General features: G+C 37.1%; 2 protein-coding genes and 2 long non-coding RNA genes across 5 annotated transcripts; 1 reads left to right on the top strand and 3 right to left on the bottom strand.

Annotated features, from left to right (window-relative positions):
* The first annotated feature begins 24,763 nt into the window (after positions 1 to 24,763).
* LOC116249160 (cycloartenol-C-24-methyltransferase) lies at positions 24,764 to 49,141 on the top strand. Its single transcript, XM_031622337.2, has 14 exons — positions 24,764 to 24,899; positions 25,891 to 25,968; positions 35,506 to 35,572; positions 38,185 to 38,258; positions 38,453 to 38,537; positions 38,635 to 38,690; positions 40,093 to 40,147; positions 40,883 to 40,930; positions 41,097 to 41,180; positions 41,284 to 41,400; positions 46,339 to 46,422; positions 46,534 to 46,659; positions 46,995 to 47,092; positions 48,841 to 49,141. Exons 2-14 carry the CDS (start codon positions 25,892 to 25,894, stop codon positions 48,914 to 48,916), a joined length of 1,047 nt encoding a protein of 348 aa, XP_031478197.1. The 5' UTR covers positions 24,764 to 24,899; position 25,891; the 3' UTR covers positions 48,917 to 49,141.
* Positions 25,976 to 34,387, bottom strand: LOC126409844 (uncharacterized). Of its 2 annotated transcripts, XM_050076428.1 has the most exons (4): positions 33,238 to 34,387; positions 31,266 to 33,119; positions 30,971 to 31,175; positions 25,976 to 30,873 (listed from the first exon to the last, which is right to left on the bottom strand). In XM_050076428.1, the coding sequence occupies exons 2-4, from the start codon at positions 33,115 to 33,117 to the stop codon at positions 30,585 to 30,587; spliced, it is 2,346 nt and encodes a 781-aa protein (XP_049932385.1). In that variant the 5' UTR covers positions 33,118 to 33,119; positions 33,238 to 34,387; the 3' UTR covers positions 25,976 to 30,584. The 2 variants fall into 2 exon arrangements, with proteins under 2 accessions (XP_049932385.1, XP_049932371.1); XM_050076414.1 differs by having other exon boundaries at positions 31,266 to 34,387.
* Positions 49,142 to 49,851: 710 nt separating the features above from the next.
* Positions 49,852 to 56,147, bottom strand: LOC126409692 (uncharacterized). The gene is made up of 4 exons (XR_007572267.1): positions 56,061 to 56,147; positions 51,151 to 51,471; positions 50,940 to 51,068; positions 49,852 to 50,857 (listed from the first exon to the last, which is right to left on the bottom strand). It is a non-coding gene; the product is annotated as an uncharacterized LOC126409692 (long non-coding RNA).
* A 4,822-nt stretch (positions 56,148 to 60,969) lies between these two features.
* Positions 60,970 to 65,283, bottom strand: LOC126409706 (uncharacterized). Its single transcript, XR_007572317.1, has 2 exons — positions 63,834 to 65,283; positions 60,970 to 61,677 (listed from the first exon to the last, which is right to left on the bottom strand). It is a non-coding gene; the product is annotated as an uncharacterized LOC126409706 (long non-coding RNA).
* Positions 65,284 to 72,089: the final 6,806 nt, after the last annotated feature.

Here is a 72,089-nt window from a genome sequence, read left to right as displayed (position 1 = left end):
GAAAAAAATGAGTATGGGTGGTCTCTGCCCAACATGAATAGGTATTCAAGGAGATGAGTGGTGATTTTGAGATTAATGGTAAGTTTTTCCATCCACTACCAATCATCATGCAGACGTGCGCTCTAACTAGATCTGAACTTGGGTACAACTTTGTTTGAACTGAATCCTATCTTATTATCGAGAACTAAATCCTGACCTAGGCGTGTGTTCAACAGTGTATGTTCCATTATCCAGAGAGAAGAGACGCGACAAAAGGTGACAAAGGAAGGAGAAAATCTTAAGCAGGAAACTACGATTCCTCAAGAACGAATGTCATTCAAGTCTGAGCTAAGGGAGTGCAACATATCGAACAGTGTGGATGCAGGCGACAAAATCAAAGGCCAACCACTGTTAAAATGTACCTACTGCAAAAAGGTGGGACACATGAAGGAGAGGTGCTGGAACCTCCATGGACATCCATCTAAAGGCAGAGGTCCAAGATTCTCAAAGCAGAGAGACGACAGTGTAGCTGAGCTCACAAAATAGATGAAACAAGTCGCCAAACCTAACATAGTAATGACTGCTGGACCAGGCACTGAAAGAGGCACTCAAAGAGGTAATCCTAAAACCTTCCTGGCAGAATTAAATTCGTACAAATGGATACTTGATAGTGGAGCTACAGATCGTATGACTAGAGATATAAGTCGATCATCTGATGTTTACTTCTGTGAGAAACTACCTGTTTTAATTGTTGATGGTTCATCTATACCTGTTAAGGGTCATTAAAAGCTGTTCATTATTGATGACTATTCACTAGATAACGTGTTATATGTTCCAAAATTTACCATGGGCCTGATTTCAATCAATAAACTGACCAGTGAACTAAACTGTTATTCGTGTTTAATAAAAAGATAGTGATCTTACTGGACCACAACAACCTGAAGATGATTGGTGAAGGGATGAAAGATAAAGGGCTTAGACAATAAAGTTCAACCCAAAGACAGCACTCAGTGCAACTACTCTTAAAGAAGATGCCAAGTTGTGGCACTGTCTCGTGGGACATCCGTCAGATATGGTTCTTAGGGCCTTGTTTCCAAAGTTGAAAATAAACATAGATAGTTGTGAAGCATGTATTCTAGCAAAGATGTTAAGGTTACCTTTTTCTAATTCTGAGAGTTAAGTGAATCATGTTTTGAGATTGTACACTCAGACACGTGTGAGGTCCAGCACCTGTAGCGGCATGGACATGTTACATATACTTTCTGATCCTTGTGGACGACAAGTCCAAAAATACTTGGGTGTACTTTCTAAATAAGAAAAGTGAAGTAATTCATTTCTTCAAGCTGTTTGTGCAACTTGTTGACTGCCAATTTAACAAGAAAATAAAAGTCCTTCGTTCTACAATGGGAGAGAATTTGTAAACACATAATTCGATGACTTCCATAAAGGAAGAGAAATATTACAATAGAATATGTGGGGTATGTGAGAGAAAAAAACATACATATACTAAATGTAGTAAGGTCTATGTTGACCCATATGAATGCTCTTGGCAAATTTTGACCAGAAGCTTTAGCATGTGCCTGCTACCTAATAAACAGGACAGCTAGTAGATGGCTAGAATACAGATGTCCATTAAAAATAGTGACTCAAAAACCCATCAAATTAAATCAACTCAGAGTGTTTGGTTGCAGATGTTTTGTGCACCTGCAAGAACACATGAGGAACAAACTAGAGTGCATAACTGTGAAATGCTTATTTTTGGGTTATTTTGTGACAAAAAGGGTATAAATGCTTAGAACACAATACATAAAAAGTATATTATTCCAGGGATGTCAAATTCAAAGAAGAACAACCATACTATCCATATCAAGTCACAAACATCTTCATTAAGTGGTTGCAAATCACAAGACCAGTCTCCATTATCGATGAAGAGGAAGGACTACCTAATCTACAGTGGGAGGTAGGTAACAAAGGTAAGAAATGATCAGCATGAAGCAGAAAATCAATCTTAAGACCAAAGATGTAACAATGGCAACTAAGCAAAATATACAACCTGTCTACTCTAGCAGGTCAGGGAAAATTAACAAACAACTAGTTCATCTGAAAGAATTTTACACTTATTATGCTCAGAAACTAGCCACTCACTCTATAGCTGATTACTTCCACAGTGAGGAACTGACAGAAAGTTATAGGGTGTATCTCTTCAAGATATATTGAGAAAGAGAACCCTGAACCTATGAAGAAGCCAAATCTGAAAAAAAGTGGTGTAGGGCAATGAATGAAGAACTACGTGCCTTAGAGAAGAACCAGACGTGGCAATTAGTGACACTACCTGTAGGGAAGAAACCAATTGGGTGTCGTTGGACCTACAAAATTAAATACAACAACAAAGGAGAAGTAGAAAGGTATAATGCGAGGCTAGTGGCTAAAGGCTATACACAAGTGCATGGAGTGAACTATCATGAAACATTTGTCCATGTAGCTAAAATGAATTCCATTAGAACATTATTTTCAGTTGTTGCAATAAAACAGTGACCTCTATATCAACTCAATGTGAAGAATGCATTTCTTCATGTAGATTTACATGAAGAAATTTATATGGACTTGCCACAAGGTCTACAATTACAGTCACGGTCTGAAGTGCCACTAGTGTGCAGACTGAAAGAGTCTTTATATGGACTGAAGCACTTGGCTCCGGAATGGTTCTCTAAGCTAAGCAAAAAAACTAGTAGAAGGTGGATTCAAAATAAGTGCGGCAGACAACTCAATTTTTTACATGTATAAGTCATGAAAGAAGGACAATAGTTGCTATATATGTGGATGATATAATAGTAACAAGGAACAACATTGACCACATCAATAGGACAAAGTGAGTGCTAAAAAAACACTTTGAAATCAAAGATCTTGGAATCCTGCACTATTTTCTAAGAATTGAGGTAGCTCATTGTAAGAAAGGAGTGTTTATCGGACAACAGAAATATACATTGGATCTATTGAAAGGTGCAGGAATGACATGCGCAAAGGCAAAACATAAAATTGCTGAAAGATGAAGGAGATCTTTTAAAAGATGAAGGTAGCTATCAACGGCTGATAGGACGGCTGATATATCTAAGAGCCACATGACCAAATATAACCTTTGCAGTGAACAAACTAAATCAGTTCATGCACAATCCAAGGCATCCTCATCTGGAAGCAGCACACAAAGTATTAAGGTATTTGAAGAAAACACTAGCGAAAGGGATACTAATGAAACGAAATGGTAAACTAGACATTGTGGGTTTTGCTGACGCAGATTGAGCAGGCAATGTTAATGATAGAAAGTCCACTTCAAAGTATTGTTGCTTTCTAGGGAACAACTTAGTATCTTGAAAAAGCAAAAACCTGGTAACACGTTCTAGTGCAGAATCAAAGTTTAGGTTCACGGCATTGGCTATTTGTGAGCTTATGGAATCAAATATCTGCTGAAAGATATGAGAATTCAACCAAAGAAAACGATAAAGCTCATGTGCGATACCAAAGTAGCAATACATACTACTGGGAATAATCCTGTATTCTTCCATGAAAAAACGAAACACATTGAAGTGAATTGGCACTTCATCAGATAAACAATTCAATCGGGGGTGATTAACACAGAACATATTACCGGCAAACAATAAACTGCAGATGTCCTGACGAAGGCTCTAAGCAAAGATGTTTCAATAACAAGTCAAACAAGTTGGGCATATACGATATAGGATAACCAACTTGAGGAGGAGTGTTAGACTACTCAAGAAGCTACCGGACTCATCGTGGAGTATAGCTGGCTCCCAGCTGTATCCAGCTGCTTGCATATGCTCCACCACGCTCCTGTATACATTGTATAAATATGCACACAAATCAAGAGTAATGATTCTTAGTCATTTCATTCATTGCGTTGAGCAAGCTTCCTTCACACTTCTTTCCTTCTCTCGGTGTTCTCTCTCTATCTCATCACGTCTGATAGTGTTGAAAGTAATAGTTTCAGCCAGCGCAGCACACTCAACGGCTCCTCTCAATCTTGCCTTTTGAAACCTAGTGAACGTTGGAAGGATTATTGTCATTCTCGTTAGTTTCCGCAATACTCTTCATCCCTGTATGTAAAGTTCATCAAACGTTCATATTGATCATACATTATATATGCACTTGTAAAGCAAAGGAAAAAACAGAGAAAAAGAAATAAAGAGGAAATCAAAAGGGGCTGCTGCTCTGGTGTTCTTCGTGGATGTAGGTCTATGAACCGAACCACATAAAAATTTGTGTTTCGATTCTTCGTTCTCCATGTCTCTCCCATTTCAACATGGTATCCGAGCCAGGTTCCACCGCTCCTCCTGTCTGTCGCCAGAGATCTAACTGTTGCATCTAATTCCATCAAAAGGGGTTTTCTGATCAAGACCTATTTCCCGGTGACTGGAGGCCGTCCGGAGGGCAAAGACGATTTCTCTAGCTCCTCTGTCCTCTTCTTGTTCGTCCAATGGTGAAAACGAGGCCAGCGGGAGTGATCGCCTGAGGGAGAGATCATCGTTTCTTCCACAAACTCCGGTGCTAGGTTTCAACTCCGCCGCCCGACGTCCACCGTCCGACCGACGCCCTAAGCCGTCGCCGCTTCCTGAGCGGAGCTCTCTGTACCCCTCGTGCTGGGGTTGGGTTGTTGAGAAATGGTAGAAGCCACCGTCGGCAAGACCAGGAGGCGAGGAAGGAGACCTCGCGCGGGACAGAGACATTTCCCTCTCTGGTTTTGTTCTCTTTGGAGACCGATAGAGGCACCACTGTCGGACGAACAAGAAGAAACGGGAAGTGCTCTCGTGAGGAGAGAGAAAGGTCAAGCGAGCGAGAAAGAACAAAAAAAAAAGCCCTCTTTCGACATCGCCCTTATTTGCTTCCTTGCCTTAGACGAGGAGGAACCGGCAAGACAGAAATCTCCTACTTATCTGGCGGGACGTTGTTCATTTCACCATGACAGAAGATTCAAGCGTCGGAACCACAACCAGAGTGGTAGAAAAAATTATCGTGCAGGAGCAACCAAGCCCTGCAAACAAGATTACTTCTGTACTTTTAAATGGCAGCAACTATTTGGCTTGGTCCAAATCGGCGATGCTCTATTTAAGTGGTAGAAACAAGTTGGATTTCGTCACCGAAGATCTTCCAAGACCTATTGAAACAGATCCGACTTACAGAGAATGGCGATCTACCAATCATCTCATAATGTCTTGGATAATTAACTCTATGGAGCCCAAAGTCGCACGAGGATTCTATTTCGCAGAAACTGCTCATCAAATTTGGAGAAAGGCAAAGGAACTCTATAGTGAGAAAAACGACATTGGTCATATGTATCAACTCTCTCAAGGTATCCGGGATCTCAAAAAGCACAACAAAAATTTTGGTGACCTGCTAGGCGACATTCAAGGTATGTGAGATGAACTTGACTATCTTATGGATATGTCTGCTACACTTAGATCTCGAGAAAAATTGCGTGAACAACAAAAAATTTTTGAGCTTCTTGCAACTCTTGGCCCAGAGTATGAACCCATCCGAAGCCAAATTTTAATGTCCCTGGAGCTTCCTTCTCTCAGCACTATTTGCTCAATTCTTATGAGAGACGAATCCAGAAAAAAGGTTATGTTTCAAAATTCTGATTCTTTTAAAGGGAACTCTAGCAATATAGAACAGGTTGCTTTCTATGGAGCTGATAAAAGCAGTGAACATAAATGGAAGAATCGTCCAAAACGATTTTGTTCTCATTGCAAAAAGGAGGGTCATACCAAGGAAAGGTGTTGGTTCCTCCACGGAAAACCCACCACCATGAGAACAGAAAAAAAAGAGAAGGGGAGCACCACTACCGTAGCCAATGTTGCAGCCAAAACTCTTGACACTTTGGATCTCCCTCAACTGCTGGAAAAAATAAACGAACTGCTGAAAAATGTCAAGAATCACGATGATAAAGAACATCAAAACAGTACGGCAGCTTCAGCAAGTGTTGCTGGTAACGCTCTTACTTCACTCAAATCTGATTATTGGATTGTTGATTCTGGAGCTAGTGATCATATGTCTATGAATTGCCATAACCTTAATAATTGTTCTTCTATGACTAGAAAAAAATCTATTGTTATTGCTAATGGTTCTTCTATGCATGTTCAAGGAGAAGGAGAATTAGATATTCTTAGAAATGGTGCTAAATCTAAAGTGCTCTATATGCCAGATCTCTCAACCAACTTGTTGTCCGTTTCAAAAATTGTTAGAGATTTAAATTGTCAAGTTATTTTCTCTCCCACTAACGTTGTTTTACAGGACCCTATATCGAAGAGGAAGATTGGTGAGGGAACTCACGAAAATGGGCTATACATGCTAAAAATCAATGAATATGCATTGACTGCACAAATCAACCAAGAAAGCGAACTTTGGCATCGGAGACTTGGTCACCCATCACGTCGTGTCTTGAATGTTTTGTTACCAAATTTGAATTATGACTCTCATGTTTGTGAAACTTGCAAGTATGCTAAAATGTCTAGACTTCCATTCCATGAATCCTTAAACAATGCTATGTTTCCTTTTGATCTTATTCATACTGATGTGTGGGGGCCAGCTCCTGTGAAATCTTACTCAAATTTTCGGTATTATCTCACTTTCATTGATGATTTTTCAAAAACCACTTGGATTTATCTACTAAAAACCAAGGATGAAGTTTTTGCAAAATTTCTAGAGTTTTACAAAATGGTTGAAACTCAATTTGCAACTCGTATAAGTCTTAGATCCGACAATGGTACAGAATATAAAAATCAATTCTTTGAACAATTCAAAAAGGAGAGCGGGATGGATCATCAATTCACCTGCGTAGATACACCCCAACAAAATGGGGTGGCAGAACGAAAAAATCGTCATCTTCTAGAAATGACTAGGTCTTTACTATTTGATATGAATGTTCCTAAACATTTTTGGAGTGATGCAGTTTTGACAGCATGTTATACTATCAATCGCACACTCACAAGAATTCTTGCTGGAAAAACTCCTTTGGAAGCCCTCATGAAACGGAAATTTAAAGTGGACCACATGAGAATTTTTGGATGCATTGTCTATGTCAAGAGTAAAGCTGCAGACAAACTCAACCACAGAGCGAAAAAATGTATTTTCTTGGGCTACTCATCGACAAAAAAGGGTTTCAGGTGTTATGATGTTACTGCCAAGCAGATCCATATCTCTCAGGATGTAGTTTTTTATGAAAAAAGGTCTTATTTCTCTCACGATGCAAGGCAAGGGGAGGATAGTTCCAAGCACGACATAATGGTCACACCCAACAGTCTATTATACAATGATTTTGATATCACCATAACCCATCACCGTAGTGACCTTGAAGGAAGAGAAACCGGTGAAAACCTTGAAACTAATTCTAACAGTACGGAAGCCTCTTTTGAGCCTCAAGCATATCAAAACAATGCAATAGGAGCTATGGATCCTATTGAACCTTACTTGGAAACTTCAGAATCTCACCCGTCTAAACCCACTCTAAGGAGATCTTCTCGAAACATTCAGCCACCTAGACATTTGAAGGACTTTGTCACCAACATCGCTGTTGCTCATCCTCTGGAAAAATATTTGAGTTATAGCAATCAACTCAAACACCACGTGGCCTTCCTTAGTCGTATTGAAAAACAAAAAGATCCTACTACATACCAAGAAGCCAAAGACCAAAAATTGTGGGTTGAAGCCATGCATGAAGAGCTTGATGCTCTCCACAAAAATCGTACATGGGAACTTGTAACTCTTCCAGTGGGAAAACGTGTTGTTGGGTGCAAATGGATTTTCAAAACCAAGTACAAGAGTGATGGCTCCATTGAACGCCACAAGGCACGCCTGGTTGCTAAAGGGTATATTTAAACACAAGGGTTAGACTATGAAGAAACTTTTGCTCCTGTAGCAAAAATGAATACCATCAGAATCCTCCTATCGATTGCTTGCAATTTTGAATGGCCCTTGTTTCAATTAGATGTGAAGAATGTTTTTTTACAAGACGACCTTCAAGAAGAAGTATATATGAACCTGCCACCAGGCCATCCTATGGAATGCACTCCAAATCTTGTCTGCAGACTCAAGAAGTCGATTTATGGATTGAAGCAATCTCCTAGAGCCTGGTATCAAAAATTGAGTGATGCATTGGAAAACAAAAAATTCATCAAATGCAACTCAGATAATTCAGTTTTCATCAAGAGATCTGACGATAAAATTGTTGTTGTATTAATTTATGTGGATGACATAATAATTACAGGTAACGATGAACAAGAGATGGATCACACAAAGTGGTATCTTCACAATACGTTTGAAATCAAAGACCTGGGAGACTGAAGTATTTTTTGGGAATCGAAGTTGCTAGATCCAAGAAAGGTATTTTTCTAAACCAACGAAAGTACATACTTGATTTACTTAAAGAAACGAGGAAAACAAGTATCAGGCCAGCAGATACGCCCATAGAAGTCTACCCTAAACTTGACAATACCAAGGATGAACCTATTGAAAATGTGACAAGCTATCAAAGACTTGTGGGAAAATTAATATATCTTACTGTCACACGACCTGACATCAATTATGCCGTCAGTCTGGTAAGTCAACATATGCATTCACCTAAAGAAGTTCATGTCAAAGCTATGGAAAGAATTCTCAGATACTTGAAGAAGACTCCAGGACAAGATTTGTGGTACAAAGTGAATGGGCATGTTAATATACGAGGTTACTCAGATGCAGATTGGGCCGGTGCTTCAGATAGAAGATCGATGACAGGTTATTGTGTGTATGTTGGTGAAAACCTAGTTTCTTGGAAAAGCAAAAAACAACACACTGTTTCCAGATCCAGTGTTGAGGCTGAATACAAGGCAATGACGACTACCTCAAGCGAGCTCATTTGGATAAAATCACTCATCCAAGAACTTGGATTTGTTATCAAGTCTCCCATTCCAATGCACTGTGACAATCAAGCTGCAATTTATATAGCAGCAAATTCAGTTTTTCATGAACGCACCAAACATATAGAATTTGATTGTCATTATGTACGTGAAAAGGTCCAAAAAGGAGAGATTGAAACTCCATATACTAGAAGCACAGAGCAGCTGACCGATGGGTTTACTAAAGGACTTCCTACAAAGCAATTTGACGATATTAAAAGCAAGTGGGGCTGTTTGAATCTCTACGCCCCACTTGAAGGGGAGTATTGAAAGTAATCGTTTCAGCCAGCACAGCACACTCAACGGCTCCTCTCAATCTTGCCTTTTGAAACCTAGTGAACGTTGGAAGGATTATTGCCATTCTCGTTAGTTTCCGCAATAATCTTCATACTTGTATGTAAAGTTCATCAAACGTTCATATTGATCATACATTATATATGCATTGTAAAGCAAAGGAAAAAACAGAGAAAAAGAAATAAAGAGGAAATCAAAAGGGGCTGTTGCTCTGGTGTTCTTTGTGGATGTAGGTCTATGAACCGAACCACGTAAAAATTTGTGTTTTGATTCTTCATTCTCCATGTCTCTCCCATTTCAACAGATAGAATAGACCATAGCAGTAAGATTCAGCAGGAATCGACCGGAATATAAAATTTTCACCGGAATGTAAGGAATTCCCACGGAAGAGGGTATGGAGCAGCCGATTCACCACACAAGACAACAATAAGGTTGTGGCGAATAAATAGGTTAGCGCAGATACTTGCACCACAAAGTCTCATATAAAATGTGGCATTCTACGACTCAGAAGCTTTTCTGCTATTAAAAATTATAATATTTTGTGGCGCAAAGAAATTTTGCTACTACTAATTGTGGTTTGTGCGTAGACATCCAACCATGCCATATCTGCCATGGGGACAGGATATTCTACCAGCAAATAGTGGCGCAAGTGAGTCCTTCGTCACAATATATTACTTTTCTTCTTATGGTGGGACTTTGATTTATACTCGAGACTTGGCTTGGGGCATTAAGATTGGTTCAAGAATTGAACGTAGGGTTCCTACTCGGGACTGAATTCGACCTCAAACTGAATTGAACTAATGAAGTGAAATGGATCAAACTTTGGTACATAAAATCTTAATGACTGAATTCTATTGACTATCAACCCAGATTCATTTAAGGACTACCAATCTTGATTAAATAAGAAATAGGAGATCAGATTTGGATTTCGATTTGGTTTTCTTAGTATCTACATCCATTGTGGTGGAGAGTCCGGTAAAGATATTGGATTCTCACATGTAGTCATTTAGATCCATGTTTGTTTTGATCCAGCCATCTAGTTTATTCAATAAACAATGTTTTATTATTTTCACAATTCCTTTCATGTCAAATGTATATACATTCGATGTTAGTACTCAAAATCTACTTGTCTGGTTTAATTGAAAATTTTGTTTGGATAACAAAAAACTTATCTGAAGAATGAACTTTTAGTCTAAATTGCAAAAATTTATAGAAATTTTTTGTCTCAAATAGTAATCTTGGATGATTATTCATATACAACTAAGTTCAACTTTCTAATATAATTATGCTATACTAAATTTGTTTTGAAAATGCTAGTCATATATTTTCATTAAGCGTTTTATGCTATTGTTTTTATATGATATCATTTCTTCATTTGAAATAAGCTAAAATTTACTTAACAAATATCAGAATTTTTATAGTTTGATATACGCAGAATAGGATTCAAATTTATTTTGGGTTAGGGTCCATGAGCAAGAGAATATGGTCATGTTTAATAAGAACCATCTTGTTCCAACTATTGGGTGATAAAAGAAAACAATAGCCATGGATCCATTCACATTTTAATTAAAGTACATGATAGACTGGTAGTTTATTGAAAAAAACTAAATCTTAAAAGAATAATATACAAGGCACAAAGATGGTGGTTTATATGATGGGTTTTTGCACATTAAACTTTATAGGAAATATTCAACTATAATTAGTGTTGTTGGTTAAAGCTTCTGGCAGATAGAGATAGGCCATCGTAGCCATAGTTTGACCCTTCGAAACTCTTGGTTACCGATAATCTCTTTTACATCAAATGCACGATCACTTGTTACTAAGGCTTTAATAGTTTAACTCTATTATTAATTTTATGTTCATCCATTGCCAAGAATTTAAGTTGGTTGTCTTGGCTAAACATTTTGCCAAAACAACCTGGAGTCGTGCAGGTTCAAAACCCATAGCAGCCCTTCAAAAGACAATCAGTTCGGGGGGATTCGGATTCACGGTTTTGGACTCTCGGATTCTTCAAATTCAGGTGGGTAAATTTGGATTCAAATTGGCATCTTTCGGTTCAGATATTGTCTTATGCTTCCTGATTCGGATATTATTTCATGCTTCCAGATTTGGATATCTAAATTTCGATTTGAATATCCATGTTAAAGGTTGCAGGTTCAAAACCCATAGCAGCACTCCAAAAGACAATCAGTTTGGGTGGATTTGGATTAACGGTTTTGGATTCCGATTCTTCGAATTGAGATGGGTGTCTTTGGATTCGGATATTATCTTATGCTTCCAGATTCATACATTATTTCGTGCTTCCAGATTCAGATATCCAAATTTGAATGTGAATATCCATGCTAAGAAATTTGTCATACAATCAGATATTTACTTAAAACAGAATTCAGATCCAAATTTGATCAGATATCATCTCTTAAAGCCGAATCCAATTCCATTTTTTATTTAGATGTTAAAGTTTTTACCATATCCAATTTTCTTAAAACAATTAAAAAAAGATATCTGATTCAAATCCAATCCATCGACATGCCTAGTTGCCGGGGATGGTTTGGCCCTTTAGCCATAACATACGCAACAAGGCCTTAACATGGACCGGGGCCGAGGGAAAGGGGCAGGTGTGGGCCATAGTCCTCTCTCACATTTTGGAAAAAAAATATATTTTTATATTTTTTAAAGTTTTTAACTTTGCATATATAAAATTTTTAAAAAATATTGTTTGGCCCCTCTATAAATTCTGAAAATGCTATGCCCTTTGAAAAAAAAAAAGTTCCTGGCTCTGTGCCCCTGGACATAGTGTTGGCCGATTGGGTAATATAGGACCCAGCCAGGCACCCGTATTGGCCTGCATCAGCCTTTATTGCTTGCACATAGGCTTGGCCATCTGGCCAGCCCGGCATGGCCCAGTTAAAATTTAAAAAATATATTTTAAAAATATAAAATATATTTTAACAATATATATTATTAATAAAATAAAAATAATATTAAATAACTTATCGGACCGAATTGGACCCCGTCAGGCCGACCCGGGCTCGATACTTGGAAGATAAAGCTACCGATTGCGTCGTGGGGTGCCCCATTGTCTGCCAACTTCAACTCTAATCCAGAGCTGGATTTCAAACTAGATCAGTCCGCAATATTAGATCCACTCTAACTCCAAGTGGGAAGAGTCGAAGACCCATCAGCACCAAGCTGACCGGTCATTTTCTACACCGATGTCGCTTGCCCACCTAACACCAAGCTGAGAAGCAATGTGGCTGCTTGTTGGCTATGTGCAATCAAGCTGCTATATCACTTGCCTGGCCATCATTAGCCAAGCAATGCATCCCTTGCTGCATGGCCAGCATAGGCCGGTTTGGCTCTTCCCTCGCCACTCCTTTTGCAGCATAAGGGGGTCGTTGCACACTAGCGGAGCCAGAATTTTTTTTTGTCGGGGGCATTCATTTAATATCTGTAATTTGTTTGGGGCACTTATATATGTAAACCAACAATAAATCCAAACATTAACATAATATTAAACTAACTTTGGAAGGCTAGTGTAGTCAAACTGCCTTCACTCGTCGTAAAGTAAGCCTCGGTGGTACTGGGCCGAGTCACTGGTGGGTACCGAGTACCTGGCCCGACCTGGGCCCCGAAAAAAGGGCATCAAGCCCGCCCAATAAATTCGGGTGGGCCAATAAAAAAAATAATATTCACTTTGTTAATATTTATAAATAATCATACTAATTTATTACGATTAATTATATCTATATATTATTTATATTAAAAATATATTTTTAATTTAATCAAGTCGGGCCCAAACCGGGCTTGGGCTCAGGATTTTAATTCTAGAACTAGGCTGGGCCGGCACGATGCAGGCTTATTGTAAAGATAAAGATGAGAATACTCTAATTGAATTGATCTTAGGCAATCCTGGAGTTTTGGAAGTTTCCCAAGGTTTAGAGGCAAAGGTAGGTTTAGAAACAAAGATGATAAAGTTCAGGGGCAAAATAGTCATTTATCAATGTAGTGGTGGCTTTATTTCCCTTGGTCCGGGTGGACGGCTCATATGATTCATTTGGCCGTACGAAGACTTTGGGGTGTTTATAGACGCACCTCTTTGCAACTAAGCCGATAAAAACTGTGCTTAGCGGCGAAACAGAACACACCAAATTTGCAAAAGAAAATAATAAAACGCCCCACTGTAATGGAATGTTCTTGATTTTGACAATATATGAACGTCATGAAGTTCTTGTCATGGGAGACGTAACCTTTGATGCCCAAAAAATAAAAGATGATTCAATGTCGACACTGGTGCGACCTTGTAAGAATTTCTTGTTATGAGATTTCGATCCAAATATTGTTCAAAAAATGCCCTTACTTGGGATGAATTTCATAAAATTTGTTGGTAAAAGTTTATCTTATGATGAAAAGCTTCAAGGACTCCAAATTTAGTACTCTATAGAGACACATACATGTGATCTAAACCCTTTCGACAGCTAGTATTTTTCCTAATTAACGTTATCAAGCTCTCTAGAATGGATTTCTTTCCGTTTCCAAAACATAAGCTTAGAATAATCATTCTCAATGTCATGAAGAATCTCATAGATGAGCATACATTATCTCAATTGCTTCATAATCATAGGAAACACTACAGTACTTTGTAAGCTCCTATTGATCTGAAAGGCTTTTGTTTCTCAGGCAGACACCCTCCTACTCTTGTGTTCTGATTGTTCCTTTTTCTTTCTTTTTTTTCCTTTGTTTGGCCATATTGGCTCCTTTCTTTTCAGCTTTTGATTTCTTTCCTTCAAGTCAACCTTCACATTTAAGGAAAATACCTCACCAACCCACAAGTTACTGTGAAGCCCCACAACTTTGGTAGTTCTGTGTGGCTTTGTCCATCTTATCTCGAGTTCCCACTAAGAAAATTGTTCATGCATTCCAATCTTTATGTAATGAATGCAAATCACCTTTATGTCAAATTGGCACTCTAGATTGGTGACTTGGATAAATAAATACACTTGTCCCCAGCCCCTCTCTCAGCACTCATTTTGCAATGCATTGCGTATTTGGTCAAGTTAGTTTAGATGTTTGTTCTCAAACAGATTCTATTAAGCCTATGCCCTATTTGGTTATTGAAGTTAGTGACATTTCTTAAACTTTGTCTCTCTCAATTTCATTGAATAGCTTCTCATAGCTTACGCCCTAATGTAATTTTTGGATTCGAGTTTAGTTTGACCCTACTTGTATAAGTTTGTTGAACCGTTTAACCCTCTCCTGAAAAAAAATCCTCTCTTCACCCCTGCTCCCTATGGTCCTATTGAGATTTTCATTATTTGATTGCTATCAATCAGTAATTAAGAATGGCTTTTCATTTAAAATGTATTAGAATGACACTGATGTTTGCTCGACCAAGGCACAAAGCATGATAACTTAGAAGAAATTTTGATCAAATGGTAAGTTGTGAAAATCCTTGAAAGTTAAGTGTGCTATTTCACAAGTCATGTGCACCTAAGTATTAGTTCTATGCACCTAAGTGCAGGTTCTATGTACCGAATTGTGAAATATATGCACCAAAGTGTATGAGCTTAAATGCTTTTGTACTTATAAGCCCGCGTGCTTGTGTTCTTGAACTAGGAAACTAAGCCCAAATGTTGAGTACTTGTTTGGATTTTCACCAAATTTGTTATACTCTTTAGCAGCTCTTATGGTCATAGGCTAGAGGCAGGGATGACACCCTTTTTATAGTTGTGCCAGGGAGAGAATTTCTCCTTTGGACATAATTTTGGGCATTGAAACTTGTCCCTTATCATGTTGCACGATATTGAGTTGAAAATGTTATTAAAATGTGTGATTTGCAAACATGAAACAGATGTACGTTCGTTATGGACTCAATCATGCATCAAAATTGATTTTGATTGAAGCAGACTGCTCTCTAGAGAGTTTTTAATAGCCCATGTGAGATGGTTTCTACTAGCAAGTTCTGAATAAGACAGATTTGAGAGAGATATTTTGCTGTAGAATTTTATGAAATAAGCATTATAATGCACATATATTTGGCGCTATTATGGAATTGTCCACCAAGTTCTAATTATAAGATCTAGAGCAAGATCTGGATATAGAGAAAGTTCTAGAAAATAAATCTGGATATGATACTTGATTTGGATCTAAAATTGATTTTGATTGAAGCAGACTGCTCTCTAGAGAGTTTTTAATAGTCCATGTGAGATGGTTTCTACTAGCAAGTTCTGAATAAGACAGATTTGAGAGAGATATTTTGCTGCAGAATTTTATGAAATAAGCATTATAATGCACATATATTTGGCGCTATTATGGAATTGTCCACCAAGTTCTAATTATAAGATCTAGAGCAAGATCTGGATATAGAGAAAGTTCTAGAAAATAAATCTGGATATGATACTTGATTTGGATCTAAAATTGATTTTGATTGATGCAGACTGCTCTCTAGAGAGTTTTTAATAGTCCATGTGAGATGGTTTCTACTAGCAAGTTCTGAATAAGACAAATTTGAGAGAGATATTTTGCTGCAGAATTTTATGAAATAAGCATTATAATGCACATATATTTGGTGCTATTATGGAATTGTCCACCAAGTTCTAATTATAAGATCTAGAGCAAGATCTGGACCTAGAGAAAGTTCCAGAAAATAAATCTGGGTATGATACTTGATTTGGATCTATGATCTGAATTCAAAAATTTGGAAATAGGAACTGGACTAAAGATCTAAGACTAGACATACCCTAACCTAGATCATTCTAGGCTAGGTAGGTGCGGGCTCAATGTGATCAACTTAACTTAGGGTAGGACCAGCTCCAAGTTCAGTCTAGATTGCAGGTTCAACTGAATTCAATCAAGCTGACTCAGTTCAAGTTTAGTTCAACTCAATTGGGTTCAATTCTCAATCCAAAGCATGCTCAACATGAGCATAGGCCTAACCTACTACACTCAATCTGAGTGTATGAATTATCCTAACTTAGGTTTATGAAAAAATAATGTCTGTGTTGAAAATGCACAATTTTAGGTAGGTCTTCTCCATTTATTGTTTGATGTATCATAGATTAGACACTTTTTCTTGATTTTCAGCCATAAAGCTTTAGGATTAGACACTAGTTATTTTTTTGTTAAGTCAATGTTTGGGTTGCCTAGATCGTGTATGCATTGAGTATTTTAGTGATTTGTGTATGCATTCTTCACAAAGATGTCAAGTAGCTTAGAACTATACATCATACTCGATGTTTTTCCATCGTGCGCAGCCACTTTTCGTGTTCTTCAACATTTAGTCTTTAGCTTTTTGCTATTTTTTGTTGCAGCATATCTAAAACATCTTTGTATACTTTTGTTTTGTTAAGAATTAGTGAGTCTCTCTAAAAATAGTTGTTAGACGTAGGAGTTGTTTTTAGGAGTCATGGATAGCCTCTTTATCTAGGCGGAGCTTGTTGGTCAAGGACAGCAGCTCTTGTGATGTAGTTTTTTTTCATTTCAAATTGTCAAGCATGAATTTAGTCTGTTTTAGCATGTCTTAGGTAGAGACTATGGTTATACTACTGTTCAACTAGTTAAAGTCGATAGACTTTAGGTGTTAATGGCATTTAATTTTATGTTTTCACTAGTCATTTATATAGGTTTCCAATTAATATCGAATTAATTTCTAGTCGTTAACTGTTATGTTTACTTCAAGTTCTTGTTTTTTTTGTTGTCTTGCATTTTGATTCATTTTTAGATGTATCCTAGTTAGATGTAATGATGTATGCTCAATTTAATTGTGTGCGCTATTACATACTATATTTTTCTAATTTTATATATTTTGGCTGCAGTTTCTATTGTAGAATGGTAGGCTAAATAGTTATCTTTCAATTATATTAGTTTTCGATAGAAATATAATTGTTATATTGTCATTTATAGCTAGTCTAATACCTTGAATTGTAGTGCCTATATTTTCTGGTCTAAGTGTGTTGTATGTGTATTTTATCATGTTTCTTAGCATGTTTTACTTCAATTTCTGCTATAGGTCCGTAAATTAGATAATTATCTGTTATTTAGATTAGTTTTTAAGTAAAAGTTAGTTTTAATTCATTAGAAATACTCAATTTTGACTTGTAGACTGTTCCTTACTGCAATTTCAGATTCATAGCATAGTCTCCTTAATTGTTTATTAAGATTAAGATAGTTTCTGTTGTCATTTTATAACTTATATAGTTAACTTTCTGAATTTATTGATTTGTAGAGTAATCTCATGTTAAAGTTAATATTTATATTTGGTTTCAAGTATGTAGCCATCTAGATTTGGACATTTTTCTATTTACAGCAGTTTGGAAGTATGTCTGTTAGTAGGCCTTTTTGCAGGCGTTAATTGTGACATTTAATTTAAAATCTTATTTTCATAATTATAGTAAATATTTATCTTGATCTTAAAGTCATTTTTAGGTGCATACATGTTTTTAGTAGCTAGTTGTAGTTAATTTAAAATATACTGTTTTTTATTATTTTCTACATTCTAGAGAGAGAAATTTTGTGTTAAGATTTTGACTGTATTTTATGTAGTTTATAGTGTAGTTTAGTATGACAAATAGTTATATTTTGTTAAAACATATTTTTAGATGAAAACTAGTTATTAATTAGTCGATACACCTAGTTTTTAAATAAGAGTTGTTCTAGAGAGAGAAAGTGCACAGTGAACGTTTGTTATTTTGGTGCATTTCTTGTGCTAGTTTGGTAGTTTAGATTTTGAAATTTCTAATTTGTAGTCTTTAGTTGTTAGTTTTAAGATTATTTGTATTCTAGCAACCTACATTAGTGGGTTATGAAATTTTGAGTTCACGCATAAAATGCAATCGAAGTAGTATAGATTTGGGTTAGCAGACATTAACTAAGTTTAGACGTTTTTGACATAAAAGACACTAAAAGCTGGTTGTTTTTTTTTTTTGCGTTGAAAACCGGTTAGCATACACATGCATATACATGAGATGTTTTATTCTTGTGTTTTGGCAGCCTTGTATTGCTACCACTTTGTGGTCCAACTTGTTGAGCAGTTGAAACTTCCTTCATCAGCCATCAAAAGAAAAGCAAGACTCATCAAGGAGGATGAAGAATTGTCCTTTTTAGAGATTGGAGGTGCCATTGAAGATTGAGCCATCAAACATCATCAAGAGAGCCACCGTTGTTTTAGATTTTGGATTTTAATTTCTTGTACTACAACTTTGTTGTATTTTAAGGACATTTGTGTGATAGAGAAAAGAGTCCATGCAACACTATTGAGCATTGAATTATCTTGTGAACTTTTAATTTCGTGTAATACAAGTACTTCAATTGAGTTATTTTTGTGTTTGTTCTCTCTTGATTCGTCTTAAATTTGCTGCCTTGATTATATAAGTCATGATATTCAATTATTGTCCCCAGAGTTTGACTCAAACTCACCACTTGTAAAATCTAATAAAAATATAACTGGTGCATGGTTTCACTTTGTATTGCAATAGGTTGTTTAATTTTATATATATGAACAAGTATTGTAATTGAATTGTATTGTAAAATTGTATCTATATCCAAAACCGCATCATCAGACAACCCATATTAACATTTGGTCTAATATTATTAATCATGCTAAGCCCCGTACGAAATTTATGCACTAACATAATGCCCACAACTTACCTCTAGAATTAGCTGGTGTGGAAGCTCTATTTACAAATGGGCAATACCATGATGCCAATGTATAGGAGCCATTGAAGTAACAACACCCAACCTCTTGATTCATTCTACTCAATCACATTTTACTCATATGATGAATCCATTCTAATCTCTTACTTTCACAACAATCTAGTCTAAATGAATACAACGAGCAACATTTTTGTTGTGTGCTTCATGGTTGCCGAGCCACCTATTTTCGCTTATACTACTATTAACATGTATATATATATATATATATATATATATATATATATATATATATATATATATATATATATATATATATATACACACACACACACACACACACTACATCTATAAAAATGCAATTGAGCTCAATTCAGGAAGGGAGAACTCAAGCTGATATAAGAATACTTAGATTCAACACTAAAGAACATGATCTTAGCTGCACGAGCTGACTACCTCTAGTTAAGCTCAACTTGAGCTTAGATCCTATCGAATAGGTGAGAGTGACATAGTGTTTTCAGACAGCTCAATCTAGAATTGACATCTGCATTATAGAATTGAAAGCAACTCAAGTTATACTTAGGTTGTGTTGGGGTGATCCAAGGTTAAGCTCAGCCAGGTCCGATAAGGTCATAGTGATTGTAATTAGCAGGGGTTCTGGTTTAGTGAGATGGCTTGGGTTAGAATGAGCCATTTTGAGCTAAGTAATACTCAATAGCATTCCAAAGCCTTGTAAATGTGAGAATTACATAGTTGAGCCGGTTTTATACAATTCTCAAAGTTTTAGAAGTTTTTCGATGTTTAGGGACAAGGTCATTTGGCAAGGTGGTAGTGACTTAGGTGACTCTAGTATCCATAGGTTCTAACTGTTAGGTGCCTAAATGGAATGGGTTTAATCTTTGTCTAGGTGAACGGCCCCTATAGTTCAAAATGCTTTTTTAGAAAGCCACTTCAAAATTCATATTATGAAGGGTAAAATAGTCATTGTCCATAGCAAAAAATTTGGATTCTTTACAATATCACGTGCAAATGGAAGCAATTTGCAAAAGGAACTCTGGGCAAACAACCACAAGTCTGCAACAAGCAATAGAATAAGGAAGGCTACACATCACATGAACAATAAGACTTGATTAAGTGTGGCATTGGTGTAATCTTCTCCATTGATTTGAGTGCTTGTTACCTTTGTTTCTTACCCACTATAGTTAGAGACAAAAATATCAAAAGACTAATTATGCATCATTTGAATGCCAACATCACATAAGAGCCATGTCAAGACTTATGATAGATTTGATGACTTACTAAGTAAAAAATATATTTTTCTATAACAATTGTGATGGGCGCAAAAGAAAAGGTAGTGGTGGCAGTTTCAGCAATAGAGAAGAGACTAGCGACCGTTAGCAGAAGTGTTAAAAAATAAATATTATTTTGGTTGGACAAAAGTGCATCATAGGTTTGGCTTTTAACCCAGTCCAATTATGACCCTATTTTGACCTTAATAAATCACATGCATAATTGTACTTTATCATGTTTGACATTAGATAAAGTGGTCTGGGTGTAATTATTGATATTAAATTGATATATATGATTGTAATGAGTAGTTTGATGTCTGCACATACTAAATGGTTATCTACTTAAGCCAGTTGTAAGAGTGTCTATGAGTTGAGCATGGCTCCTCGAGTATGAATTGATGTATTAGAGAGCATCGTATAATTTTAATTGTATAAAACAACTTGGTTGCCCATAGATGGAGAATACTCTCTGTAGTTGGGATTAATTGAAAAAAGAAAAGAATATCAAAGTGAATCTTTTTACTATCAGTGATTTTACTATAATGAAAATGAGCTCTATTGAAATAGAATTGAACAATTAATGAACTTACTGCATAATGAATACAACTAGGTTAGGTGAACTTAATGTACACATAACAAGTTAGATTCACTTGCCTAGGTGCAGAATTTAGTGGGAATGAGAATATGAGTTTGTAAATAGAAGCAAACATCTCAATGACTAATTGATAGGGCAATATTTTTGTGCTAACATAAGTGCATAATTTAGTGGGAATGGGAATATGAGTTCGTAAATTGAAGCAAACATATGAATCACTAATTGACAGGGCAATATATTTGTGCTAACATAAATAGAGACTCAACTAGGGCACCATCTGACCATTATAGATCCCTAATTGATTGTGTGATTGTTTGTGTCATCTCTAATTGATTGTGAGTTATTGTTCAAATGATTATGAGTGTAAATGAACTTATAGTGGATGAGCTAATTGAAATGTTTTGCACCAAGTTGAATCACTGGCTACATATTTGTTTCTTTGCCCATCACTTAAAATTAATCAGATACTAAATTTGTGTTGGCTAGATGGAGGCGCACTCAGTGTGTGTGTGCTCTATCTTTTCCATCGGCTAGCCTACTCAGAGGGTAGGAGTGTAAGGCCTCAGGTATATTGTATGGTGGCATGTCCTTGTGGAGCATAGGCTTATGCCTTCCCAACCTCCCTATTCTATAGAAGGCCAAGAAACTATGGTCAAGTTCCCAACAGGTTCCCATCCCACTATAGCGTGTCTAGATCCATCATGTTTATGGCCATCATGGGAGTTTCTCCTGACCATGAGTTCCACCCGAAGTGTGCGCATACCTGTGTTTGCATCCACGTAAGCTATAATCTAAAGGTAAAATGTGAAAGGATCAGGAAATGAGATGGATAAAAACCGACAAGACCACTTGGTTTAATAATTAAGGGAATTGAGGACAAAATGAACATCTTGGGGTTTCAATTTAAGGGGTAGATACATTAAATTCTTATGTGATTATCTGATACGCACTAGTCATACAAGATTATGTGTTTCAAATGGTCTAGGCAATTGATCATGGAAATACCTTGATCAGATGATGTCGTGTTTGTTTGAGTGGGTAACACTCCCATTGTGTATGGCCCTATAAATTTGATTGAAAGATTGAAACAATGGTCGATCAAATGTAATATGCTAGAGTGATTTTTGATGAATGATCATTTAATTGAATGGTAACTAAGTAAATGATTTAATGAACAATCGATCAAGTGCATTGTGAATAAGTGTATTGGGATTGAATGAATGAATGATCGAGTGCACACGGTATGAGTGCAATTGTGGTTGAATGGATCATGATCAAATGAATGTTGGATCAAGTTTGTCCTCATCAAATAAGTCGAACATACTCTCAACGAATAAATAATGAATCGAGAGTAGTATGACCAAATGGGCAACTGATTAAGTGTATTGAATCCTATGATTTTGTGAGATTGTATCCTACTAGTCAATTTACTTTGAAAGTTGCATACATGTGGGATATGTGATATAAATCTATGATATAATATGCTTCATTGTAAGCATATTTATCGTATTGGGTATTGTAGTGCTTTGAAATATAACTTAATGCATACATCCTGCCATGTCTACATTTTGGTTAGTTATTTGTCATACTATGGAGACTCAGTCTTCTGTAGCATTTTATTTTTCAGGTCCCAACAGATCTAACCAACCAGTAGATGATGTGTTTTGTGAGTTGGCATGTCATTTCTTTTGTTTACTTGCTTTTTTGTTCTTGTGAATGTTGGGTTTTAAAAGAAAATGAAATCAGGACATCGTGTCTATATTATATAAATACTTTATATGTTTTGTAGATAATAAGAATGAATAGTCAAAAGAGGTGTTCCATGTTTGTTGTGATTTGATTGTGTGCTAGTCACATTCTCAAACATTTTGTGTTCATTGATTCTTGATATATTTAAAAGAAAAATGAATATAGAGTGAGATTTTGGGTGTGACACTTGGCTTGATAGGATACCAGCATTAGGATGTGAGGACAATTGAAGCATAACTAGTCCTAACCACTCACATGTGGACCCATTCAATAACGAGACCCAAACATCCAATATGTTTTAAATTGGTTTTCTTTTTCATTTATGCAAGTTATATCGACCGAAGCCCACTAAAGAGGTTGGACTACAGCAGGGAGCCAAGGGTTTTTTTAGGGGCGAGACAAACGGTTTTTGGGTCGGGTCAAGAAGAGTGACAGGTCGGGTCAAACTAAAAAAATTTCATTTTTTCAATATAATTTTTTTTTCCCTGCGCTCACCCAACCCCCTCCACCCCTCCCGAGCCCCACAGTTGGCCTGATCAAGGCGGACCCAGGGATAGAAGGGGATTGGTCAAAAACTCTCCATCATCTCATGTCCTCTTCAATTTGTACAAATACAACATCCAATGAATTCATTTGTGACAAGCATTAGCCAAGCCATAAATTTTTGACAGTTGGATGGCACATATTTCAATAGAGGAATCAGGGGCAGATTACCTTCGTCCACAATCAGTATCTCTCTGATGATCATTTAAGCCGCGCACATTAACTTAATTTCCGCCAGAAAATAAGAATTTCAACAGAGGATTGGAAGAGGCTATTTGTTACCGAGTAGTCTTGTTGAGAATAACAAGAGCATCTCTCGATACTTAAAGTTTCATATCAAAAGCTAATTTTCAGAAACCGCAAAAGCCTCTTTTGAAGATCATTTTGATTGGTTGAAAGGTTTGAAAGAATGTTGTTTTGGGGGGATGATACCAACCGGATTCAAATGATTCGTTCACCATTGAAGGGAATACAATAACATTTTTTGAAAATACAAAAGAAGATATTTTGTTTCACTGCAAAGAATTATTTTGTTCTTGCATCCCAAAGTTTTGCATAATACATAAAACAACCATTTTATGCTAGGGGAAAAATAATGGTTTAACTCATAAAGAGGTTGGACAGGCCACACAACCGTTATACCAAACCTCAAAAGTTAAGCAATGACTCTTAATAGAGGTACAAAATTTACGATGTCGGTTCAAAATTAAAGGAGCGTTTGGTGGTTTGAAATTTTGATTAAGAACTAAACTTTTAGAATCATAACTAATTTTATTTAAAATGAGAATGAAATCAAAATTTCAACTTTCAGTTTTTTAATTTGAAAAAAAAAATATGTTGGTTGTTTGATAACTCTTTAACTTCTTAAAAAAATGAACATAAAAGACGATGATTTGGGCATATCAAACGCCCCCTTAAATGCCAATAACTGCAAATCCAGATTCAAGTAAATGCATCGACATGACCTTTGAGGTAGGTCCGCAAGTATGGTGACACTTGAGTTTTGCTCTGCTCTGCGAATCCAACCAATTCGCAGACAAGACGGCCATTAATTTTCTTGGCAGTCAGGGGAGGACCAGATTGCCAGCCTTTTTAAACAAGGGGCCAGGACTACCACAAGCTCCACGTTGTCGCGGACCACGTGCCCCAACTTCACTTCTCTTTCCCAACTTTTGTCTATTTCCGTCCCCGTCATCGATTGCCGTCTTTTTAATAAGTAACTTTCTCAGGCCGGCTAGGATTTGCATTATCACCTTAACGCCCCCCGCTAATTCTCTATTTTTTCATAAACCCCGTCCCTTTGCATGCCAGAGTTCCTAAAAGCACCTCATGAGTTATGGCTCTTGTTGGTAGTACTTGAAGAGTAGTCAGTGCTTGATTTGATTCCCGCTTATGCCGGTTGCTTGATGTTTAGACTGGCTCAATAAAAAAATTTAAAAATTCTTGACACTGTATATGAAATATTAAAAGATGAAACTTAAGGTTTTAGGTAAAGGTACGTATCGAACCGAGTACAGTTGAACCTGACCCAACAACTGAGCGGGCCGGGATTGGTTTGAGCCAGTCTGAGCCTAATTTTGTCGAGCTTTGGGTTGGGTCTGCTTAGCTCAATCCAACGCACGCACTGCCTTAAGTTATATGATAAATAAAGGAAAACGTTTCGGAGCCGTGCGCAATAAGAGATGACGTTTGGCGGCTCAGTGAAAATAACGTGGAATAATTGGAACGAGTTGAAATTTTGTCGCATACAAATGAACACATAGTGGATGTGCTTCCACCTCACCCCCCGCTGTCTTTCTGGTGTCTCTCGGTTCCCTCTCGCCCGTGAGGAAGGCTTGTTCCTCTCTGCATTGGGGAAGAGTAAGATCTCTCTCGCTTCTCGATTTTTCTTTTTTTATCTGTGATGCTTTCTTGGCGTTAGGAAAGGTATGGTCTCTTGCTGGGGCGATCTCTTTCTTTCTGCATTTCTGTATCTATATGCTCTGGGAAGTAGTCCGAGTAATGCCTCTCTCTGTCTCCCCGTGACTCATCTTCTTACTCCCTCTCTCTTTTTTCTCCCCGTCATCTTCATTTCCGCGTCTGCATGCTGTTCTCTGGGAAAGTACTAAAAGTAAGATCTCTTTCATCCTGCATTTCCTTTCTACGCTTCGTAGGAAATGTCGGGGAATCTCTTTCTCTCTGTCTGTTTAAATGGATGGAGATTGTTTCTTCAATCTTAATGGCGTGGATCTTTGGGGATCTCTCGTCAAAGCATTTTGTTTCGGAGGCAATGGTTTGAAGAGTGAACGATTTTGTCATCGGCTTGTTCTGGTGCTTGAGGTTGTCTCTTTCTCCGGAATGTGTCATGACATGAAGCAAAACTGCCATATCTTTGTGTTTTGTTTTTTTTGGGATCTTTTCCCTGTTCCTGAGTATGATGGCCAGACGAAGAAATAATCGACCAATTTTTGTCGCCTTCTTTGGAAATCTGTGAGGAAAATTGCTACGGAGGTTTGGTTGGCAATTATTTAGTGGTGACAGCCGAAAAATGGATTCTACATTCTATCTTTACATTATTGAGACGTAAATAAGAAACTCACACACACACACACACACACACACACACACACACACACCCACACACAGAGGTATGCTTTCTCTTAGAAAAAGCGAAGGTCCGAGATATGAGTTTCTTTTTCCATGTCATTTTGTTTCTCTGGTCGCCTTTTGAAAGAAAGTTGGAAGGACGGATTTGTTCTTTTCCGCATCTTATGCTGTCGCTATAAATTACTGTTTCTGTTTTCTTGGTTTACTGTATCTAGTCCGAGTTTCAAATGTCTTGAGCTATTCCGTGTGTCTTCCGAGAATACAGGATGTCTGGAGCACTAGATCTTGCGACGTCGGTGGGGGGAAAGATCGAGAAGAAGGAGGTGCTGTCGGCCGTTGATCAGTATGCTACCGTTTCTTTACCTTCTTTTTGGTTGCCAAACAGATTTCTTGTTTTGGTAACATCTTAATGATGCATAATCTAGTCGCAGCACATCACGGATTTCCTCATCCTTTTCTTTTGATGCTATTTCTTGATGCTCTGCATGGTTGTCTCTGCTTTTATTTTGATTTTTCTTCTTATAAGATTTCTGGTCAATGTTTTTTCTTTTTTTTTAAAAGATACTTTTTTCAATCGTAATGATTGAAGCTCTATGTTTTTCATGTTTTGACATGTCTTTGGTAGCATCTGTTAAAAAAATTTGGTCGTGAAAATCAGCTGCTTTTGTGTTCTGTCTTACTCCCTTCTGTTAACATCCACGTCAATTTACTGAAACAATACGCAATGTTGACAAAAGTGATCCTCTTTTCTTATGAGATGTATGATCACACTGTCTTTTTTGTTTCTTCTGGTTCAAATTTCGGATTCTGGCTTTTACTTTTTAACCATAATGAATGAATGCTTTTATTAGAGATGTCCATGACATTTTCTAGATGAAGTTGAGTGATGATGATTAATCTTCCTCCCTTAACACCAGTCACGGACAATGTTGTCATATGCATAACTTAACCTGTATCGGTCTGCTCCAAAGTTAGATGCATAACAATAGCCTCAACTCACAATATTGTTGTAAAATGCATAGTGTAACCTGTATTAGTTGGGTCCGAAGTTAGACATGTAACTTAACATTAAAACTCAAAAATTTGATTCTTTTAAAATTAAAAATTCACTTGAAATTTAGAAATCGGAAAAATGCAAAATAATAAGAAAAAATTAGGGAAATGTTCTCTATATAAAGAACTTGAATTTCACAAAGATAAGAAAATAGCAAGTATATGCTACCTACAACATGCACACTTTCATTAGAAATAGTAAAAAATTTGTCCACTTAAATTAGTCTCAATTCTTAAGTGGTTATCAACATGAATATTTTCTCGTTATGTATGGCTTGTTGAAGTTTCTAAGCAATTTAACAGGCGTACTTTTTGAGGAAAAAAATAAGTTCCTACAAGAAAAACCTTGAAACTAAGTTTATAGCATAAAATCAGCCTTGAGTTTTGTCTTTTACTTTACATGTGTAACAAGAGCATGTGACGTAATGATCACAGAGAGGGGTATGCTACCAAGCGATGAAAATTGGCACTGGGACATAGATGTGTGGTCCTTCACATGTACTTGGTGTAGGAATTCAATGAAGAATTTGAGGAGTGGCCTGAACAGTTGATGGACAAAAAAAGCAAGCCAAAAATTTCCTTATTGTTGTCTATGTGTTGTAAGCGATGAGGCTGACATGGAGGATAAATGAAAGGCATTGACATACTGGTGGACGCAGGTTCATCACACAATTTTGTATGTTATGACATGGCACATATGGTTGGTTGCGAGATATGATCCCAACCCAGCTTTGACATGGTGGTGGGTGATGGGAATGTGCTAAAAGGGTGAAGGAAGCTGCCCTTGGGTGAAATTTGAGGTGCGGCCTTAGTTGTAAAGGCATCGTCTAGGCCATGCCTAGCCGTGACTCCACACCCGTCGCTAAGTTCATCACTTAGGGCGACGGGTGTTAGACTGGTGCCTGGGCTGGACTAGGCGCTACACTCCTTGTCCATGGGAAGGTGAAAAGTCACCTTCCCTTCAAATTAAAGTCCTGTAATTTTATTAGACACTGTTATACTGTATATACTTATATTATGTGCTGTTATAGTGTATAACTTCTGTTCCTTAAGTACAGTTTTCTATACATTAATTACATATTCTATATCAACTCATTAAGTTGAATTTCCAGCCATACGTTAACTACATATTCTCTAAAACCATGAATTTTTGTATATATCTTATGTGCTCTAAAACATATTTTGTGGAACCTATGCCAGCCTTCTTATCCATTTTAAAACCTAGGTTTGTGTTAAAAGGACCACCAGTTTCTCTTGTTTAGTGCATGTCTAGTAATCAGAGAAATACATGCAAACCTCACTTCAACATAGTCTAATGTTAGATCTGCAAAGAAACAATATCAACTTGCAAAGAAACAATATGAACTAGGTAATGATAGTCCACACTTGAAGCGCAAGACATTTCCTAAATTACTATGTTGTAAAAATCCTCTTTGATGCATACACTTATCAGTTCATGGTCATCAAACATTCAGTACACAAGTAACATAATAAAAGTTTGTTAAATATTGGTAAATTTCTTCATCTTCATTTACAGACTAAACACAATTCTATATTATGGCAAGCAATTTTAACTAGATATGACTTAACATAAGAGTTCTCAAAGAACGGAAGTGTTAGTAACAAAATAAAAATCTTTTTGATATTGGACGCCTTTTTAGGCTAAGCGCGGTGCCTAAGCAGCACCTAGACCCCTTGACAACTAAGGGAGCAACAAGCCGAATTCTGCTTAGATTTGTTTGTGCTTCCTATGAAAGGGGCTGATGTGGTTTTGGGCATTGAGTGGCTGCAACCATTAGGCCAGGTGCTTGGGATTTCATGGGAATGGCAATGCCTGTTTGATATTGGACGCCTTTTCAGGCTAAGCGCCGTGCCTAAGCAGCACCTAGACGCCTTGACAACTAAGGGTGCAACAAGCCGAATTCTGCTTAGATTTGTTTGTGCTTCCTATGAAAGGGGCTGATGTGGTTTTGGGCATTGAGTGGCTGCAACCATTAGGCCAGGTGCTTGGGATTTCATGGGAATGACAATGTCGTTCAACTATAGATGACAAAGTGTATTTCAGCGCCCAAAAGGGTCATACCGTGTCTGAGGCAAAAAGTGAAGCCATGACAAAGACTTTGAGGGCTTTGAGTGTGTGGTTTTTTGGCTTCGTGTAGGAGTTGTGGAGGCATCTGAGAAGAATAGTTTGCAGGAAGGTACCAAAAGTTATCCACTGGAGTTGCGAGCCATTCTCGAGGGGTACAGGGATGTATTTCATTCGTGCAATGGATTGCGATCAATTAGAGGGCAGCTAGAGATGGGAGTAATAGTGAATCAAATAATTACCACGATGCCCAATCTCCAAAAAATGAGATTGAATGCCTGTTTGATAGATGTTGAGTATTGGAATCATAAGACCCAATTGAAGTTCTTTTTGAAGAACCTGTATTGTTGGCCAAAAGAAAGATGGAAGCTTCCCCATTTATTATGCCAAGTAGTATTTATTGCTTGATTTTACAAGCAAGATATCATCAGATTTTAATGGCAGAGGACTTGCATAGGACTGTGTTCCGAATGCATGCAGGGTATTAGGAATTTCTCATCATGCCCTTTGGTTTGGATTGACAAACACACCTGCTGCTTTTCAAACCCTCATGTATGAAGTGTTTAAACACTATTGGACAAAGATTGTATTGGTTTCTTCATGATATTTTAGTTCTCAGCAAAAGTTGGGCAAGTCACCTGCAAATATCAAACAGACCTTGAGAGTGCTCAGAGAACACAAGCTTGTTTGCTTAACTCAGGAAGTGCTGATTCAGGAAGCAAAGTCTCACCTACATGGGGCATGTCATAACGCAAGGGTAGGTTGCAATGGAGTTGGAGGAGACTCAAGTATTGAAGGAGTGGCTGAGATTGAGCTTCTAAGGGGTTGTTTCACGTTTGGCAGTTAGAACATTATGTGAGTGCCCCATGAATCTACCCTAAAGATTGGAGCAGTTTCGTGGAAGACTAGAACTAGTTGTCCATGAACCAACCCTAATCCTTAGGGCGATTCATAGTACACTCACAAAGTGTTTTGCTTGCCAAACAACCTCTAAAGACAGTTAAGGGATTTTTGAGATTGACAGATTACTGTATGCATTATATAGCCACAATGGCCAAATAGCAGCGCCTTTAACTGCTCTATTCAAGAAAGACTATTTTTGGTGGGAAGACGAAGCTGAACGAGTTTTCAGAGAGTTGAAGTACACCATCACTTCAGCTTCAATAATCAAGTTGCCAACACTACACAGCTTTTCTAAGTAGAGACAAATGCCTCCATTAATGGGATCAGCACAGTGCTCACACAAAACGAACACCCCCATCCTATTTCAGCAAAGCCATGACTGCTAACTTTCATTCTCTTTCTGCATACGAGAGGAAGCTCATTGCCATGGTATTGGCCTTCTATAAGTGGCATCCCTTTACCTCCTAGGGTGCAATGTTGTAAAACGCGTATCGTAAGCCGTATCGGTCGGGCTTTAAGATACGCCGTATCGTAACGTATCGTAACGTATCGTAACCGTATCGTAAATTTTTTTTAAAAATTATTAATAAATCAGAAAAAATTTAAAAAAATTCGGAAAATTCATAAAAAAAATCAGAAAAAATTAAAAATAATAAATTGTTCATAGAAAACATGTTTGAGATAATGATAGACTTATTATTGCTATAAACTTACGCGTTCATCATTCATAAACATCAAAATTCATAACAATAATACAATATCATTCAACAAAGCATAAGGCCATAAGCCATAAAGTGATAAAGTCATAAATGATAAAACATTCAATCAAGTGTTCAACAACCATAGATTCATAACTCTTAAGTTTTTGATACATATAAAATGAAAGCACTCTTGACTTGACTCTCATTCATGATTCATCATTCATAATCTTCATCATCTTCATCTTCATCTTCTTCTTCTTCTTCATCGTCAAGAATTGGAAGATCTTCACCAACATATTCAGCACCAGCACCAGCAGTAGCAGACTCTCCTTCATCAACAAAGCCTTCTGTTGCTTCAACTTCAAGGTTGAAGCATTCAAGATCTTCATCATCAAATATTGTAGTTGGTTCTTCTTCAATCCATGGCTCTAGATCGTCAAAATTTTCCAAGCTGATAGGATCGAACTGAGATGTGTGCTTCCTTGCTAATGATTTTTCTAATTCTCTACATTAAATAAGAGAAAATTTGTTAGTATATAATTTCATATAAATATATTGTACATAAAAATGTAAACATTAATTAAGGTATATGCCTATATTACCTTTGTTTCAACCTCATATTATATCGAACAAAGACAAGGTCATTCAACCTTTTATGTTCGAGCCTATTCCTTTTTTTGCTATGGATATGTTGGAACACACTCCAGTTCCTTTCGCATCCACTAGCACTGCATGTCTGGCTGAGGACTTTGACTGCAAAACGTGCTAGGTTTGGACAATCAAACCCATACCTATTCCACCACAAATCTAAACAAAAATATAACAAATCAATGTGAAAGTTTTAAAAGAATCAAATGTAACAAATGCAAAGTAAATTAAAAATTTCTATGTATTTACCTGGACGCATCGTTGTCCTGGCTCGAACGGCGGCAGGTAGTCCCATGTTCCGAAAACAACTATCATATAGATCCAACTCATTGTGCACAGCATCTTGTTCTGTAGAATCTTCCACTAACACATTAATACAATCTAACAAACCATGCATGACTTCTCTGTCCTTCTTAAATGTAGGAGAAAATCTAATTGCAGGATTTAGATAATAAGCTGCTGCATGAAGAGGTTGATGAAGCTGTCCAGTCCACCTTTTATCTATAATCTTCCATATGGGCATATATAACTTTTTCTTTTCCTTTAAGTTGTCTCGAATTGCCTCTTTTGCTTTGTCCATAGCCTCATATAAGTACCCTATAGAAGGTCTGTCCTCGCTGTCAGCCAACCTGAGAACCTTAACTAATGGAACACAAACCTTCAATAGCTTCACACATGATTCCCAAAATACGTTATTGAATATAATATCCACAACTAAAGAAGCATTTCTTTTATGAGCATGTGGATATGCAGCCCATTCTTCACTAGCAAACATCTGTCTCAAAGGAGTTCTTTGTTTCACCACACTCTGCACAGTCAATACATTTGTGGCAAATCTAGTTTGTGCAGGTCGTATTAATTCAACACCTTTTGTAAATTTTCTCATCAAACTCAATACATATGCATGATTATAGATAAATTTTGTTACCTCTTGACATTGGTCAATGACTGATTTCATATCATGCATCTCATTAAGATCTTGAAGCAATAGATTAACACAATGAGTGGCACATGGACTCCAATAAAATGTTCTATACTTTTGAAATAACAAATCTCCTGCAGCTCTATAATTTGCAGCATTATCTGTAATAAACTGTACAATGTTTGCAGGTCCAACTTCTTGTACAACATTATCAAAAACATTGAATAAAATCTCAGCAGTCTTAGAAACATCAGACAAGTCAAGAGATTTCAAGAACATTGTACCTTTAGGGCAATACACAAGAAAATTTACAAGTGTTCTTGACCTTGTATCAGTCCAACCATCTGACATAATGGAGCAACCTGTTTCCTTCCAACATAATTTCAACTCATCGCAATGCTCAGACACTTCTTTGACTGTATCCTGAAGAATTTTGCCTCTCAACTGATGATATGATGGCATTTTGAATCCGGGGCCTATAGAAGCAATTGCATTTGCCATGGCTTGGAATTGAAAAGAATTAGCTGCATTGAATGGAATACAGGCATCATAAAACCATTTCCCTACCTGCTTTTGTGCATGATATAGCATATCTTTAGATGTCATAGCAGCACGAATCTGCGGCTGACCACCTGGGCTGGTATATGAAGGGAAAAAACTCTTAATAGAGCCAACACTAGACCTACCAGTAGGAACTCTACCACTAGGTGGTCGCATACCACGCCTGGCCCTAACATCTGTTGTGCCTCTCCTCTTCCTTCCCGTTATGCCAGATTGACCTCCTTCATACATAATCCCTTTTCCTCTACGATCTCTACCTCTTGAGGTCTCCAAATCTGTTCTTAGACTGCTATCGTCTTCATCATCACATTCATAAGCTTCATCCTCTTCTTCTTCATCTTCCAAAGGCACATTATAGCCTACATCTGCATCTTCAATTTCTTTTTGTATTCTCTTTTGACGTAAAGCATGAAGCATATCTAAACATTGTTGACGCACAAATGGAGGCAAAGGTTTGTTTGGTCCTCCAACACAAGGAGACGCATCTTTGGAGGTCCCTGCCAAATGGTGTTTCATTCTAATAATCCCTCCTGAAAGTGTATTTCCACAGAAGCCACATTTGAGTTTCAAACGGTTATTCTCCTTCACCCTTTCGCACCATTGCCATGTAGGATCCATATCTTCAAAAAAAAAAACGAAATCCTATGGTAAACTTAATGAAAAACACTCAAAGTCTTCAAATCTACGATTATACGGTAAAAAATTAAGAATACATGGTAAGAACATGAGATTTCATACCTTACGAAGAAGAAATGTCTGAAATGAAGAAAACCCCTTTCCTTCCCACGAAAATCAAGCACCCACGCACAAATCGACCACTTAATCTTCGATTTGACGATGAAAATCAAGTTCTTCACGGTCAAAATGAACGATCGCCCTCCCTCACGGCACTATCCAAGCGTTAGAAATGAAGAACGGAAGAAAAATTTGAAAAAGAAGCCGAATAAGTAGGTCTCGGCCCCCTTTTGCGTTTTTAGGCCGTATCGTACGATACGGGGTGTATCGCCCCGTATCGTACGATACGGGCCCTGTATCGTACGATACGTGCGATACAGGGCCGATACACCCCCTTTTTACGATACGAGGGGTGTATCGTATCGTTTTCTTCAAACGATACGATACGTATCGTACGATACGGGGTCGTATCATACGATACGTACAACATTGCTAGGGTGACTGTTCATAGTCTTAATTGATCACTGAAGTCTGCAGTGTCTGGTGGATTAGAAAATTTCAATGTTGTAACAGCAAAGATGAAACTCCAAGCAGTTAGGCTATGTTTTTGATAGTTGCACGTTTTATGGATTCCCATGACAAAATTGTAGGGAAAGACTATCCATGGAATACAGGAATTCCTCAAAGCTACAGTGATTAATGCGGCAAGTTATAGAGGAACCAGCCTCCCATCCTCAATGAGGGGAGAATAATCAAATGTCATGTCATGATGTTTGGATTTACTTGTTTCCACATTCGCTGTTGATTCCTACTTTGTTGGAGAATTTTCATAGGTCACCTGAAGCAGGTCGTGCATGTTTAGAATGATTCCTTAGGCCTTAGGTGCTTGAAGTTTTCTCTCTATTGGAAAGGAATGTGGGTAGCATGAAGCAATTGGTACAAAACTGTTATCTGTGCCAAAGGAACAAGTACATGGTCATCTGACCCTAGGCCTAATGCAGCCTTTGCCAATTCCTTAACAAATTTGGGAAGGCATTTTACTAGATTTCACTGAAGTGCTGCTGGAACCACAAGGGAAGACAGTGATTATTAGTGGTGGTGGACCACCCATCGGAATCGGTCCATTTAGGCACTTAATTCCATTATGCCACCCATACACAACGTGGATAGTGGCCGAGGCTTTTTATTTAAATATGGGCAAGTCACATTGTATGCCAAGAACAGTGGCAAGTGATTGAGAGACTATTATTTCTGAGTTTGTAATGCGTGAGTACTTTGCGTTGCAAGGGATCAAACTCCGTATCAGCTCCACTTATCATCTGCAATCAATGGTCAAACCAAAGTTGTTATTCAGATGTTGTAGATCCATCTGCAATCTTTTGTAGGGAAACAACCTCATAGCTAGGCCAAGTATCTAGCATGGCTGACTATTCTTATAACACTCTTGTCTTGGTATTCAGCAACAGTAATGACACCACAGGAGGCAGTTTATGGGAGCATCGCTGCTATACCAGCGACAGTGCCAAGATGAAAAGGTAGACCGTCAGCTGTGCAGCTGAGATTTGATAAAGGGTGCTGAAAGAAATTTTGGCGAATGCATAAAATCATATAAAGTAACTTTATGACAGAAACAGACAACAGTGACAATTCCTGGTTGGATAAACACCAACTGCATGTCAATGAACTAAAACTACCTCACTGTTCAGAAAGTATGCAGTCGCTAGTTTCTTAGAGTAGATACGCGTATTCTTTCATCCATCATATCATCATTCAACCTGATGTTACTACATCGTTCCCAGGTTTCATATTGTGGGAAGTGGGGGCAGTGAACAAGTCTGACTGGTTGCTGATGGTCTGTTAAAGTCTTAAACCAGTCAACTAAGATTAGTTCTCAAATATACACATTCTTTTTGGATACTGGTTAACAATTGTAAGAAGGAATGTTAGTAATGGAACTGATTACTCAATTCTTCAAGGGTTGAAGACTTGAAGTAGAACCAAAAACACAGTATGAACAACATCTGTATCTTACACTTTACTATTTTAAGGGAATTTTTGTTATGAAGTAGAGCTGTTGCCTGGATACGTAGCACAACAAAAAGCTACTGTGGGTAGGCATAACTTTTCATATATATATATATATATATATATATAAATAAACATCAGACAGTAATCTAGTAATTTCCTGGTAGACACCCATCAGACATTTAAATATATATGCATTTATTGATCAATTTCTTGCATTTATTTGTTGTTTGAAATGTGTACATTTTACTGCATATTCATAGTATTTTATATGTAATTTGCCATTTTGTTATTGTGATACATTAGGTATGAGAAGTATCATGTTTCTTTTGGAGGTAGAGAGGAGGACAGGAAATCTAACTATGCAGATATGGTAATATTTCTGTTAGAAAGCATTTTTTTCCTTATATAACTGTATTTCTTTCATCATATTGAGTGAAGCTATTAATGATGAAAGCTATGTCTGAAAAATATCGTGTTTCTTAGAACTCCAATTTCTTTGTCGATAGTCACCTAATTGTTTCTGCCTGATTGTTGTAAATTCAGGGTACTCCAGGTAGTCCTTTTCTTGAATGAATCTATTAATGATGAAAAGATATCTGCGTTCTAGTATTGCTTCTGTTTAGTACCATGTACTTTTGGACATCAATTTGCTAACCTATTGAACCAATTAGCCCATGATAATTCCTTTCCTAGTTTTTAGATGCATTTATTGTTTGCAGGGGTTTAATAATTTTATTTTGAGATATAAATAAGCCCCTCCTTGGTATTGTGTCCAGTGAAAATATATCCTTCTTGGTTTTTTTTTTTTTTTATTGGCAAAGATTTTATTGGGTCTTAACATGAAAGCTTACTTTAGCTTGGGAAAATCTTGGGAGTTCAGAAAAATTTAAAACATATAAAAAATAAGAAAAACATGAAAATTTTTATTTTTTTATCAATTTTATTACAAAAGCATTCATCAAAATATTTGATAATATGTTAAACAAAACCATAGCCACACCTCTAGAGCCAAACCCCTTCTCTACCTAGATAACATGCATTTGCATCATGTGTCCTGATCCAAGGATGTAGGGCGCCAAAGTTGTCAACCTACAATAATAGGTTAGTAGATCACCACCTTGGTGATCAAGCGAATACATGTCATTCGCCATTGGAGTGGTCAGAATCTGTGAAACAGGGAGCCCATTGGGCCAGTCAGTCAGCCACTACCAGCTAGTCAGCCTGCGAAGGGAGGAGCATATTGGTCTTATTGGATCTTACCCCGCAAAATCTGGCAGTGATCTGCATCAACTCCTCCCCACCTAATCACCTGTAGTACTCAATCCTTGCCACCCTCGTTGTGTAGGCCACGCTACCCTCACCTAGTGAGAAGCATGCTGGAATCTTCAATGACGATCCTGTGCATTTGGCCACTTGGAGGGGAGCCGCACGTTGTTGGCATCAACAATCAATCACAAGCAACTTGTTATCATATGAAGCAAACCTCTCGGCTCTCTAGTAAAAAACAAATCCTTGTCTAACTATGAAGCCATAATATGGGTTCTGATGATAGCATTTCACTTTTTATGAGTTTTACAATAAAACATTGCTCAAAATATTCAGAAAAATATTCTTTTTCTGAAAAAAAAAACATGATACTCATATTAAAAAATAGAAAAAAAAATGAAAAAACCTCATTTTTGAAAAAAAAAAAACAGAAGTTAGCGGATTCATGGTAAGCTCCTCACAACAAAAAATAAAGAAATGGTTAAGGATATAATCAAATAAAGTTAGTAAACCAATAAATTATTATATATGATTAATGTCATTTATATATATGATTAATGTAATTTATATAATTAATGTTGGAATGCAATTTTTTCCCATTTTCTCCCTTTTCTTCCCTTGTTTTATTTTTCTCTTTTTCATCATTAATATCATGGGTTAAACTTTGAACATAAATTATTTATCATCATCAAAAAATTAGTTTTCATCATTTATCTATTTTTTTTGTCTTTATTAGTTTGTCATGTATGTTATCTTTACCTAAAAGTTAAGATTTTCTTGATCAAATTAACTCTGCCAAATGATGCTTGAAAAAGACCTTGCTGTTCAAAACCTGAGAATGTTATTTGTTGCAATGAAAGAAACCCTAAAAAATTAATATGTATTGAAAAAAATTCCTGATGAAGGGAAAAAAATTGAAAGAATGCTACAAAGATGCAGTTTTATTTTGATCTTTTGTTAAACATTGCTACTTCCCTTTTTTGCTTTATTTTCCCTTTTTGTTTTGCATTTTTTGATAAAAAAACTTTCCCATTTTTTAGCAATGATCATGAAATATAATCAAGGTCACTGTCTACTTAGTATGTACCATGTAGTGAAGTTTTTGAGTTCTTGAGAACGTCAAAAGGTTCTTGTGAGGCAAACATGGTGGTAAAATAAGTCTGGTTAGCTTAATGCCTCTGAAAGTCACAAAAGTGAGGAACAGAAAGGACATCAGAATATGAATGTGGGAAAAAAAAAAGGAGCTTGAAATTCTTTTGGAATTTTTATATATTTAATTTTTAGAATTCATTATATATTTTCTAAATATTGAACTCCTGAGATTTTCATAAGAGAAAAAGTTTGAAAAAACGTTCCTTTTCTGAGAAATTTCCAAGAACAGTATTTCGGGCTATGGAATAGACTATACAATGATTGCTGGTAAAATGAAAAAAAGGCTGATGTGGAGGTTGGAAAGCAAACCTTTAATTACCTGTGATGTTTGTGATATTAGTGAATATCAGTGTCACCAGTAAAAAAGAAACAAAGTGGAAGCTTGAGATATTTTATTTCTGTTGTCTAACATGCATATTTGTGTGCTTATTGTCTGTTAATATGTTTATGCCTCGTCAATCTTGAGAGGATATTTATTTTTATCTCTTTTTAGCATTTTGGAATTATTAAAAGTGCTTGTGATTATTCTTGCTTTGACATGTATGTTTCTTTTCCCTCTTCCAGGTGAACAAGTACTATGATCTTTCGACTAGCTTCTATGAATTTGGTTGGGGAGAATCTTTTCATTTTGCTCCAAGGTTGTATGCCTATTTTCTCCTATTTATCAGGAGCTTTGGTTAATTCAGATATTGAATTACTTTTCTTGAGTATAAGTCCACATACAAGATCTGTTGCTAATGGTTATAAGTTTGATGGTTATTTATATCTGCATGTATATCTTTGTGGATACTGTTTGCTTTGTAAAAGTTACTAAACATTAAACATCTTGTAGATGGAAAAAGGAGTCTCTTCAGGAAAGCATCAAGCGTCATGAACATTTTCTTGCTTTACAACTTCGTCTGGAACCTGGGATGAAGGTGTATCTATTAATAATATTTTCATTAGTTACTGCCCAGTTGGTTCTGTGCATTTATATAGTTGTTAGTGTGGAATATAAACATTTCCAAGCTGTAGGTGTTGGATGTTGGTTGTGGTATCGGAGGACCACTTCGAGAAATTGCTAGGTTCAGGTAATGTTTTGTGCTTTCATTTCATGTGAACTATTCTGACAAAAGCGTGTCTGAATTTTCATTTTCTACAATAAACTAGGTCAATTGGCTCATTACTTAAAGAATGGGAGGAAATTTCCTATTCTGTTTTATTATTAGGTTGAGCAGCCAAAGAATTGGCAGGCATGAATTTCACAATTTGAGAAACTTTATTCATGACGTTCTTCCAGAAAATGCTTGGACCTCCTAACCAGAAGTTGTTCAACGCTAAAACCATAGTACCTTCAGTATAATTTAAGTGTAGAAAGAATGCTATATGAAATGCCATCTTTTTTGTTTGATTACTTCAGATTTTAGATGTCTCACACTTTTATTTATAATCAGTCTTCTTTATCAAGTATATGAACTTTATAATCTAAGTCACATGGATGCACCTACTAAACTACCGCACCATGCTGGTGCTTGTATGGGTATGCCAAGATGTGAAGCACCTACATTGTGGTTGTCTGCACGATGGTTTCATGTAAGGTTTGGTAGGATACTGGCAAGTTGTGTGCAGTGAAATTTCCATGGGTGCACAATGGGTCTTTCTATCCTTAGCTTAAGCTAGGTCAACATTGACCAAGTCTAACACTGTCCAACTTTTTGACAACAAATGATAACCAAAAGAAAAAGTAAAAAGGGGTTTGGTGAAAGTGAAAACTCTCCTTGCAACTCTCTCTCCCTCTCTCTCTCTCTCTCTATGAGCCATCAGGTCCAAGGGTCTCCACCTAACCAGCAATGCTTTCTCCTTTCAAGTTCTGGTTTCTGTACTTTTTTGCTGTCCTCTGTCTGTTTGGATTTTAGGATGCTTACATCAAGTTTCAGAAACGATTTTGCGCTTATGGTATATATGCATATCTCTCTTTCTCCTTTCTCTCTGTGTTTCGTCTCAGTATTCTGTACTTCAAGTTCCAGAAATTTTTGCTTTTGTGATGCATGCATCATCTGGTTCTCTCTCAGTCCCTCTCTAGTGCAATAATATAGTTAGGTATGATTCTATACAGTGGTGTATATATAGGTAGGAAACCATACAGCTTACTGGATTTAGCATGCTATTTCCACTAAAAAGTTAAAAACCATGCTTCTCGTCTAGAATTTATGAAGGCAAAAAGTGATGTTTGCATTTGACTGTTTGCTATTTTGCTGCTTGTGGATTGGTGAATACTAAACTACAACTGTTAGTTGTTACCTTTCGTGTGTGTCTGTATGCACTCGTACCTTAATGATGCATCGGCACCTGCACCTGCACCTACGTGATATAGTTTATTACATTGGACTTGAAATGTTAGTTGTATGCAACTAATATTTCCTATCTTTTATTGACAACCATAAATTGATACAAAGACTATGCAGGTTTTACATATGTTTTTGTTATTTGCAGTCTTGCATCTGTTACAGGGTTGAACAACAACGAATACCAAATAACAAGAGGAACTGTAAGAATCCTTTCATTTTCTTTGGTCATTATTTTCGGAAGATTTGAATTTGTTTTAGAAATTTAGGAATCATTCAGAGCTGTTTGGTTTTACATATGTTTTTTACTTTCTCAGAAAACACGTTTTTTTTCGAATGCTAAATTAAATGGCCATTTAAAACTAAAAAAGGAGTGTTTTTTTTTAAAAAAAATTCAAAACTAAAAAAACGTGTTTTTAACTCGTTTTTTAACACGTTTTTTTTTACTTTTTCAGTTTTTTTAATGCCAAACAGGTTTTTTTTCATTTTCTATTTTTATTTGTTGCAAATTTAATTATCTTCTGATGTTTGTGTTATTAGTTTCTCACTTACTTTATTTTCCCCTATTTTTTAGTTTTTAAAATTTTTTAAACTTAACCACATAGCCCGTTTGGGTTGCAGTATAATAAGGTTGTGAATTTTAGAAACTTGGATTGAAAAATTGAGGTGAATATCAATGTGTAAGGACAACACATTTCCTTCACCATGCATTGACCGAGATATTTCTCACATACACATGCCAATATCATGAAATAGTGTTTTTTGTGATCTTCAATTACAGATAAGTACTGAGAAACCTAAAAAATGTAGTGACTTTATATTGAATGCAGAGTTCTGTACTCTTTCCTATGTGTTCGTAAGTTTTCATATATAGGCATTTGCCGAACTTTGTGGTTTGATTTTAAAGGTTTCTGTATATCTTGTTCATCTGATGACAGACACTTAACCACATAGCTGGAGTGGACAAATTCTGCAACTTTGTAAAGGTGGGTCAGCCTTAAATATGCAGACCATCTTCTCTTTTTCTCCTTTGTCTAGCTCTCACCATGTTCGTCTTTTGCTTTATAGTTTAAACTCCAATAACAGTACATATTTTTGTAAATTTTGGTTGACTGGCAACTAGTCACGTTGACTTTTCACATTTTGTTGCAGGCTGACTTCATGAATATACCTTTTCCTGACAATAGTTTTGATGCAATATATGCCATTGAAGCCACTTGCCATGCTCCAGATGCAGTATGTATTTCTTTCTATAGCCTTCTTTCTTTTATACGATAGTGTTTATGCTGAAAGTTTGCTATGATAAGGTTTCATGAAACTCGTTATGTGTGAGCAACAGCTTGGATGCTACAAGGAGATCTATCGAGTGCTAAAGCCTGGTCAATGTTTTGCTGCATATGAGTGGTGTATGACAGACTCCTATGATCCTAGCAATGCTGAACACCAGAAAATAAAGGTTAGATCCTGCTGCAACATTGTTGGTGCGTGCCATTTTGTTTTACTACCTGTTCCCTGATCATTCTTTGTTCTTATTATTTGGTTTAGATGGTTAATATTTAAGTTGCAAGTAAATATTGCATGAAGTTTACCAAATAAGTTTCCTACAATCCTGAAATAAGTTTCCTACAATCCTGAAATTTTATTCTATGTTCTTAATCGGCATCTGATGCAGCTTAGGTGCTGAAAGTGAGCACCAAAAGAGATTGGGTGGTTTGAGGTGCATTAAGTGGTCTCAAGAACTGGGGGGAAAAAAGCAAATCAACCAAATAGAAAAGTTAAATGGTAAAATCAACAATGAAACTGAATCATCAATGAAGACTTTGTGACTGTCAACTTGTAGCAGTGGAAGAATTAAAATGCACGTACATCACATGGACTCTTCTGCAAGGGCACCAAACCCATGTCGACATGGATGCTCATAAAGGGCATAATAGGCTTGTTTTGTATGTTCTTTGGTATATTTTGCTATTTTATTTAGTAAATCTATGCTTTATAAATGTAAACAATGAAACATATGTTTTTTTTATTAAAAATTTAATCTTATTCTTACTGTATATATATAGATATATAATATGTATGTTTATATGTAAGGCGGTCTCCCTGCGTTTTTTGAGAACACTTCAAATCAATGTCTACAACCACACTAATACGTAACACATTAAACATTCTATACACAATAGTAGGCATAATTTGGAGTATAAAGATCAAATTCAATAAAATGTAACAATTGAACTTTGCAGGTTAAATAAGATATGAACAGCAAATTTTCATTTTGACATCAATGCTATTCATCATTACTGAATCTGCAAAATCTTGTACTTTGCTAGGTACCAATTGCTAAATCACTCATTTTTATTTTTGTTGCCTAAAGCCTGTGACTATAACCTAATTTCAGTAATTGAACTAAAAGAAAAGGGGAACATAAATACTCAATATAATCACAAATTCCATCTTAACAAGAAAGAATATAATAGCATGCGAACTATACGAGTATCCATGTTTGTGTACCATTCAGTTTGGCTGAACCAGTGTAGTGCATATCAGTGGGCATATTAAAATGAAAAGAGGAAGATCTGCATAAAAAAAAAAACAAAGAAGAAGAGGCAGGAAAGTGAGAAAACTGCCTCTAATAGTAGAGGAAGAAAGAAAAAAAGAAAAATAAAAGAGATGACAAAGACAAAAATTCCAAGTTCTGAAGAAAAAATGTAGGCTATTGAACATTTTTATATAGGTCATGTAGGAACAACCAGCCTAGGCAGGCATGCATAGATGTGTACGTATGTGTTCAGGACTTTCTGAACTTATTATCAGTTAATAGATCAACTTATATCATGGTTTATGAGATGCTATATGCGAAAAGGAAGATTTGCAGAACAACAAAAAAAAGAGAGAAAGAAGACAGAACCAAAAGAAGAAAAAGAAAAAAAGCTGTTTCTTAAAGTAGACGAAAAGGGTGGAAAAGGAAAAATTAGACATACAAAAGATTTTCTAGGTTATTACAGAGAAAAAGATATAGATTATTGGACACCCAAGTACCCTAGCCATGATGTAAGCATTTTCACGAGGCAGGTTGCTTAGGACAGCCAACCTTAGGCTTTATATAATATTAGCTGTGCTCTTCAACACCTAGGCTCACCGTGAGACTTATTTTATGGCAAATTTGATTCCCACATGCACATGGAACTTCGAATTTGTTTTAGGTCTAGGTATTTGATGGTTGTTACTGTGTTACATCTAGTGAATGGCATTTGATATTCCTAAATTGACTGCATTACTTTTAATTTTCATAAATTGTCCATTTAATCATGTAGCTAGTTTTCATACCTATATATATATATAGGGGTTTGTTAACTATTTTTTCTAAAAGGAAAACAATAGTTTACCTGTGATTTGAGCATTGAGTTGTTGTAGAATGATTGGTTACTTGTATAATTTAGAGATAAGTCAAACTAACATCAAGTAAAGTCAAACAAACATAGATGGAGGATCAGAAACATCATAACCATTCCATTATATCTCAGTAATCTTGTTGCATTGCTTTTTATTAACCACATTTATGAAGGAATGAGAAGATTTTATCCCCATCTTTAAGCCATCAAGCTCTATAACATTGTTTCCAATATGATTCTTCCTCCAGCAAGCATAATTCCAACTCTTGTCTAATAATCAACTCATAGTTGATATCGTACATAACTCCCAAACCAGACCTTGACTGAAGTCTTTCTAATTCTTGCACTACAGCAGAACATTTTTGGAACACATTGCCAAAAACTGTTCGGTTCCAGACAGCCAATTTACTTCTCACTGCTGCAAGCTTTGCAAGAACTCTTACCATTGGACATGCACGCACAGGGATTTTCCAAGCTATCTCCACTATGCCAAAACAACTCTCCCTTAACAGCGAACAAGATTGAAATCTCAACAATCCCCTTCCAGCCACTTTTAGATTCTCTGATCATTGGCATATTATAATTCAAATTCCAAATACGCAAAAATATTAAGTTGACTAGAGAAGTCCTCAATTAAACCCAACAAGTGCAAAATATATGCACACTTAAAACACCCATCACTTGTCTTGTCCTCTTCTCTTGTTATTATAGCTATTGAACTATGAACATTTGAGCTTATATCTTTAAATAACTCATGCTAAAGATAGATAGAAGATGCAAATAAATACTATTAGGTTGAATAAGTAGAGGATCTAAACTGCCTGTGATCTTGATGCCCTTACTCCTTTTGGGTATTTGACTCCAACTTTCTAATATGTTGAAAGAAACTATGCCTGACCTTAGGATGCTTTTTGAATCACAATAGGTATCAACACAGCTTCAAATCTTAGGAAAATCATAAATCAAGCAATATAAACATATAACATACTTTAAAAAATGTGTACTATATCCAGATTTAGGATGTAATAATATGCAATTGCATGAAGAGGATGATGAGGTTTATTTTACTATTGATTGTCAATTATTTTTCAATAAGTTTTCCATTCTCTCTCTCTTCATTATCTTGATTTTTTTTAATGTCTTCTCTTGGGCTCTACCCATAGCTTCATGAATATATCTCATTGTAGGATTTTCTTCTCCAACGACCATTTGTAAACATGGATTAGAGGCTCTATTGTTACAGTTGATTTACGAACCCACTAAAAATTAACAATATTATTTCTTTAATTTCTTTTTCATTAGTAAATGTTGAATATTTTGACATGCTCCATTTAATTTTTCTACAGTCAATTCGATGTTCTAACAAACATTCAAGCATGACAAAGTTAGTGGCGCACAACTGAGTGCAGAATCTCTTTCTTTTTACGAAATTCAGTCCTCAAATTTAAGGCAAAATTGTGATTGTAGATGAACTTTTTTTTTTTTTTTCCACACATCCTGCTATTATTTTGATTTTATTGATATTTCATGTATAAAATCTAGGCAATGAGCTGCAAAAAGAGTCCAAACGTTTTCTTTGTTTTTTTTTTTTTTTTTTTGCATTTTGTTCTCATTCTCTAACATTTCTTCAGCTGCAAGATAATTGGTGCATCATGTGGAATTATTTGCATAGAATATAATTGGTTATTAAATATTAAGTTATTAACTCATTGGATATGTAAAATATATCATAATTCAGTACATATCACAAAGACAGAAAAAAAATGATGTACTTAAACAATATGCTTGACAGTTGACACCTACTATGTTTACCAGTACATTGAAAAATTAAAAAAAAAAAATCTCTTGATTCTTCGTAATATGAATTGCATCAACTCAATTTAAGAAATGTCTTTTATACAGTGAACCAAAAACTTTATTAATGTTGCTTTGATAAACGTTAGCATTAACTGTAAAAGAACAATCCGTTTCAGATCATGATTTCTTATATTCTTTAAAATATTAACTAATCTTCTTCCTTCTTTTGATATCATTCTAGAAATTTCAAATAATGATGGAAACTTCAAACCCATTCCTATTGATGAACAAATTTCAATCATCTTCACAAAGTAAGGTGGATTGACTGAATTTATAGGAATTGATGGATGATAGAGAACCCATGCAATGCCTGAGCACAACTTATCCCTGGCCTTCTTATCCAACATTGTTCTATGATGTTTAAGCCTACCATTTGTTTCATATGTGAACCAAATTTTGCTCTATTTTTTTTTTTTTTTTGCTTATCAACATGGATCTAAACTCTCCTCCATGATCCTTTCCTTGTGGTCGTGAGGAGGTCCTTAAAGATCCTTCTTTTAACATTAGCATTTTGCAGGCATTAACATTTGGTTTTTTTTATGGCGGTTATTAGACAAGGCTAACAAGCTATGTGTGTAATGTGTAACTAGAACTTCATATATAACAACATACTGTTATATTGTTACACAATAAAATATTAGATATTAGACATTAAATAGCAATAATAAAATCCAAGCCTGAAATATGACATTTTCTATTGCGTTTCTTGGATTCCTTGTTGATGCTGGTAATGTTGTCAAAATCACCATCCTGCTGGTTTAGTTGTCGGAATCTGGTTGATAGACAGATAAAGCAGGTGATGATGGTTCCTCCAACCCTTACTGGAGGCACAAAGAAGCGATGAAATAGGGACTCTCAATTTTAGGTTCTTATATTTAAGGCAAAATTATTACAAGGGCTTAGATTCTTTATTTAAAAAATGTGCCATTAAACATAACCTGCCGAATTGAAAGTCACTTGTGATTTGTTATGTGTCAGGCTGAGTCGACCACAACATTTACAGCCGACTCAGCAACTTTTTGAATGCTTGTTTCTCCTCATCAGCTGTTGGTTCGATTATTTTAAAACTTACTCTTTCCAATGACACATTCAAGGAGGACATGATGGAATATGTGTTTAATCCAGTAATATATTTTTCTTCAAAACAGGCAGAGATAGAGCTGGGCAATGGCCTTCCAGACGTCAGATCAACTGAACAGTGTTTGGAAGCTCTAAAGCAAGCTGGGTTTGAGGTAGCGGTTGATACTGGATTGGTTTTTATTTTAACTCTTCTCAAGTGGACGTTTTGATGCCAGCAACAAATGTGAGATTGAATAAACAACTGGTTCTTGCTTGACATGCAGGTTGTGAGAGAGATGGATCTTACACGCAATTCTCCTGTCCCGTGGTATTTGCCATTGGATACAAGTCACATTTCTCTCAGCAGCTTCCGTCTAACAGCACTTGGTCGCTTCCTTACTAAGAATATGGTACGAGGACCTCACCCTCCGGCTTCTTTTTCCTCTACTGTAGCTACTGATAAGATCTATTATCTCATTTGAGAAGGAAGATTCCGACTCACTTTATTAATATAGAAATAAAAAAGTGAATTTCTTTGGTATGTCAGCCATCTGCATGAACTCTACCCAAATAGTATAGTTTGGTCATATGCTAAAAACGGGTTGGTTGGTGTTAAATCATGTGCAAGCATAGTTATCTTAATTGGTATGGAGACTGTAAACTCTCTCTCTCTCTCTCTCTCTCTCTCTCTCTCTCTCTCTCTCTCTCTCTCATGTTGACAGGTTGACTATCTATGAACCTCCAGGTCAGGGTTTTTGAGTATCTAGGATTGGCACCAGAAGGAAGCCAGCGTGTGTCTGCATTCCTTGAGAAGGCTGCTGACAGTCTTGTTGCAGGTGGAAGGTGAGTTGTAAATTCTACCCTGGGTGTTTGATTCCTCTTATTTAATGTGATCTAATAAAATCTTAGATCCACAACTATGAAATCGATGGATTTAGGATTAGACCTTCCCTGTGACCTTAGCCCCAACCTTATGGCTGTAAAACATCCAAATAATCTAAGTCTGGTTCTTAGTTCTGGCTTGAAACACCCTGATTGATGAACTATAAATTGTAGTTTTCTTTGCTATATCAGCAACATCCTGCAACATCAGATCCATAGATCTAAGATCCTTGGCTGTCAAATGACTCCAAACTAAAATTTTTACAAAAAATGCTCAAGTTTTGGTGAAATGACAAAAATATGCTTAAGCTTTGATTTTCATTTAAGTGCTTAGGTTACATAAGCAACAGGCGGTTAAATGAAAGAAATCCAAACTTAAGCATATTATTGTTATATCATCAAAACTTCAGTGTGTTTCTTGTAAAAAGTTTAGACTATAACCTGGACACGACGTTGAGGTCAGGTACAGATATCCACACGCACACACACTTTCCAAGATAGTGCATGATGAAACAGTGTGCATCGCATTGAAACAAGCAGCTGTCATGCCAGAGACTAAAATCAAAAGTACATGGTGATTCTTCCAACCTGTGCTTGTGCATATAGAACAAATGCACATATGCAAGCCAGACGATATTTAAGTTTTTGTTTTTCATACCCTATTTATGGTTCATTATCACGCCTAATCCTGCTTTGACAAGTATAGTATATTTATCCTTATCATTTACCTAAGCATTGTCAACAAAAGCATGTCTTTGAGTAAATGATGTAATTAGGGGAAGAGAGAGAGAGAGAGAGAGAGAGAGAGAGAGAGAGAGTGTGAGAGAGAGAAGCAACAACCTATTGCAGAGAATATATAACTAAGCGAAGGCTTCTCTGATGGTTAAAGTTACAAGGGTATCTCTTCGAACTGCAAAATTCAGAGATCGATTTATTGGTCACAATTAAGCAGGAAAAATTTTGTCGGACCTGTAAGTCAGGGATGAGTACAAAGGCTTTATCTATCGCCATCGGACATCTATATGGTCGTCTTCTGGATAATGCAGTATAAAATATGCCTTCCTTTTTCATTCTTCTTGCATGTGGTCTTCTTCACAGACTGTAAAACATCAAAAAGGAGCAGAAAGATATACAGTTTGCATGAAGATAACAAAAGGCTTACTATCTGATGTTTGGAGAACAGGCAGTTGACTTTCATATTCATTCAGGGGTGTGTTATTCTCGAGTTTAGTTAGTCATTAATCGTACATCACAGGTGATAAAATTAGATGCCTTGCCAACTATATTTAAACTATTGTCACAAATATGTTTTCGGGTTTTAGACGGTGATGTTTTTGTCAGTATAAAACAACAAAGTGGAAACACGAGAAAATCTCAACAAGTTTTTAAAAATTTAAAAAAGGAAAACCTATAATTAAGATGCAGAAAATGTGAAAATAAAATCTTGGTAAGTTTTTTAAAAAAAATTAAAAGGGAAAACCTAAAATTAAAATGCAGAAAATGTGAAAATAAAATGCAGTGATAACAAATGCACAAAAAATGCCCAAAAAAACTGAAAAAATGTGTTTTAAATGTTTGTTTGGCTTCTTTTCATTTTTGGCGTTTTTTTAAGAAGTCAGGTCTTTTTGGATGACCTATTTTTGAAGTAGAATGGGTTTTCTGTGACAATGATCTGAACGTATGTTTTGTTCTTTTTCTAATTTTTCCAGGAAAGAGATCTTCACGCCTATGTACTTCTTCTTGGGTAGAAAGCCGCTATCCTCGGATGATAATCCCTCAGCTTGATACTGAACACGTGATATTTGCAGCCTCTGCCTTCTTTGTTACAAGATCTACTCCAGGATACTGTTTTCCCTGCCGTTCATGGTATTTCTTTCCCTTAGTTTCCGTCTTGTGCTTTGTAATATGGATCTGTCTGAGCTCCATACGGTTTTGGGCTCCTTCATTTGTGGAGAATCATGTATTACATTTACCCAGCTGTCAAGGGTTTGCCATAAATGTTGCTGTTTATGTCTTGCTAATGGGATGCCTTCCCAAGGGTCTGCCATGTTTGGCTCTCACATCGGCCATCACTTAGGCGTTCCTCTGAGGTCAGCTCCACACACACACACACACAGGGAGAGGGAGAGAGTTACATTCAACGACATTGGATTGCTTACTCTGGTTTATCTTTCCTCAATTGAATTTTAGATATTTATTTAGAGCAAGAACAATATTAAGTTGCTCTTCCGAAAGCCAAATATCTGTTTCCCCTATTTAAATTGTTAATTGACTATGCGCAGCACAAATATAAGGGTGGTGTTCACGAGTTATGCCTATGCACTTAGCATATAGCACGATTTGCTGTCATGAAGTTAATGCAAGAAAATACTGCATAATTGGTGCAGGGCATGATTTGTTTAAGCAAATAAGGGGATTTCATAAAGTGGGTTCGTGAGGACTGCAATTTATACGCTATCTTAATATTAAATATAACTGAAATGATCTCCTTACGTGTGTGGGGTCTGAAGGCACTCTAAACTAATTAGGGTGCTATTTACAATCAATATGTGCATGGTAAGACCTTAAACCAGTCAAAAATATAAAGTATGTTCATTCACAGCTACAAAACGTTAAAATTATCTGTAAATAAAGATAAACGTATGAATATATTTTCATACACTCGGTTGGTCTGTCATATTATACGTCATACAAAGCATGTGTAAATGTAGTGAATGCAAGTTATGCATGTCATGAAAATATGCATAGCACGCAATCATATCATTATAGGAGCCAGATATATGAGTAATCAGTTAAATTACTAACATTTGAAAACATGATGCGATAAGGATCACAAGGATGTCTTTTGCAATTATCACTTTAAAAAACCCTGAAAGGCAGAGTCACAGGGTATTGTACAACTCGCACCCCACCTACGGGGCGTGTGGCTGCTACATTTTCCCCTAAAAACTAGCTCTGAGGGTTGGAGGTGTATGGCTCCCACCCCATCTGCCATGTCTTTTTTCCTGTTGGATGTTCCAGTGGTGCTTTTCTCTCCATCTAATTGCCGGCGACCGTCTTCAGCCGGCTCTCCAGACATCCCCCTCTCTCATAGAATCTGTAGACATCTTGTAGATCGCTTGTTGGCTTGTGGCCAACAGCTCTGACGGATCAGGATTTTCATTTTCACCTCTGATCCCTTTTTTCCTCCTCCGCATCCTCTTCTCATCTGCGTATAATAGGAGTCGGCAACCAGGGGTTTGATGAGTGACCAATTCGTTGGTCGGGGAGGGGTTTTCTGTTTCTGATGGCACCCACCAAGATGAAAGGAGGCTCTTTGCTACGCTTATTTGGCAGGTGTAGGTGTCGTCTTCGGAGTCTCTTCCTTTCCTTTTCCTCCATATTAATTAGTCATCCAAAACACAGGAAAGACCTTTCTTTCCATTGCTTTCTCTCCCTCTCCTTCCATCCAAACAGGCTGTTAGGAAAATTTTCAGCCGACCGTTGTGGTGTTCTGTTTGTCACGAGAGATTCTCTTTCATGTAATTGCATTATAAACTGCGGTTGTATCCGACTGGTTGAAAGTATGAAAGAACCAATGATCAATGAATGGCCAACCTCGTAAAATCTTTTGTGACTTGTTCTTTGCCTGAGTTTTTTTCCCTTATCATTGTTTCACATTAATATGGCATCAAAGCAAGTTTTCTGATGTCGGTCCCTTGCTCTTCTGCCTCGCCATGGCTGAATCTGAAAACAATGAAGATCAAAGCAAATAACGCTGCCAGTGGATCCAAGAATGACGGCACTGATCAACAAATGAATGGCCAACCTCGTAAAATCTTTTGTGACTTGCTCTTTGCCTGAGTTTTTTTCCCTTATCATTGTTTCACATTAATATGGCATCAAAGCAAGTTTTCTGATGTCGGTCCCTTGCTCTTCTGCCTCGCCATGGCTGAATCTGAAAACAGTGAAGATCAAAGCAAATAACGCTGCCAGTGGATCCAAGAATGACGGCACTGATCAACAAATGAATGGCCAACCTCGTAAAATCTTTTGTGACTTGCTCTTTGCCTGAGTTTTTTTCCCTTATCATTGTTTCACATTAATATGGCATCAAAGCAAGTTTTCTGATGTCGGTCCCTTGCTCTTCTGCCTCGCCATGGCTGAATCTGAAAACAATGAAGATCAAAGCAAATAACGCTGCCAGTGGATCCAATAATGACGGCACTGATCAACAAATTATCCATTAAAAATCACCAGTACTACCCCTAACTGTTCAAATTACTTGGGCCTAGCCAAGGCAGCAAGGTTGTTCTTCGGCAGATGTTCAAAATTCGGATACATCAACTGCAAGATTACTCCTGCAAAAATAGACCCCAAGTTTGAGGAATGGCGATCTGAAAATAATTTAGTTATGTCTTGCTCATAAACTCTATGGAACCAAGCAACTCAAATATGTTTCTCTATCTATCAAGAGAAAACAATATGGGACACCTTAAGAATGTGTTTGGGGAGCAAAACAACTTAGCTATGGTGTATCAAAATGCAATTAGAGCCAAGCTTTCGATGGAAGATGAGTCTATACACATGTACATAAGTCGACACTGCGACCTATGAGATGAACTTATGCAGTATGGTCCCACTACCTCTGAGCCTGATGTTTATAAGCAGTGGCTAAAAGAGGCTAAAATCTTCAAATTTTTTGCTGGCCTTGGTGCTAAGTTTGAAGGCATTAGGAGTTAGATTCTAATGGCTACTGCATTGCAGAACTTCAATTATGTCAAACTATTCAAAGGGAAGTTTCCCATCGAAAAGTAATGAATCCCGAGAAGAAAAATGAGGCTGTTGGACATTCTAATTGAAAGATTGTGTGCCACACAAGCACATGGTGCAGACCAATTATTCTAAATCTGAAGTTAAGACATGGATTTGGAAAGCAAAATGAAATGTTCATACTGTAAGAAGAATGGACACGTTAGTGAAAGCGATGGGAGTTAGTCAGCAGGCCACCACAGGAGAAAATGTTCCCCTCAAACAACTCTAGTTATGCAAACCTTTGTTACAAGGGAGAGTTGGAGAAATGATTTCAACAATTTTCAAAGGCAAATATGATTCTCCCCAACACATTGGGAGCTCGCCTGAAGGTAAGTATCAAGCACTTCTTGCTCATTCAAATAATTTAGAGTGGATAATATATTCTTAAAGCTACTGATCACATAACCTATCATTTCTCAAAATTGATTGAATTAAACAAAAGAAAATGCATGGCTGACGGATACCCCATTGATATTGAGGGCATTGGAGAGTCGTCAGTTCTTGGGCAAAGTAGAAAGTTGTGTGTTCTTTATATGTCAATATCATATCAGTTAGCAGAATTACTTGTCACATGATTGTTTAGCTATTTTCTTCTGCAAGGATGTGATTTTTCAGGACACAAACACAAAAGGTGATTAGTAGAGGTCACGAGCAAAATGTGCTGTTATGTTATATGAACTTGAAACCAACTTGCTTGCATGTACTGGAATGATGACAAAGGTCTCAGAATATAGGTTATGGCATTCTTGCCTTGGTTATATATCTAATTGGTCTGTAAAATTTCTTGTTCCCAACTGACAATTAGTCGTGTGATGCATGTCAGTACTCCAAGTCGACTAGACTACCATTCCAAAATTCTGCTGAAAAGTATGGTGAAATATTTAAGTTTGCACAGACAGGTGTTCCCTTAATGCCTTTAATTTTGGGCAATGATGCGGCAAATAAAAAATGGGCATTGTAATAAAAGGTGCATACCGTATATGACTTTTGCACTTGCCATCTTTATTTCATCAAATTTTCGAAATTTTTCCCTGGTGACTTTAATTGGAGCATATATTGATCGATCACGACCATGTTCAATAACAGATACATCATGTTGTTACAACTGGCATGTCAGCACATTTGTAATCGTCTATGTCATATTGTCCTCAAGCAGCGTTTACAAGAGTGTTGTCCTTGTTCTAGTTCTTTCTATCATTATCGTCTATATGTAAGATGCCAAATTGTTGTCATTTTATTTTGGAAAAGTATCTACTAAACCATTAGAATTGAAATGATTTGCCCCAGCTATGAAAACCGATACAATTAGTAGTAGTGAAGCATATGCAATTTGAAATGTATCACTTTGAACGTGCAACATTCAATGTACTTGAGAAAAATGAGAATGGCCTTGGTGCAGAGTGCTTTGTGCAAAGTATGTAATGTGACCGTCATACAATATTAGCGCTTTATTAGAATTAGATCGTTTTATCTGAATATACAACTAACAAATAGTAAATGTAAATGCAAGTGTCATTTTGGATACCATTTCAAATTCTATAAGATGTTGATATAACTATAATCATAAGGCACTAACCTTTAAAAAAAAAAAAAAGCTATTAAACCTTTCACAGATATTGTTATTAGTGTAACAACATATGATATTCAACTAAATTGTGGCTTATAAATATGGTTGTGAATATTGTTGTTGATGATGATAAAAATGACAGTGGATGAAAAACATATAAGCAATAAGGTTGTGATTGAAGATGATTTCTAGTAGGGAAGCCATAGGAAAGTGTCTCAAATATTGGCATGCATGCATGAATAAGCTAGTGGTGAGTGTTCTTACGTATATGAGGCTGTTCTTAATGTGCATGAGCAAATGAAAGAATTCAAATAGGTGAATTTGATGTATGAGAGGATCTTATTATGCACATAGATGAGAAGAAAGTATCCCAATAGTTGTGAGTATGCACAAAAATGGTACCAATGACTTTTATGTATATGAGGATCTTCTTGATGCGCATGGACCGTAGGAAAGTGTTCCAATGGATGCATGTGTGCTTGAATAAGCTATGATGAGTTTGATCGTCTACGAAGAGGACTGAAGTTCAATGACCGTAAACATGTCTTTATATTCTACAACAAGTACATACTCACCTATGGTTTAATGTCAAGAAGACCAAGAAAAAAAAAATCAGAAATATATTATTTTAATAACGATATATATGTGTGTGTGTGTGTTCAAAAGAAGATTTGTTGAAGTATGATATGGCCAACAAAATTCACTGTCTTTGCTTGTGGCACACATTTCAAAATGTGGTACAGAATTATAACACATTTTTAGCTAGAAATTTCGGTTTAATATTGAGTGCCTCTTCAAACGCATACTAAAGTCACATGGTGAAGAGTCACTTTTATATCTGTGGGTAAAAATAATTAACGTGTACCGATTACAAAACAGCGTGTAGTTACCGTGATTGTTCAAGGACAAAAAGAATTGGGTGCTACCATATGGCCAATAATATTCTGTGCCGACATTATTTGCACATACAAGGTGAGCACATGCATGGAGCCCTTAAGTTCGTGTTTAACAATACTTTGATTTCTTAAACATTTGAAACATTTTTGCAGAATCTTAGATGGAAAATGCTAGCATAAAATTGCAAAGCATTTTTTGTAGTTCTTGTGATAATGGAGAGTGTGGTGTTCATGTATGTGTGCATGCCTCCAGTGTTCAAATGGGTGAAAATTGAAACTCTTGCAACTATCAACTATTTAATGAAAGCAATAATAATGTAAATAGATACATCATAATTTTTTGCATCATGACATACAACACAAAAAAGCACCACAGTTAGAGCTATTGTGGAAAGTTCAAATTTAATAGAGTTCTTTATTGTCATGCAATGAATGTATCAGATTGAGATAATATTAACAAGTTATTTGTAGCTTACGTGAAGTGGTAATGGACTAAGAATGTAAAGCTATGTTGAGCATTTTTCGACTTCCTTATGACAAGTGTAGACCATATATGTTGAGCATTTTTCGACTTCCTTTTTTACATATGCATATCGTTAACATTGCCTTTAAGAATAGGGAAATATATCAATGTATAATGACAAAGCGACTAACAATCATTAAAATATCGGGACATGCACATGTAAAAAAAAAAAGTAATAATACTACTATAAATAAAACACGTTTTCTGAAAAACAAGAAAACTTTTGAATGCTAAAATTTTAAATGCACGTAAAAAATGTGCAAATTAGTTGAAAGATTAAGGTGTCAACGTGAAATATGGCATTGAAACAAGACGTGCCGGTAGTATACATCTTTTTTAGTTGATCTATGACACAACCTCATGATTTTAAGCTCCAAGTCCATCCCTTAATGTTTTTAACTTTGATGATGGAGGACAAGAATTTAGCTTGACATTCCCTTTTTGGTGCCAAAGGATGAGAATTTGATTTCGTTTTATTCGAAGCTTGAGGAAGAGACTCTCTTCCTTTTCCCAATCGTTGCCCCTCTCCCTCTACTTACGGTGCATATTAAAAAACTTCTTCATTTCATAGTAAGTTTCTATTTAATTGGAGGCAGCATGTTTCTTTTGTATTACTTCACATAGTTTCCACCATAGTTCTGATTATCGATTTGATCATCCTACATATCTCGGCGCACCAATTCTTATTGTGCATCATTATTTTAATCTTCTGCCTGCCTAAGCACTTCTCCACTGTACTCTCAGTCCACAATATTCAATAAAGGATGCAAATATTCCTCTTTGAATGACTCTTTGCATGCACAATTTCTTCGATGTTGTCATGGTTTACTAGAAACCACATGCACTGACGAGGAACATACATAACATAACAACATGACCAAAACATTGAGAACATAACAATAATAAGACAACAAGATTAAAACCATAGACAATGACATAACAGCAAAAAAGACCAAAAAGTTTGATAGCAACTTAAAAACAGAACAACTAAATCAAAGATATGATAGGGACAACTATGACAAAAATAAAATCAACATATTTGGCAGCAATAGATTAATAAAACAATGAGACCAAAAAATTTGACACCGATGTAACATTAGTAACTACTAGAGCAAAACAACAAAAAAACAGGATATCTCGTCCACTCACAAATAGTGAAGTGTCCCCTTGTTAGAGAGCTTGGTTTTCCTCTTCATCCTTTCCATCTCGTGATCCTTGTGTGTGCACTTGTAGTTGACATCTGATTTGGACAAAGAGTGGGGTTATGTTACCATATCTAAATCTAGACTACACACAACTACTTAACAAATTAGCACATATATCTTTTTTTTGTAAAAAAAAAAAAAATCAGAAGCGGCAAAACAAGATGCATGAAGCAATATAGCTTCTCAATCACTTCACCTGAGTTTGTTGTAAGAATTTCCAAATTCACTCCTTAGTTACCTAACCCTAATGTCGTTCGTAGTGCCTCCCTTCATAACTCGTAAAGCATTTTGTGCACAGTTTGTATGTTTATACTGCATTATGCCAACCATAGGTGATCAATGATAATTCTATTCAATCATGTGGTATGCATCTTCCAGCATGATCATCGCTTGAAAGTCATTGAACTAGGAACATGTTCTGCTGCAAACCTGCCAGGGGACGCCACCGTCATATTATTGAAAAAAAATAAGAAAGATTTACAGTAAGCTTACAAAAAGAACCTAGTAGAAAGATGCCCTAGCAAACAGGAAAGACATCCCAAAACTGCCACACATTACAAGGGCATGGGCGAAGAGCAAAGGCCACTACGTTAGCAGCAGGGTTACAGTCGAAAATGGAAAAAACAAGCTACGATGAATGTGCAGTATAGTGTTGTTGTACATAGCACTAGAAGGGTGGCTAATGCAGCATTTGATATGGTCTCGCCATTCCTTCAAACTGAGCACTAAGTAAGTGTTGGATGGTTGGTGCCCAAGTGATTATATCGTCCACCATATGAACTTCGGCTGAAGATTGAGGGTCTGTAATCTTCAGGCTACCTTTCCCCCTTATAACAGCTAAACAGCTAATTGAATTGTGAAAGATGACTTGAAGGCTATCTCCTTTGTTTCCGGAATAATAGAGGTCGCAAGCCATAGTTGCATATCTTTTTAGTAGCAGCTTTTCCAGGGACGTCTTCTCTAATCAGGCAGAGGTCTTCCCAAAGTATTTGGCAGAAACTCTGAATTGAAGGACAATTATCTGCATGTCTAACTTTATTTCGGAACTTCCATATTTTACCTACAACAAGTGATGAGATAAACCCTTCCTAAGTCAAATAACCATCCTCTCCGAAGTGGATGTCCCTTTGTTGATTCTCCCTCGAAGATCGAGGTGGTTGCCAATGGTTATGTCAAATTTAAAGCTGAAAAATTTCCAAACCCATGTAGAAAACCAACACTGAGTAAATAGGTGTTCACAGCTTTCCTTCTCCTTCTCACAAAGGACACAATGGTTGGCCAGCTGAACTCCAAAACTTTTCAAGCGATCTGGAGTCGTTAGCCGTTGCACAACCATTAGATACAAAAACCAATTAGAGCTAGGAGGTTCTCTATTGTTTCATAAATTTTTCCTCCAACTTTCCTTCACACCTTTCTTTATAATCCTCTCGTAGATATCATACCTGCTAAAAGCGGAGGTAGCACCACCACTCTATTAAGAGAATATCTTCGCCCTCGAAGGGAGTATTTTGGTTGAGCAGTCTTGAGAAGAGTAGCAGTCCAAGATAAGTGAGGGGTAAGTGTTTCATCTCCCAACTTAAAATTCTTTGAATCTCTTTTCCGATGCAGTCTCTACTATGAAAGAAGGTGAGTGAAGTTTTATTGTGGTTAATCCTCAAGCCAGCTTTCCTTCAATCTCCCCAAGGAAAGTTGCAATGTGCATGATATTCCTCTTGATTGCTCGACAGAAAAGGATAAGATCGTCAGCATAAGCAAGGACTGGGGACATGTGGCGCAGTCCTCAAGCTTGGGGCATTGGATGTTGCCTAGATCTTTATGTAGCTTAAGATTTCGAATAATCATTTCTATCACCACTAGGAATAGGTAGGGGATAGAGGGTCGCCCTGTCTCAAGCCCCTATGCCTGGGCAAAAAGACCTACCTTCACGACCATTGACAATAACTGCATATGAGGTAATGGAAACACGTCATAACTTTGTCTATTCATATCTGAGAGAACCCTTAAGCAGCTAGAGGATTCTTTAAAAACACCTAGTTAATTCTGTCATAAGCTTTTGAAAGGTCAAGTTTCATAATCACATACGTTTCATTGTGGTGCTCCACTATGAGCTAGTTCATGAGCGATAAGACCTGATCATGAATGAGGCGTGAAGGAAGGAAAGCGCCTTGTTCTGTGCCTAAAAGTTGGCCAAAGATATTCCTCATACGATTGACCATCACTTTAGTAATGTATTTAAAGATACTAAGGTGTTTGATAGCCTGAGTCACATCATTGCCTACAATGTCGCAATACATTTTGAAGAAACCATTGGTCAAGCCATCCGTCACTACAATACTCAAAAACAGCTCTATGGATCTCTTCAGTTGCAATGGGATGGTCTCAGAACAGACTATCTTCTAGAGACACCTTGGGTCTCAATGTACAGCCCTCCATCATAGCCCCATCCGATTGATCATGCTGGTAGAACTCCCCAAAAAAACTAGAAGCAACCTCCAAAATTTGTGCAAGGTTATTGACTGTGATACCACTGACTAGAAGATAGGAGATTGTGTTTTTAGTCTTCCTATAGTTACCTTGAGATTGAAGGAATCTTGCATTTCTATCTCCTTCTTGTAGGCATTCAACTCTAGATTTCTTCTTTTTTAAAAGATAGACTTCATTCAAAGTTCGTTCAAGTTCTAACCAAAGATTAAGTTCCAAGAGTACATTAGTTTGAAGACCTGTAGCTTGTCCGACTTGAAGCCCCATCAGCTCTTTCCTTAAGCTAGTGATGCGTTGCTTAGTATTCCCGAAAACATTTGTGTGACCCATGAGTTACTCTACTTCTAGTAATCTCTAATTTAGTAATCTGATGCCACAACATGATTACATCCTTCCCGAAGGGTTCAACAATTATAGAATTTGAAAAGTCCTTTCCCTCTTGTAATCTCTGGCTGCCATCAATACAAAGCAGCAATGGGTTGTGCCCGAAGGTTGTTCTCAGGAGAACATTGAGCAGGAAATTGAACTGCGCATCATGGAAGCACTGCTGGTTCACCATAGCCCAATCAAGATGACATTGGATACGGCCTCTCCCAGCCGATTAATTCACCAAGTGAAATTGCGAATATCATCTTCAACCGCTGTGAAACCATGATGATTGATGAACTGATTAAACATTTGATAACTCCATCTGTTTGGAGGCCTTTCAGTTGTGTGTCTGTCTTTTCTCATTGAATTCATGCCGCCTATAAGACAAACTAGCCCATCAAGGGTGCTCAACCACTAGTTGAGGCTTCCAATTCAAGGTGTCTCCTGGACCAGTCCGGATGTAGATACATTCCACACAAGATGAAGGAAAAAACAGTTTGTTTATGTTGACATGTAACGAAGAAATTATCTGAATCGGTCAAACACTTGGGGAGGAAAGTTTCGAACAAAAGGCCACTCGAGCAATACCATCACGGTGGTCAACATTAGATATCACGGCTCAGTTTCTCTGACTCCAAATATCCCAACTCCTCATATTGAGCAGAGTGTCTATCAAAATACATGCATATAGCGAATGTTCATGTAGAATCACACCAAGATCATTGTGGCCAGAAAATGTTCCTAACAATCTCTAATGTTCCATGAAAGAAACTTCATAAAGACTAAACCAAAGAAGCCAATAGAAAAGCACAAGAGAGACTAATCTTAGCTCGAATCAATCATTTGGACCTCTATCCCTTGTTGGGCAGTACTGCAAGCTGCCTCAAGCTCCCCATTGTCTGCTCCTCTAACATCTGTGTATCAGTAAGAGCCTCTTCTAACATAGCAGATGGTTCAAGAGTGTCCCCAACTGCCACATCATATTGAGGCGGAGTGTCATTTCCTTCATAATATGTCTCGCTTACAGAACTGCACAATTGCGAGGTCCCTGCATAGCCCTGCCCAGGCTCAACTTGGGGAATAAGGGTAATATTATTCTGATATCAACCTGCACAACCCTACCTGGGCTCCCCGTCAGTTCATAACTTCAAAACTGCTTAACTCTTTGAGCGGTTGCCTGCAATTCTGAGGTATGTTCCCTTGAGGAGGTGAGGCATCCAGTGAGGGGGAAGGTTGAGGCTGAGGTTGATGAATGGGTGTGCACGGAGTTACTTGTGGTTCTTCACCTTTCTCTTTACCTCTTACTTCAACGAGTTCCGAGGGGCCTGTGAGTCAATACAGCAAATCGGTTGGAGTTCGTTTCAGTTTTAGTTGGGGAAACATCCTTCCTTGCAGTCATAGCTGGCCTTCATTGCCTCTTTAGAATCTTCATTTCTGACCAACCGAAGCTGAGTTTAGGCTAAGTTGTTTCTTGTCTAACGCCCTGTTTGGCTCGAGGGAAAGGGAGGGAAAGGAAAGGGAAGGGAAGATAAAAGGAAGGGAATGAATGAAATGGAAAAGAAATGAAAGATGTGATTAAAAAGCTTGTTTAGATAGAAAGAAAAATAAAGACTAAAATCATGTTTGTTTGGACTACATAATGGAAATGAAAAGATATAATTTATAATACTTTACAATAATACCCCTAACAGTCAAAATGTTTAAAAAATTGAGAGGTTTCAGAAAGACACGATCGAAAAAACAAAACCAAAATGCCCACCCCACCTTGCTCGTGTGTTTCCCACCCCAATGACGCTTGGATCTTCTATTGTCCCAAAATGAAAGCCCTGGTATAGAGAGAAAGAGAGAGAGGTCTTTGGATTCTCTCTCTCTCTCTCTATATATATATATATATATATATATATATATATATATATATATATATATATCCGTGAGAGAGAGGTTTTAACGTGAGATAGTCACCAATAGTCATCAAAAACTTACATAAAAAGAGAGTGAAGACATCAGAACAACAGGGCAATATCCTCTTAAGTAATAACTTTAGATCAATCAAACAAAATGTTGGTAAACAAAATAATTGTCTAAAGACAAAAAAAAATCACATAGCAAAATAAAAAACAACATTATGTGTTACATAATTCCAGCTCTGCTAAGCATCCTAAGTAAAACATTCTTTCGCTTAGAAGAAGGACAAGCAAAAAATGTTTTCATCCTATCTTTATCATCAGTAAGATAAAGATATGCTTCGGTTTGTAACTCTTCTTCAAGACCAATAACTTCAAATGCTGGAAATATGTCTTCTTTAGAATATTTATTTGACTGTCTCGGCTCTGGTACGACATTACTTTTTTCAATTGCATTAGCAACTTTCTCAAAAGCATCTTCCATTATTTCAATCTCTTTTAAATCATCTTCATTTGCACTTCTTCTCCTTTTACGCTTTAACAATGAACCTGTGTTGGGCTCAACTTGGACTTCACACTGTCTCCTAGGTTGATAAATGGTTCTAATACTGTTTGATTTTGATAAACCATTTCATCAATAAGCTGGATTGTCTTGCCAACACTCTCACACGTTGAAGTCATTCGGCTGCACTTTTCTTTCGCTGTCATTGCTCCTTCCCCTGTTGCTCTATCCTTACCAAATAAATTTACTAGCTTTTCATAGTTCAGAACACGTGCCATCATCCACTTTCTTGCCATTGGATTTGCCTATAAAAAACACAAAAAAAAAAATAACAACGTCAAAGAAACTCATATTTAACATAAAAAGTAAATTATAAAAAAATAATATTAAATTGCTAAAAAGAAAATTAGGTACGTCTATTAGTGGCTTCCATACTTCGGGTTCAGCAGTCCACATATTTGACCTTGAATCAATATTACATAGTCCACCCTCATGTCGAAGAATATCACATAACTCTTTGAAAGTTGATGTTCCCATGCATGTTATATTGCGACATTTAACATCATCATCTAATTTATATATAATTTGATCTCTAATTTTTTGTCTTTCTTCATAAGATAGTCCAATTGATCGATGCACAAGTTGTTGCCGACGTTGTCTACGACGTATGAAATAATAAAAAATATAACATAAAAATAGAACGACTTGTTGTTGGCGTCGTCTCATGTTTTCTAATATGTCTTCTAATATGTGACAAGCTGCAAGCTAAATATATAACTAGCGATTATATTGGGAAGCATTGTCGATCGTCAAGCACTAGAACTGAAGAGTAGATAGCACACCGAGAAGCTGAGTGTGACTGTTGTATAGCAAATACTGAACATACTTGTGATAGTGGACAAGCCTGATGTTCTGTAAGTGCCGCAGGTCTAGACTGACAGAAGTCAGCAACCAGCAACAATCAAGCTTCAATGCCTAAAATATTAGTTTTTGAATCTACTGATGTGTACATATCACGAGCAAGAGAAAGTAAACTATCTAAATCATAACTACAGAAATGAACAGAATACAACCATCGCAAGAAGCATAGTCACGTGAAGTTTTCTTGTCTAAAATTGGAAAAAAGAAGAACTTGTCTTGACCATGCATCTATCATCTATCATTCATGTGGCTATGCTTCTTAGCTGATTACAGTAAACATGTCATTGCTGAAACTGTTTAACAATTAACCAGTGACGTATACATCCTCAACCTTTGTTCGACAATTAGAATCTGAAGTGTTGTTACTGAAGGAAATTCTAGTTTCCACATGGGCATAACAGATCAATGACCAAAATTCCATGTCTGATAAATGTTGCACTTGGTGGCTCTGCTGAGAGGACCACCAGATTTGTCACCACATCCATGTCAAGCCTACAACTGTGACATGTGCATTGGTCGCTTGAAGGTACAAAGCATTGGCAAAGCCTTTTCCTTTCTGAGCACAGGAAAAGATTCACGCACATTTTTTTCCAAAAAAAAAAAAAAGAAATTGCAGATCGGGTTACATGCTGTTATGGACTCCTAATACAGAAGGATACCAAAACCACAAATTTCATGGTTGGCACCATCGTCCACAAGCTTACAAGCCTGCCAAGATCATATATTTAGTCCACATATGCTACATTCAACTACTTCTAAATGCATTCCTAACACCAATCTAGTGTTTAAACTAACATCAATCTGCTTACACCAGCAACAACAACCATCTTGATGAACAGTTTTCAAAAAGCCACATCATGTGGGATGTTTGGTGACTGTCAAGAGGTTAAATGTTTAGATCAGTGTCCAAAGGCTAATCAAAGTTTTAAACTTGTTGAGGGGCCGACTGTGTGAGGTTAAATCACCACGGCCAGAACACTAGTCCCCTCACCGTCTAAGAATAAAGAAAAGATTGACTGTTGCACTTTGCAATACCAGTTTTCTTTCGACAATTATATGGTCATTGCAAACATTGCAAGATTTTAAACAGGCTTTCACATTCACTATTACCATGCTCCAATCCTCCATACTGTAGTTACATTGAGATCTGCTTTAAAAAATTGGATTTCTCTTCTTCTTGTTCACTGTTCGCTGCTTTCTGAAACCTCAACCCTTATTTTAACGTACTATCTTTTTAACAACAAATCACATAACCATTAGTCCGTTCTGAATTTTCCATTTAACCAACAAAACCAATCTTCAGATGAAAAAAGAACAGCGGGTTTCTATTGTATTGAATCGAGAAAGTTACAGAAAACTGAAAATCGACAGTCATTATGTAGTTTGTCTTTTGCAAATTGAATGTACATCTTTCAATAGTAAAACTGAAAAAAGGTGTATCATGCGACGAAGTGGGCAGCAACCAAAATCAGAAAAACGCAGCAACCAAAATCAGAAAAACACAGCAACTGAAAACAGAAAAAGGTAGAGAAAAACTCACCTTGTTTCAGACGGCGTTGGAACAGGGTGTCGCAGCGGCGATGGAACAGGGTATCGCAGCAGGTGTGCCCTGTTTCTCCTGGAGGGGAAGGAGGCAACAGTCCGTGCTCTTCCCTTTCCTACTTTTTGATAGAAAAACAAGACTCGTGGGTGGAGGGGTATTGTGGGTAGAAAGGGAGGCAACGATTGGTGTTCTTTCCTTTCCTTCCCAATCCCTCCAATTTTGGAGGGATTGGATTTAAACTAGACTCTCCTTTCCTTTCCCTCCCTTTCCTTTCCCTTCCCTCCCAGCCAGACAAACTTTCTTCCTTTCCCTGCCTTTCCCTCCAACCAAACAGGGCGTAAGAGGAGCCTGTACAGGTTTGTAGTTTTCTATATAGTGAGAGCACGACTTGTACACCGGGCAAAATCGGAGATGTTCTTCATAGTAGATTTCCTGAGTAATGGTTTTATCTCTCCCTTGCACAAGTTTGACTATGGATTTGGGGACAAATTTCAGCGAGACTGAAATTCTTATGCGGGCAAAAGCCAGTCGGAGCATGGTCTTGGTTGGTGCGTCCACCTCCAGCAGTTCTCCGCCCAAAGATCTGGCAACTCCACTGAGAAGCCTATGGTTCCAGAAAAACGACAGTCTAATCCAGATAGGTAGGAGGACTGGGTCTTCAACGTTCAATGGCATTTCTGGGAACCATCTGCTGACGATGAATGTTTTTCCACCCAGATTCCAACCTCCATTTCGCAGCACCACCGCGAGTTCTTCTTGACAGTCTACTCGCACTAGAAAAGGGCCACGACTTTGAAGCAGCTTTGGGTGGATGTAAAACCAAAATCAAAATTTCTACGGGTATCTCCACCAAAGAAATAGCCTGTTGCTGTGAAAGCGAACGGCCGCTTCATCAACTCAATATCTTCTGCAGGGATGTACACTGTTGGTTGTTCGTTCTCATTGCTAACCTATAGGAGTTCACTATAGGCATCTTCCTCAATTGCATCTTGCTTTAGACGCTCTGCCCAGTTTTTCAACGGCGATGATCGACGTACAGGCTCATTGGTGCTTGTTGGATGGCCGTTGGAAGACCCCTTGTTATCTTCTACTGGAGCACGCACAGCTCGGGTGGGCTCAGCCTCTCCCATCCCTTGAATTGCAATCTCCCGCAGCGCCTCCTTCGCCATCGCAGGCCGCATTGGTCCATCGTCATCCCATAGGCTACATTGGGTGGCCTCATCTCCTTGTTCGGCTGCTGCTGAGGTTGCCCACATGAACAGGTCATTGAAGGCCGGCCGGCGGGAAGAGCCGGCAGTCAAAGGATGATCGCGAGCCCTAGGAGAGGAGGATTGGCCTCACAGGTATTCCTTGAACTAGAACATGTCGGTATATGAGTTCCAACATTGAGATGAAAAATAGAAAGTGCAATTCTCCATATTAGTTAACATTTTGTCGAGATGCCATAAAAATGTGTGGCCCTCAATCATAACTTCTAGAACTCTAGTAGCTCCGAATATCGTGGCGGACAATAAGCCAGCCACATCAAACAGCAAAAGGATCATACACCTACAGCCACAAGATAGCAAAGAGAATGCAATGTTGAATTCCTATGAATTGACTAGGAGTGAAGACAAAATGTGTTATAAACTGATAAGAACTCCTTGTATTCACCAATAAAGTTTACAATAGTGACGATTGTTAGAGACAAAGGGTAAAAGCAATGCCAGTGATTGAGAATAAGACATGCCCAAGCATCAAGCGACAAACACAAACAAAAAACATAGTATTAAGACATGCTATTCGGAAGAAATACCCAATACTTTTCATACATGTTGTTCCTCCTATTATTATTCTTTCTTAGAGCCATTGCTGAAACCCTAGCTCTTCCTTTTGTCCTCTCGAAACCATGAATTTGTCATCTCTCTCGTCCAAATCTGTCTCCTCCTATTTTATCACTTTCATCTTCTACTTCTTGTACATAATCATCTTCTTGATCATCACATTCCTCATTCTCATATTCCTCATTACCAAACGCATAATACATCTTCTAGTTGTATTGTTTCTTTTCTTCTTCTTCTCTTCCTTTTCCATTTGATTTGGTATTCTTCTTTCACTTCATGTATAACTCTCCTACCACCACAACTCGGTTCACCCGCTCTACAGCTTCTTGAAAGATTTTTGCCATTGGCAATAACTATTTGCTTTCTCTTGTTAGTATAAACGTCTGCTGACAGAGAATGGTTGATCCCTTCCAACGCTGATTATCTACTAGCCATGGATGATGATGATGACGACTGCAATTTTCTACCTGATGTTGATAAAACGCACGTCTGCTTCAACCACATCTGGCTATATGTTCTGTTGAAGGGATGATAACTTCCTGCCCGTTACCAATGCAAAGTACCTTTCCACCTCTGGATGTCCATCGTCCATCACACCATTTTTCGCATGTGCCACCATTTTCTTGTTTGTTGGGGACTTTTTACTCATTACCAGTGAGTTTTGCTTCTCCTACATCACACCATTTTTTTGACATATGTCACCATTGGTTCGATGGCTAAGGACTTGCTAGCAATCGTTGGTCGGTTTTGCTTCTGTTACTTAGAGGATAACTGTGAGTTGATGACCGCTAGTGACAGGGAGCACTTCTTCTCAATTGTCTATTTCTAAGCCTCAACAACAAGATCCAGCGAGCCCCTCTATGAGCCGATAACTGCCAACAATGAGGAAGATATTATACCTGTTTTGACACATGCCGCCACTGATTCAATGGCTAAGCACTTGCTAGCCATCATTAGTTGGTTTTGCTTCTATTACTCAGAGGACAATCGTGAGTTGATAACTGCTGGTGGTAAGGAGCACTTCTTAATTGTCTACCTCTAAGCCTCGTCAACAAGATCTAGCAAGCCTCTCTACTCATCTGACAACTTCCGAGCCATATCAACAGGGTTTCTAATAGACATCTTCTCATCTTCCTACTTTAAGCTTCTTTATTTATATTTGGCATCCTCTCTTGTAGGTGCTTCTTAGCATCAGCAATAATATTTCTAACAGCATTTTCATCAATTACCACAACACGTTCTACAACATTGGTTGGGGACATGGAACCCACCAATGACAGTTCGTTTTCTCTGCTTAGGAAGATGGGGCGCCTCACTCACTAGTGACATGCTCCTCATATTTAGATATGGCTAATAGTACTTCAGCGGGTACAATAGTTCTTCCCATAATATCATCAAACATGTTATTGTTGTAGTCATCAACTATGCCCACATCTTTTAGTTTGTCCAACTTTCTTACTTGCTTTGGAGGATTCTTCTTCGTTTTGGCCAATTGAGGGTGCTTCATCGTCTCAGTTACTCTCCTTATTGACACTACGACGGGTAAGCAACCTACCAATATACAGAAGAAGAATATTCGCCAAATTGCCAATGGAAATATCTTCACTGCATTGTCGTGAACCCCTTATTCACTTTCTTCGTTGAAAACCCTTGTTCACTGCTGATGGCCTGCTCGCCTCATTGTTGATGGTACTCTACTGCTTTGCTCGAATGAGGCTATAGGGAAATCCATGGGGTTGCAGTGATTCCAAAGGCCATGGGTAGAATTGTCCTTCAATCTTTATAATTCCTAGGACAATTTCAACTAGGGCAGGATTGTCCTTGAAGGGTTTTGTACTTGAAAATGGAAGGCATGTATTTTAACTATAGGATAGAGAGTTCTATACGCGTACGCCGCTCCATGTATGTAACAACCGTACGCCTGATGTGAACCTTACTATCAATATGCAGATTTACTTTCATGCCCAAACACGTCATATGTATGTGCATGAGATAAGAAAATATATGAAATAACAAATAAGTATAAGATAATATTTATGAGATAGCAAAAGATGCATGAGATAATGAACGAACAGATGCATGAGATAACATTAAACATAATTATGAGACAACAAAAAATTTATGAGATAATGTTAAACATAAGTATGAGATAATAAGTACGAGATAATAAAATATTCATGAAATAATGAGATAATGGATGGATGGATGTATGAGACAACACTAAACATAAGTATGAGATAATGTTTATGAGATAATAAAATATTTAAGAGATAATGAGCTAACGTTATGAGTGAGACAAAAAAAATGTAAATGCTTTTTTACTTATTAAAAGGGTATATTGGTTATAATGACAGACTGACAAATTTTACCTTTATCGAATCTCCAAATCTTCTTTTTACGGTTTCATTTTTTGTCATTAGAAAATGTTTCTTTTTATATATATTAGTCATAGGCACTTTTATCATTATTAAAATGTCACATCAAACTACATAAACAGGGGCAGCGTATATAACTAGTTTCATAACTATAGCAGTCGGGTTCATTTTTATGGGTCCCATCTTGCAAATCCGCCACATTTGTGAAGCTGGTTGTATAAGCTACTCTTGTCCTAGTGCCCGATTTTTTCATGCACAAAGGTATGCAATGGCCAAACTATTTTCATTAAAAGTAAAAAAAAAACTTTTTATAAGCGTAAACAAAGGATTGTAAGGAAAAAAAAAGTCTAAAATGCCTTATACTTTATAAAAAAAATTCAAAAAATACCCCAATGTCCTTCTTGGTGTATATTTGTTGCATGCACACTGACTCAATCCCCCAAATTTGCATATGGCATCTATGGTCCATGGATGGCCTTCAGATTGGTATTACTCCTGACGCACCTTTACATTTGAATCCCTCTTACACTTACAAGGGCATTCTTGGATATGTGGAAACATTCACCCCCAAGAACATTTTGGAAAACATAGCAAAGGATTAAGGGTAGTGGTAAAGGGCCCATAAAGTGTGGACATGACAGAGAGAATTATGGAAAACATTAGTCAAAAGGAGAGATTGCATGCCTTCAGAAGCAGGGAGGCAGGCCCCATAGGATTTGGGAGGTGGCAGCTAAGGAAGATTGTGTATTCAGGGGTCTGATATATCTAATCTGATTTGTCAAAGATTAGGTCAACTGATATCAGCATCATGACTAGGAAAGAAGAAGGGATCCTTCATCCATGGAAGTAGTCTTCAAGATGTTGCCTTTTCAACGCGAGAAGGTTGCCATCTAGTTATAATGACATCAAATAGTGACTTCATCTTCATGACCCAGAAGACAACTGAGAATTTACAACCTTCTACTCCAGGACCAGTGTTTTCCCCTACGACTGAGCACTCTAAACGGATCCTGACATCTTTGCATTCAGATGATAGAAAAAATGACTCTTCTGACTGTTGGGTTGCTGGCTTCCCCTTATCTAAGCCATGACAGGAAATGGTGAGTTGTAAAAGGAGAGTTCTGCATGGCATTGGCGAGCTCGGTCAATTTTACAAAATTAACTCATGGCATTGGGACTGGTATGCCTGGAACAAACTCAAGATCAAAAGTTCGATTCTCGTGGGTGCTATGTTCTTGTGGGTAGTTAGAGTGGCTAACACGGTACTAAGTTGACAGAAGATCAAAAAGTAACTCTAGGCCCCAATGCAGCTCTCGAGCCTGAATGCAGGAAGATCAAAAGTAATTTTTGATGATCAGTATATTGCATTAGGTTGGCTCAGCAAAAACCCAAAGAACATTTTACCCAAAAAGATTTTGGTGGTAGAGAGAGAGAGAGAGACTTTGATTGCAGCTACCAGCGTCTCAATTAAGTGGGCCTGTGGGCTAGGGGTCGGCCGTTGAAGTGAAGGGCACACATACACACATAATTTATAGTTGAACAGAGACACAAACAGGCCATTGACAACATTTATGTATTAAAATTTATGGGCGTCTGCTCCACTTGGCCCATAGGTGGCTGGGCCACTGCCTTTTGCCTTTACACTGCAGGACCACCAAGCCTTAGCACGATCCATGTAAGAAGTTCAATGAAAGAAAGAAAAAGGGTCAGAACTTGCACCACTTGAATGCTTCGTCTCACTAACAAATCGAGATGCTCCTGCTCTGCAATTACCTCTGACTTGAGTAGATGGCAGCGCCAAGTTGAAGAGTCTCAAAGCACCGGAGTCCGGGGGTGGAGCCAAAAAAATTTGATTAAAAGGCACTAGTCCTGTGCTTTTAAATTTTTAGGGAGCACCTGTATGTAAATAAGAAAAACTGATGTGAAGTTTCGATATGAAAATAGTTACTTTTGGTGGGACCGTGTGGGCAGTTGCACACACATGCGCCCCGGCAGGAGACCGAAAAGCCATGAAAGGAGAAAGGAAGGAGTGACTTCCAAACCAAAGCACTATAGCCCATAAACCTCCAATATATGCCCATATCCCTCCACAAAATAATAAAGAACATCTTATAGGTACAAGCCTTAATTATCTGCATGAGTGAACTTACAAGTTGTTTAGGTGAATTTGATGGTATGGATATGACATGTAGAGTTGGTTTGATGAATACCAACTTCTGAACACAGTAAAACCCAAATTAATTAATGAGGATTGGCGATTTAGAAGCATGAAATTGTGGGGGAGGTACTGCGAACATGTTGAAGCCTCTCATCTCTTTCCCTTGTTCTTTGGGTTCACAATTATTTATGGGCATGAGTGGAGAGCATGACACCTATCAACTAAAGTGTCGTGCATTCACCATTTGCAGTCTAAAAAGATAATACTATAAGACTTTTATGGCGCCAATCCTATCAACTATCCTCCGCCTATGAGAGAAAGACGCAAGTAACTGCGGACTTAGAAAAGATCAAAGAGAAGTTGCTTTTGCTTTCCGTCAAATCGACGGCCATCCCTTAAATGAACTTCAAGATAAGTCTAAGCCCGCCTTCATTTCACATCGTGGGAATAAAGTCTTCGGAGCATTTGAAATTAAGAAGGAAACCACGAGAGGCACCGGCCACACCCAAGTGGAATCTAGAGAGAGGGAGAAACTTAGCATTTGGCTCAATCAGACAGAATTTAGCGTCAAACAGAAACCTCTAGGCTGCAGCCCATCGCCACCATCTAACGTTTCAAAGGAGTGAGAAAGGACCAACTTTCAATTTTTTGATTTTTATAATATAGGTAGGAATGTCAATATGTTCGATTTGCATCGGATATCCGATTGAACCGTTCTGAAAAAATTGAATATGAAAAAAAAATAATTATCCCATTGAGAAATCGGTTCGAATTCCGATTGAAGGAATGACATTCAATCAGATTCAAATTCAGATACCCATAAATATCTGATTGGGTTAAGTTCGAATAGGGTTTTGTCTTAAACAAATATTCTACATTTTGACAATCGGTCAGATTTGGGTTAACATTTCATATTCATATTTAGATTCAAATATGAATATAAAAATCAAATTCTGATCGGATTTAGGATTGTGAAATCAGATTTTAGATTCAGATTTTGATACAATTTTTTTATTTGTATTCAACTCTAAATTCAAATCTCAATATATAAATATCCAAAAAAATCGAATAAAGAGTATATCCACTTCTAATTTAATCTGCTAAGAAGTCGCAATTTGGTGAGGAAATAAATGAGGGGACCGCCGTGGCTGTTTTTCCCTTTTCCGTTGCTGGGGGACACCACTGCAAGTGGGGTCACACCTAGAGCCCAGAGTCGCTACGTAGCACGTTTGGTCCACACCCAACGCACCCTCATCAGCCACGGCCCACGGCCCACGGCCACGGGCCCAGCAGGCTCAGGCGACGTTATCTGAATCCGTCGCCTACTGGCCGCAGTGTGGACCCATGCGCATACACACCCACTGACTAAAATACTGCCAGCTGATACAATCATATAAGCGTACTACAAGTGAAAATAATAAATAATAATAATATAATTAATTTTCTCAAATGGTTAGAAATCTATCTAAGTTTTACACCGTTAGAGAAAAAAACAATAATTGGCCATTTAATCTCAAGTTGCGGCTAACTTAAGCTTAGGTTTAAACGATAAAAAAGACCAAATTGCACGATTAATCACATTTGAATAGCTTACTTTTTTATATCATATACAAATAACTCGGTTTTTCTATCTACGATAACGAAGCAAGCTTTTTTTATTAAAGAAACATACTTGTTTTTAATAAAGCTAAGCATGTTTTTTACGTTATCTTTTGGAAAACAAAATGCTAAATTGATGGCAAAGTATTTTAAACTTCCATTAATTTAATTCAAAAACAAAAAAAAGGGCTAAAAGTTAGGTGTGCTTCTGTTTTATAAGATTTTGCTATTATTATTTTATTAAAATAGTAAAAAAAATCGTAGACAGAGCAATTATTTATCGGCGATAGACCGTTCA

This window comes from Nymphaea colorata, chromosome 1, assembly GCF_008831285.2.
Source record: "Nymphaea colorata isolate Beijing-Zhang1983 chromosome 1, ASM883128v2, whole genome shotgun sequence".
NCBI lineage: Eukaryota > Viridiplantae > Streptophyta > Magnoliopsida > Nymphaeales > Nymphaeaceae > Nymphaea > Nymphaea colorata.
Note: the sequence above shows the minus strand (reverse complement) of the source record. Positions and strands in the feature narration are given on the sequence as shown.

Bases quoted from the DNA above. Each gene is read 5' to 3' on its own strand.
- LOC116249160 (XM_031622337.2), top strand. From the start codon at position 25,892: ATGTCTGGAGCACTAGATCTTGCGACGTCGGTGGGGGGAAAGATCGAG. The intron at 38,259-38,452 runs GTTGTATGCCTA...AACATCTTGTAG, and splicing joins TCTTTTCATTTTGCTCCAAG to ATGGAAAAAGGAGTCTCTTC. The intron at 40,931-41,096 runs GTGGGTCAGCCT...ATTTTGTTGCAG, and splicing joins AATTCTGCAACTTTGTAAAG to GCTGACTTCATGAATATACC.
- LOC126409844 (XM_050076414.1), bottom strand. From the start codon at position 33,117: ATGGATCCTACATGGCAATGGTGCGAAAGGGTGAAGGAGAATAACCGT. The intron at 31,176-31,265 runs GTAAATACATAG...ATTTTTGTTTAG, and splicing joins CAGGACAACGATGCGTCCAG to ATTTGTGGTGGAATAGGTAT. The intron at 30,874-30,970 runs GTAATATAGGCA...TATTTAATGTAG, and splicing joins AATATGAGGTTGAAACAAAG to AGAATTAGAAAAATCATTAG.